A 60948-nucleotide genomic window follows, 5' to 3' on the forward strand; every position below is an offset into this window, starting at 1 on the left:
AGAAGTTACAAAGTCAGCTCCCGAATACGGGCCTGTCCTAAAATGTGTTCAGAGAGGCCAGAGGGATCCTGCATTACTGGTGGTAGAACCACTGTAAGATACAAGCAGGAAAAAGGTGTGATTTTTCTCTTAACACCAGTCTCTTTCTCTCCCTGCGTCTCCAGATACTTCACTTTCCTGCCTTTTTTCCAGACCTTAGTAACTCTAGCCCATAGTCTCTATCAATGGAAATGTAGTCCCTTTCCTATTTGTCAGTGATGTTATGTAAGTATTTCAAGGTTATCTGAATTAATCAAGGTTTTACAATAAACCTTTAGTGGCAGCCTGCTGGGTCTGGTGAGCTGACTCGGAACAAAGCACTGGTAAGGAGGGGTCACCCACGAAGAAATTGGAAGGCCTGAGGAAAGAACAGAAATCAAGGAAGATGACCAGATTGTATATGTCCAAAGTGAAGGCAAAGTTGGTCATTTAGGCTTAGAGCACAGCTTCCTGAAATGTGTCCTTTGGACCCTTGGAACAGGGTCCACTTGAGGTCCACACCAGCCACTTCTAGAGCCAGAGACTTTGAGTCCTTGCCCCAGGATCAGTGGTTCTCAAACTACACAGCTATACGGGCAGCCAGGGGTCTCTTTCTTTTTCTTTTTTTTCTTTTTGTGAGACGGAGTCTCGCTCTGTCGCCCAAGCTGGAGTGCAGCAGCGCGATCTCCGCTCACTGCAAGCTCTGCCTCCCGGGTTCACGCCATTCTCCTGCCTCAGCCTCCCGAGTAGCTGGGATTACAGGCACCTCCCACCATGCCTGGCTAATTTTTTTTGTATTTTTAGTAGAGACAGGGTTTCACTATGTTGGCCAGGCTGGTCTTGAACTGACCTCAGGTGATCCACCCACCTCAGCCTCCCAAAGTGCTGGGATTACAGGTGTGAGCCACTGTACCTGGCATCAGGGATCTCTTTCTAAGGGGCTTAATAGGAATTGAATTGAGGTGAATTGAATTCACCCAATGAAGTGGGTGAGTGAAAGAAGGAAGGGGAAGGCATTATAGTTCTACAGGCCTTCAATATTTCTGTCCCATAAACTAATAATGGGAATCCACCATTTGTTTATAGCAGTCAGAAGGTCCAGTCTGGAATCTGCTCAAAGTGTGGTCACCATCAACATACATAATAGGCTGAATTTAACAAAAGGATTTTCACCAAAGGAAGCCAGTTCTGGCTTCTCTAAATTATTTCCTGGCTGAGCACAGTGGCTCACCCCTGTGATCCCAATACTTTGGGAGGCGAGGGAGGGAGGATTGCATGAGCCCAGGAGTTCCAGACCAGCCTGGGCAACATGGTGAGACTTCCATCTCTATAGAAAATTTTATAAAAATTAGCTGGGCATTGTGGTGCACACTTATGGTCCTAGCTACTTGGGGTCTGAGGTAGGAGGATTACTTGAGCCCAGGAGGTTGAGGTTGCAATAAGCCATGTTTGTGCCACTAAACGCCAGTCTGGGTGACAGAGCAAGGCCATGTCCAAAAAAAAAAAAAATTCTAATTTAGCAAATGACTTTATGTTCAAGACATTAAATGATAATTACCTCATCTAGATTAAGCTTGTGACTTTCTGCCTCTATTCTTTTAAAATTCTAAAAGATAGAAGATAACTGGAACTAGCACACATAATCTAGGCTAATTTTTGGACCCTGTATAGCCTTGATTCCTACACACACATATTACAAACTGAGCCTTTTATGTTCTACATTAACCTTCCTGAGAAACAGCTAATAGTACAGCCTTTTTTTTTTTTAAGTGGTACAAACACGACTCATTGAAACCTGGACCTCTTGGGTTCAAGTGATCCTCTCACCTCAGCCTCCTGAGTAGCTGAGACTACAGACATGCACCACCACGCCTGGCTAATTGTTTTGGGGTACTTTTGTTTAATTTTGGTAGATATGGGGTCTCCTGATGTTGCCCAGGCTGATCTGGAACTCCTGGCATCAAATGATCCTCCTGCCTCAACCTCCCAAAAGGCTAGGATTACAGGCATGAGCCACTGTGCCTGGCCTCTTTTTTTCAATTTTTGTGGATATTGAGGAAATTAAAATACTTTATTATACCCTTCTTAATCGTACTACTAGAAGTGCTTTTTCTCTGCCTACCTAAAAACCCAAATCCCTAATATACCAATTACCATTAAAGATAGTTTTAAAGAATGATGTCCTAGCAGAGGTTACGCAAGCAGTCTGCTTTAAAACTGTTGAAGGCCAGGCGTGGTGGCTCATGCCTTGATTACGGTTTGTGGGCTCTGTGTCCCCACCCAAATCTCATCTTGAAATGTACTTCCATAATCCCCACATGTTGTGAGAGGGACCTGGTGGGAGATAACTGAATCATGGAAGCGTTTCCCCCATACTTTCTCGTGGTAGTGAATAAGTATCACGAGAATTGATGGTTTTATAAGGGATTTCTGCTTTCATGTCTTCTTCATTTCTCGCTTGCCGCTGCCGTCTAAGAAGTGCCTTTCGCCTTCCACCATAATTGTGAGGCATCCCCAGCCACTTGGAACTGTGGGTCCAATAAACCTATTTTTTTTCCCCAGTCTTGGGTATGTCTTTATCAGCAGTGTGAAAATGAACTAATACACACCTGTGATCCCAGCACTTTGGGAAGCTGAGGTGGGAGGATCCCTTGAGGTCAGGAGTTCGAGACCAGCCTGGCCAACATGGTAAAACTCCATCTCTACAAAAATTAGCCAGGTGTGGTGGTGGGCACCTGTAATCCCAGCCACTTGGGAGGCTGGGGCAGGAGAATCGCTTGAACCTGGGAGGTGGAGGTTGCAGTGAGCTGAGCTTGCATCCACTGCATTCCAGTCAGAGCAAGACTTCATCTCAAAAACAATACACAATAACATTTTAAAAAATAAAACTGTTGGGGGCATTAGCCACACAAACAACTGTCTAAAAGCCAGGGTCTCTGGTTTTTGTTGTTTTTGTTTTTACAGTTTTATTGGTTTTATTTAAATCCCAATAAAACAAACACATTTGCTGTCTATTCACTTTCTGCACTGTGTAGGCTGGCACTGGCATTGGTGACTCTGACGACCACCTGAGCTGCTCTTTCTAAGATGGCTTTGCAGTTCTTGGAGGAAACATCATGAGTGATCTCAACACAGTAAGATTTGTTACACATCAGCAGTACTTCTAGTTCCTTAACATTGTGGACCAGGAACTTCCAGAAGCCACTGGTCAGTATGTGCTTTGTCTTTTTTTTTTTGTTTCTCCCACAACCAATGTTGGGCATAGATCTGGCCCTCGAACCTTCTATGAACCATGTTGCCAATACCTCTGTGTTTCTACCAGTTACACTTAATTTTGACATATCAGTCTGACTGGTGCCCAGTGAACTTCTTGGTGCTCTTTTTGACGATCTTGGGCTTCACAAGGGGTCTAAGGATGGCCATGATGGAGGAGATGGGTGTCACCTCCATAGGCTAGTGCCAAAGAAAAGAGCTCAGGTCTTTCTGTAATGGTAAAAGAGGACCCACAAAAAGTGAAAAAGCAATGATGCCCAACCAAATGATGCCCAACCAAATTCAATAAATTTTTACTGCATGCCTGCCCTGTGAAACATGTTATGTCATTATCAGGATCTAGATTGTGTGGAATTAATTCAGACAACACCAAAGATCACTCTAAATCATGTCTTAGAGAAACAGTTGAAATAATCAGAGATGGTTATACTGGAAATAAGAAGATTCTAGGAGTATATGAGAGCCTTCATGCCTAAATATTTAGCCCCCTTTTTTTTTTTTTTTTTTTTTTTTTTTGCAGAGATTACACTTGGTTTGTACAGGACAACACAGAATTAGTATCAATGAGTATCAGTCAAAATTAGTAGAATGAAATCATAGCAACCTAAGAAAAACCTTACTATCAAAGCAATCTAAAAATAGAATGAGCTGTTTTAGGAGGAGCAGAAGCCTCACTAGCAATATTGGTACCAGGGACATTATATACTGCAGTCTCTGGATACTCAATCTCTAAATGAGTCTTAATCAGACACTGCTGCAAATCAAATCATAAATCACATCACCCAAAGTCAAATGCTGTTAACATAATGACATGTTTCCTTCTGATTTTTTTTCCCTGTGTAGTTTAACATAATAAAATTGTAGCACATATACAATCTTTCACTTCTTATAAAAAATTATTTCTTTCGGCAATTTTGTAGACTACCAATATTTACCAAAGCTTTCACTTTTTTTTTTTTTTTTTTTTTGAGACAGGGTCTCACTCTGTCTCCCAGGCTGGAGTGCAGTGGCATGATCTTGATTTACTGCAACCTCCCTTTCCCAGGTTCAAGCGATTCTTGTGCCTCAGCCTCCCAAGTAGCTGGGATTACAGGTGCACACCACCACGCTCAACTGATTTTTGTATTTTTAACAGAGATAGGGTTTCGCCATGTTGACCAGTCTGGTCTCGAACTCCTGGCCTTATGATCCACCCGCCTTAGCCTCCCAAAGTGCTGGGATTACAGGTGTGAGCCACCACGCCCAGCCAGCTTTCACTTTTTGTTGAACATTTACAGTTTAGTGGTAAGAGCAGTTTTCAAGACACACTACCTGGTTGAATCTCTCTTACTAGTTATACAATCTTGGGAAAGTTACTTATTCATTGTGCCTCAGTCACCTCACTTGTAAAATGGGAACTGTACCTCAGGGAGTTGTTGTATTAAAGGAGATTCCATAGCCAAAATGTTTGTGTTCCCCATAAAATCCACATGTTGAAACCCTAGCCTATGGGTTCTAGGAGGTGGGGCAATTTGGACAGAGATTAGGCCATGAGAGGTCAACCCTTATGGGATTAGTCCCCTTATAAAATAAGCCCAGGAAAGCTCATTTGCCCTATCCACCATGTAAGGACACAATGAGAAGGCACCATTTATGAGTCAGGAAACAGCTCTCATCAGACATGAAATCTACCAGCACCTTCATCTCGAACTTCCCAGCCTCCAGAACTGTGAGAAATAAATGTCTGTTATTTAAGCCACTCAGTCTACTCGATTTTGTTACAGTGGCCCAAAGACACTAAGACAGAATCCAAACCTAAGAATATATCCTCTGCCAGAGTAGTGGCTCACACATGTAGTCCCAGCAAGACGATCACTTGAGGCCAGGAGTATAAGGCCAACCTGGGCAACATTGCAAGACCCTGTCTCTATAATAAATTTTGAAAAAGAAAGAATAGATCCTCTATGTTCCAATGGTTGTTTGGGCCTCTCCTATAGCACCTACTATCTTTTGCCATCAACACTTATTGAGCTTTTACTAGGCAATTTAGTTCAATTCCCCAACAAATGAGGACCTATTAATCTACAAGGCATCTTGCTATGTGCTTGGTATACATGTAAATATGAAAGAAAACATTTACTCCTGCCCTCAAGTAACTAAGTGATCTTTGGGAATAAGAGATGCACAGTCCTTTAACCTTACAATAAGTGTGTTATGGATATTAAGAGCATAAGCACTGACGTCAGACAGACCCAGTTCCAGTCATTTTGTCTCTTTCTTTGGGAGACCTTGAAAATTACTTAATCTCTAAGCCTCAGTTTCCTTGGTTATGTAATGATGATAATATCTACTGAAAAGTACTCCAAGACTTGAAAAAGGCAATGTGCATAAAGCACTTAGCATAATGTCTGGCACATGACAAATTTTAAAACAGAATATTTATCAAGTAAGCATTATTCAACCCCTACTAGAAAAGCCAGACCACCTATCCACAGCAGCCTTCCCACTTACTACCACCATGTACGCACAGGGATAGGACTGGCTAGGAGGTGTTTCCCTTCCATTACCCAAGGCACTGCACGTCTCTTACGGAATTTACACCAGGCCATCCCACTAGACCAGAGCCCAGCTCATCCAAGAGACTCTCATGACCAAATCAAACACATCTCACACCCTTGTGGACCTAACTTACCACTACATATGTAAGCTTCTCTCAACATCTCCCAAACTTTTTTTACATTTGCTTAGCTGACACAGCTTCTCATCTACTCTATCTGCAATACCAGCTCATCCCATTACCAATACATCTTTTTTACATCCTCAACCTCATCTCCCAATATTCTTCCCACCTCCTTACCCAGACTGAAACCTGGTTCTTTCCTAGACTCTTCCCCAACACCAACTTTATCATCACATGCACCTGGGGTTCAGGGTTAGGCGCATAGGTGGATTTACTATGAAGCTTATGAAACTTAAGCTCCAGTGTCCCTATCTTCTACAAGCTCCTTCTAAGGGAAATATACTAGGAATGTGTTCAATTATGTTTTCAAAAAATTGGCGACCAGGTGCAGTGGTTCATGCCTGTAATCCTAGCACTTTGGGAGGCTGAGGCGGGTGGATCACCTCAGGTCAGGAGTTCGAGAGCAGCCTGGCCAACATGGTGAAACCCTGCCTCTATTAAAAATACAAAAAATCAGCCAGACGCTGGCAGATGCCTGTAATCCCAGCTACCTGGCAGGCTAAGGCAGGAGAATCGCTTGAACCCGGGAGGCAGAGGTTGCAGTGAGCTGGAATCATGACACTGCACTCCAACCCGGGCAACAGAGCAACACTCCATCTCAAAAGAAAAAAAAAAAAAAAAGGCTGGGCGCGGTGGCTCATGCCTACAATCCCTGCACTTTGGGAGGCTGAGATGGGCAGATCACCTGAGGTCTGGAATTCGAGAACAGCCGTTGACCAGCATGGAGAAACCCCGTCTCTACTAAAAATACAAAACGAGCCGGGCATGGTGGCACATGCCTGTAATCCTAGCTACTCAGGAGGCTGAGGCAGGAGAATTGCTTGAACCCAGGAGGCGGAGGTTGCAGTGAGCCAAGATCACACCACTGCACTCCAGCCTGGGCAACATGAGCGAAACTCCATCTCAAAACAAACAAACAAACAAACAAACAAAAATTGGCAAAGATAATTTAGCTGCAGCCAGTTAAGATGCTCATTCCAGCTTCTCTTCTGTCACACTTCCCCTCCTCTCAGATGAAACTGGGGTTACCAATTCTGTCTTAATCAGAGGCACACAATATAGTTGATCACTCACTCTCTGCTTAAAACAGATTCTCTTTGGATGTATAAGACATGTCTCAAAGTCAACATGTCCAAATTGAACTTTCTATTCTTCCCAAATCTGGGAAGACCTATCTCAACAGTAATTCTATCCTTCCAGTTGCTCAGGCCAAAATCCTTGGAGTCATTCTTAGACTGGGTCTCATTCTGTTGCCCAGGTAGAGTGCAGTGGCACAAGCCTTCCAAGTAGCTAGGCATGTACAACCACACCTGGCTAATTTTCTCTTTTAAATTTTTGCTATTCTCCTGCCTAGCCCTCCCCAACTGCTGGGATTACAGGAGTGAGCCACTACGCCCAGCCCCTAGGAGTCATTATCTACTCCTATCTCCCATATCGGTTCCTTCAACAAACCTTGTCTCCCACGGTAAGGCTGGTTGCAGTGGCGCTCGCCTGTAATCCACTTTGGGAGGCCAAGGCAGGCTGATCACTTGAACCCAGGAGTTCAAGACCAGCCTGGACAACAAACCCCGTCTCTACTAAAAACACAAAATATTATCCCGGCATGGTGGTGTACACCTGTAGTCCCAGCTGCTCAAAAGGCTGAAGTGGAAGGATAGCTTGAGCCCAGGAGATTGAGGCTGCAGTGCACCACTGCACTCCAGCCTGGGTGATAGAGCAAGACCCTGCCTAAAAAAAAAAAAAAAAAAAAAGGAGTGACTATCTCAACCACTCCCATCTATCCTAATGCAAGCCAAAATCACTTGCCTAGACTATTGCAATAGCTTTATTTCTACCTCTGCCTCACTGACATACGTTTGGCTCTTAAGAACTTAGTTCACTGCTGGGCACAGTAGTGCACACCTGTTGTCCCAGTTATTTGGGAGGCTGCAGGAGGATCACTTGATCCCAAGAGTTCAGACTAACCTGGACAGCACAGTAATACCCCACCTCTACGAAAATAAGTTTCCAAATGGATGCTAATCTCACAATATCTAACTATAACCTACAAGGCTACTACAGACCCTGACCGACTTTCTCACTCTTCATCCACAACTTTGCTATTTCTCTGATTCCATTCAGGAATTCTCTTCCCCACACAATCTACGCTGTAACCTCTATTAAGTTAATAAGCCAAATGTAAGTATGGCTTTCTTCTCTGACCTCAACATCTAGCACATATACCTCTTTTACCCTGCTTTTCTTCAAATACTGCACATTATCATGTATTGCTGTTCTATCGACACATAAATTCAAGACAGAACTTTTCATTCACTACAGAATTCTGTCTGGCATATAGGAACTCAAGTATTTGTACAATTATTGTCCACAAGTGGTAGAACACTACTTTCCAAACCTGGATCACAGAGGGGCTCTTGTTCAAATGTACACCGATTCAGGAGGCACAGGGTATACCCAAACGGCATTTCTAATAGACTTCCAGATGACAACATGTCAAGTCCCAAGATTTTTCACCTACCTTCATTTATTCCATCTCATGTCAGTCACCTGCATTACCAAAATTAAAGCAACCACACACTACACCTACACTTCACCTTTTACTGAGTCCCTCAGTAGACATCTTTCAGGACCATGATTTTTTACAACTTGGACAACCCCTCCAAATACTCCCAACTGCTTTTCTCCACAAATATGAACATGCACACATTGACAGATAAGACCCTGTATCTCTTCAAGTGTGTGAACATATATAAATTCCTTAAAACATTTTTTTCTCATCCTAACAGTGAAATCCCATCTCTACTAAAAATACACAAGATTAGCCAGGCTTGGTGGTGGGCACCTGTAGTCCCCAGGAGGCTGAGGCAGAACAGCATGAACCCGGGAAGCTGAGCTTGCAGGGAGCCGAGATGGCGCCACTGCACTCCAGCCTGGGTGACAGAACGAGACTCCGTCTCAAAAAAAAAAAAAAATTTCTTTAGAGACAAGGTCTCACTATGTTGCCCAGGGTGTTCTCCTGGGCTCAAGCAGTCCTCCCACTCTGACCTCCGAAAGTACTGGGATTACTGGCATGAACCTGACACATTTTGTAAAGTATAAAAATAAAACTGGCATTTATGAGTTTACTAGCTGGTACAATTTTATGTTAACTCAGGGAAAATAAGCCATCGAGACAAGTATATTGAGAACGTAATAAAATTTAAATTTTTAAAAGATTTCTTGCCGGGCGTGGTGGCTCACGCTTCAAATCCCATCACTTCGTCGGGGGCCAAGGCAGGCGGATCACGAAGAGACCAAGACCATCCTGGTCAACATGATGAAACCCCCATCTCTACTAAAAATACAAAAATTAGCTGAGCGTGGGGGCTGAGGCAGGAGAATGGCTTGAAACCAGGTTATAGTAAGCAGAGATCGCACCACTGCACTCCTCCCTGGCGACAGAGCAAGATTCCATCTCAAAAACAAAACAAAACAAAATTTCGATAACCAATTAACTATTCCAGTCATATTAAAACATTCATAAACTGAAGGGCTTTTTCAAATGTTTATTTTATGTACAAAGAACTATCATGGTTTTTCATTGAGTAGATGCCTTGGATAATCTTTTGAAGGAAGATCAAACACTCATAAACGGAAGGGTTTTTTCAAATGTTTATTTTATGTACAAAGAACTATCATGGTTTTTCACTGAGTAGATGGCCTTGGATAATCCTTTGAAGGAAGATCATTTAGTCCAACTGAAAAAAAAAAGCAGATAATGATTTATTTCAAAATGCTTTAATCTCTACTTGATTCTCACAAAAAAAAAAAAAAAAATAGCTCATTATAGAATGTTTAACTGGACCTCTGACCTACCCAAACTAACCACACCAGGTTCTACATAGTTTAAATATTTACTGAATGCCTACTCCAGAATCAACTATGTTTTAGAATGATTTTTGGTAATGCTATCGCGCTTCTTCCATCAAAGTAATGTTTCCCAAAACAAAACACTAGTAAATAAATGATCTTTACCAAATGCACAGGATAGTTGTTCAGTAGGCAACTATAATTACACTGTTCATCTTTTTTTTTTGAGACAGTCTCGCTGTCTCCCGGACTGGCGTGCAATGGCGTTATCTCCACTGATTGCAACCTAAGCCTCCTGGGTTCAAGCGATTCTCCCATCTCCGCCTCGTGAGTAGCTGAGACCACAGGCGCGGGCCACCATACAAGGCTAATCTTTGTGGAGGCAGGTTTTTGCCATGTTGGCAAGGCTTCTCGCGGAAATCCTGGGCTCAAGAGATCCGCCCACCTTGTCGGCCTCCCAAAGTGCTGGCATTTCAGGCGTGAGGCACCTCGCCTGGCCCACAGTTTATCTAGGACACAGAGCTAGGGCATGGGCCAAGGTCCATTTTTTTATGTGTAATATACCTCTCGAATTAGGTGAACCTTCTCATTTTAACAAGAAGCATATACTGAAGTATTTGTTCAAGGCTGTCAAGCCTGAATTTAAAGGTACTTTCTCTGTCCCTGCTGCATTGCAGAATTCATAATAACAATTTACAACAGGGCGCCAAGTGGCTCACGCCTGTAATACCAGCACTCTGAGGGGTCAAGGAGGCTGATCTCCTGAGGTCAGGAGCTCAAGACCAGCTTGGTCAACACGGCGAAACCCCATCTCCACAAAAAATAAAAACAGGCCAGGCGTGGTGGCAGACGCCTGTAATCCCAGCCCCTCGGGAGGCTGAGGCAGGAGAATTGCTTGAACTCGGGAGGGGGAGGTTGCAGTGAGCTGAGATCACACTACTGCACTCCAGCCTGGGCAACAGACGGAGACCCAGTTTCCAAAAAAAAAAAAAAAAATTACATCATTATAGAACAGTATTGTCCAATACAAAATAATTAAGAATCAAAAAGCCGGTGAATTTATCTCAAGGAGTCAATAATTCGTTTTCACCTTTAAAAAACCCCAAATTACTATTTAAAAGATTTTTAGAAGCCAAAAGTTTCATATAAACATTTGCTTAAGGTGATCAAGAGATAGAAGCACTAAATGGTGGACCCTTGTTTGCTGAATCTTAATAGCTTTCTGACCCCAAACTTTTAGTTCATTCCAGTATATGACCCTATGAAACACTTAGGGTGGCCGGGCACAGTGGCTCACGCCTGTAATCCCAGCACTTTGAGAGGCGGGCGGATCACGAGGTCAAGAGTTCGAGACCAGCCTGACCAATATGGTGAAACCCTCTTCTAAAAATAAAAATTAAAATGAGCCGGGCATGGTGGCGAGCGCCTGTAATCCCAGCTACCCAGGAGGCTGAGGCAAGAGAATCGCTTGAACCGGGGAGGCGAAGGTTGCAGTGAGCCGAGATCATGCCATTACACTCCAGGTTGGGTGAGTAGGACTTCGTCTCAAAAAAAAAAAAAAAAAACTTGGGGTCAGTGGTTAATACATTTATTTGGTTAGAAAATATCTAGGTAAAGCCGCGCGTGGTGGCGAAAGCCTTTAGTCCCAGCAACTCGGAACGCCAAAGCAGTAGGATCACCTGAGACCAGGAGTTTGAGGTTGCAGTGAGCCAAAACAACGCCACTGCACTCCAACCTGGGCGACCGAGAGAGACCCTGTCTCGAGAATAGGTACTTATAAGATCGGTAAGTGAAAGAAATGTAAAACAATTTTAGTAGCCTCTGTAAAGTGAGTAATTTCACCCAACACAATACATGGCACCTAAAACTGACTAAGCTATCTATGTAAAAAGGGGTAGGAAAGACTAAGTCCTTCACCTTCTCCATTCTATTAATCTGATTGTCCAAACCATCAACACTGTCACCAGCTACCAACTAAAAAAGAGGAAAAGCTCTTGGTCGAATGCTCAGATTTACCACCCCAGGGAAGATTTGTCGGTTGTCTTTCGCAGAAAAAATAAAGAACCACCACGACCTCCGCCCACACAAACATGGAGAACGCCTGCAGACACCTACCTTAATGAAACCGATATCCTTCGCGTACTGACGGAAACACTGGCGGCACATATTGAGGCCATATTTCCGGATCAGACCGTGCCGGTTTGAACACACGCGACTGTAAGAAAAAAGACAGCGGCTTTGCAGATCACAGAAATTACAAGACTCCGCACTCAGACGGCTACTACCCGCATCCCGGGACTCCCAGGCCCCAGCACAGGCCTGTAATGGCGGAACCAGCGGCTCCCAGTCGGCCTGCTCCCTCGTGCCGCCCGTGATCTTCTCTACTTGAGATTTTAAGCAGCCTAGCCCTCCATGGCAACGCTTCCCCAAAATCACAAACTATTTCTCACCAAGAGCGAGAACCCTGGCCGAATTTTCGCGGGTGGCTCCAGTACAGCTGCTGGTGACCCATCTTGCTCTCAGAAGTGCAACGAGGTAAAAGGAAGGAGCTCGCCCACGCATGCGCTCTTCAAATTTTTGAGACAGTTTACCCAGAATGCAGTGCTCAAAGGAAACGCGTGCGCAGTGTGCTCAGGTTGTTTCGCGGGGTGAATAAAATGAAATCTTAGAGGCGTTGTGGGCCGTCCCAGTTGATGACGTCACCATACCACAGCTTCTAGTGCTATTCTGCGCCACTATCAGACCGCCGGGCGCGGTGGCGCGTGCCTGTAGTCCCAGCTACTAGGGAGGCTGAGGCTGGAGGATCGCTTGAGTCCAGGAGTTCTGGGCTGTAGTGCGCTATGCCGATCGGGTGTCCGCACTAAGTTCGGCATCAATATGGTGACCTCCCGGGAGCGGGGGACCACCAGGTTGCCTAAGGAGGGGTGAACCGGCCCAGGTCGGAAACGGAGCAGGTCAAAACTCCCGTGCTGATCAGTAGTGGGATCGCGCCTGTGAATAGCCACTGCACTCCAGCCTGGGCAACATAGCGAGACCCTGTCTCTTTTGAACAATAAATACGTTAATTTTGAACTCTAAAGAAATGCATATTCATAGCCTCTTTTATTGATTAAATCTTTTACTTTCTTTTCATTAAAACGTTACACTTGGGAAAGGATTTTTCCCTCGACTCACCAGTGACACCTACTGGAATAAATTTACAAAACAACTTAAAATCAGCTGTAATAATCACGAGTCAACGGTAGGGTTTGCTTTTATTTTGTTAAACAGAGTACCTTTTCAAATTTATTTTTTTGACACACTCCTCCAAGAAATACACCTACACCATTCCAGAAAAAAAATGAGATTCTTTGGCATTTAGTGTATTTGATTATTAAATGTAATTGGCTGAATGTAAAGTAGTAAGCAAGTAATGTGCAGTGTATGCTGCTTTGACTAGATAATTTGGTGACAAAACTAATGAAAAGCAAATGCAAAAATGCAAAAAAACAATGTCAATAAACGAATTTCTGCTGAAAGATGCCTAAAATTCCATATGGTCATTTATAATGCCTCCAGATAAAACTGCTCTGAAATCAAAGCTTTAACTAGATTTATAAAATGTAGCACAGGGTGCAACAATTCAAGAAACTGTTACATATAAACTCTTATAAATTGAAATACAACACTTCTTTAAGGTATGTTATGTCAGGGTTCTAGTGGGGTCCCCCTACCCAATCATTAAGTTAGGCATTGTATTATATGATTAAGGAAGGAGGGGAGTCAGAGATTTGTAAACTACATATAACTTGTTCCTTGCCCTCAAAATGTTCTAATCTAATCTACTGTGGAAAACAGGATTATCTCCAAGACCTCAACATACAACATTTGTGCACCAGCAACATGTATACAACTAAGGAAAATATTCTGTATTCAATGATGGGTGTGCTCATGAGGTATGAGAGGAGCGAAGAAGAGAAATTAGTTCCAGCTTGAGGTACATTTGAGAGATCTTTGAGGTAGACCTTGAAGAATGGGATTTCTACAGGCAGCACTTGACAGAAGGGAATGCCTGTTGAAAGAAAGCACTTGAGCCGAGGTAAGGCAAACAACTTTGTGTAACTAGAATAGAAGATGCACAAAAGGCCTAGTGATAGGAATGAAAAGGTATTTTATTTTAAAGCCTCATTGGGCAATATCCAATGTCAAGTTTCTACAACTTTCCTATAATTTATATCGGTCACTAATATGTGGTTTCTAAAAGCCGTTTGCCTCACAAAAGCTAATCTAACATTTGTCCACACTTTCTCAGGCCTCTCCTAGTTGGTCTCCATAATATTTAAAAGATTACAGTGGTTCTGAGATCAATTCCATAAATATTTTTAGTACTCTGATATATAATCCTTTGGACCTAAAGAAGTGAATTCATTTAGGAGAGAAAAAAAGACAAATAAGAAGCAACTAGTTGCACTTGAACAATCTTAATCTGAATACTTAAGTAATTCTTAATGCTTATTCTAGTCTATAGATTATTCTCTTTGATAGAGATGTTGCAAAAGTGCAGCTAAGAAGTCGTACTTCCTTTCAGTTTTAAGATAATGTGACATCATCTATCCCAAACAATGGAATTATGCATTTCTTTTTCAATAAACTGAGAACAGCTTTAAAAGTTCATTTTAACTCAGTGTTTATCAAGAGCTTTTATGTTTTTGTTTTTCCTTTTGTTTTGAGACCGAGTCTTGCTCTGTCGCCCAGGCTGGAGTGCAGTGGCGCTATCTTGGCTCACTGTAAGCTCCACTTCCCAGGTTCACGCCATTCTCCTGCCTCAGCCTCCCCAGTAGCTGGGACTACAGGTGCCCACCACCACGCCCGGCTAATTTCTTTTTGTATTTTTAGTAGAGACAGGGTTTCACCGTGTTAGCCAGGTCTCGATCTCCTGACCTCATGATCCACCCACCTCGGCCTCCCAAAGTGCTGGGTTACAGGCGTGAGCCATCTTAGTTCTCTTTTATACATGGCTTTGAAACTTTGAAATGCCTCTTCTTTTAGAACACATTTTCCTTTAATAGGATATTTCTTGGGTTGGGTTCTTTGTTTTTTAAAAAATGTACAATGAAGTACAAAGAAAAAAAAAGAAAAAAGTGCCACAATGTCCTTGCCAAGATAACCCTACTAATATTTTTCTTTTGAAAAAATAAAAGTAATATATCTGTAAAATTGAAGCATTCTAACACTACAGAGTATAGATCTTATTTTTAAGTACATTGGAATAATATGCATATTAGGACACTATTATTCAAGATGTCTTTAATTTTCTTTCTCAAATTATTCTTACAATCTTCTGTGATCGTCTATCCAGAATTTAATCATTTAAAAACCTTCATCTTAGGCGTATACACTGCTGACGGGAATGTAAACTACTTCAGCACTGTGGAAAGCAGTTAGGTGATTTCTTAAAGAACTTAAAACAGAACTGCCATTTGACCAGCAATCTCATTACTGAATATATACCCAAAAGAATATAAATCATTCTACAATAAAGACAAATGCATGTGTATGTTCATCGCAGCACTATTCACAATAGCAAACACACTGAATCAACCTAAATAGCAATTTTTTAGGCAACAGTAGACTGGATAAAGAAAATGTAGTACATATACACTATGGAATGCTACACAGCCACAGAAAACAAGATCATGTCCTGTGCAACAACATGGATGGAATTGGAGGCCATTATCCTAAACAAGCTAACACAGGAACAGAAAACCAAACACCATGTTCTCACTTATAAGTGAGAGCTAAACACTGAATACACATGCACCCAAAGAAAGTAACAGACAGCAGGGCCTACTTGAGGGTAGAGGGTAGGAGGAGGGTGAGGATTTGAAAAGTACCTACTGGGTACTAAGCTTATTACCTGGTTGATGAAATAATAACCCCTGTGACACACAGTTTATCTATAGAACCAACCTGTACATGTTCCCTTGAAACTAAAACTTTTTTAAGAAAAAACCTGGCCGGGCGTGGTGGCTCATGCCTGTAATCCCAGCATTTTGGGAGGCTGAGGCAGGCGGATCACAAGGTCAGGAGTTCAAGATCAGCCTGGTCAATATGGTGAAACTCAGTCTCCACTAAAAATACAAAAATTAGCCAGGCATTGTGGCGGTGGCCTGTAGTCCCAGCTACTCTGGAGGCTGAGGTAGGAGAATTGCTTAAACCCAGGACGTGGAGGTTGCAGTGAGCCAAGATTGCACCACTGCACTCTGGTGTGGGCAACAGAGTGAGACTCCATCTCGAAAAAAACCCAGAAAACAAAAAACCCAGCATCACTCTTGAGTTACTTTCAATTTCAGAACCTTTAGGAGGCTGGGCATGGTGGCTCACGCCTGTAATCCCAGCACTTTAGGAGGCCGAGGCAGGCGCATCACGAGGCAGATCGAGACCATCCTGGCTAACACAGTGAAACCCCGTCTCTACTAAAGAATACAAAAAATTAGCCGGACATAGTGGCGACCGCATATAGTCCCAGCTACTCGGGAGGCTGAGGCAGGAGAATGGTGTCAACCCAAGAGGCAGAGGTTGCAGTGAGCCGAGATGGTGTCACTGCACTCCAGCCTGGGCGACAGAGCAAGACTCCATCTCAAAAAAAAAAAAAAAAAAAAAACCAGAATAGATTCTTTAGGAATAGAATCATACTTTTCCTCTAAACTTTACAAAACCTGTTTTACCAGAGACAGAGTCTAAAATACATGTTTTGCATGTTTGGTTATTACAGTATGAACACTTCAGTGTCATGCCCCGGTTAGAATTAGGTCTTATTTTTTTCTTTTCTTTTGGAGACGGAGTCTTACTCTGTCACCCAGGCTGGAGTGCAGTGGCACTATCTAGGCTCACTGCAACCTCCACTTCCCGGGCATTAGTGATTCTCCTGCCTCAGTCTCCTGGGTAGCTGGGATCACAGGCGTGCGCCACCACTCCCGGCTAATTTTTGTGTTTTTATTAAAGACAGGGTTTTGCCATGTTGGCCAGGCTGGTCTCGAACTTCTGGCCTCTAGTGATCTTCCCCCCTCGACCTCCCAAAGTGCTGGGATTTCAGGAGTCAGCCACCATGCCCACCCAGAATTAGGTCTTTATTAATAATTATTAACCCTTCAAAAAAGCCCAGTTGTTCAATAGTGTTATGTGTTTGTCCATATCTATTTTAGCAAATATTAAATTTTAATTAACTGTACATATTATATTTTAAAGTAAAACATACATACTTTGGGAAAGGGGACTCAGAAAAAGGAAAAAAAAATACACACATACATGCATATATTAAATATATTGTTAAAAGTCTTTCTCTAACCCCAGGCCCCTATTTTCCCAGTCTCCCTATCCAAACCAACAAGTTAGCAGTTTTTAGAGGTTTTTTTGTTTTGTTTTGTTTTTGTTTTTGTTTTTTTGACAGTCTCACTCTGTTGCCCAGGCTGGAGGGCAATGGCGCAATGCAATCTCAATCTCAGCTCAGGACAACCTCTGCCTCCCAGCTCAAGTGATTCTCCTGCCTCAGCCTCCCAAGTAGCTGAGATTACAGGCACAGGTCACCACACTCAGCTAATTTTTGTATTTTTAGTAATCATGGGTTTTCACCATGTTGGCCAGGCTGGTCTCGAACTACCGACCTCAGGTAATCCACCTGCCTCAGCCTCCCAAAGTGCTGGGATTACAGGCATGAGCTGTCACGCCTGGCCCAATCTGACTTTTTTTTTTTTTTTTTGAGATGGAGTCTTGCTGTGTCGCCCAGGATGGAGTGCAGTGGTATGATCTCAGCTCACTGCAACCTCTGCCTCCCGGGTTCAAATGATTCTCCTACCTCAGCCTCCCGAGTAGCTGAGATTACAGGTGCCCATAACCACACCCAGCTAATTTTGTGTATTTTTAGTAGAGACGGGGTTTCACCGTGTTAGCCAGGATGGTCTCGATATCCTGACCTCATGATTTGCCTGCCTGCCTCAGCCTCCCAAAGTGCTGGGATTGCAGGCGTGAGCCACCGTGCCTCACCCCAATTTGATTTTTTGAAGTCCATTTAGCAAGATTCAATTTGATTTTTTGATGAGACACAGCATAATTTCCTATGTTTATAAGCCAGACATGTATCTTTATCTGGGAACTTTTTTGAGTCCATAGCCCAATTTTTTAATCCATTGGTAATCTAGAGTTTATATATTTATAAATACTTACGTATAAGGAAATACACCTTTGACCTTCAGATAAGATGCAAAGTTATTTTCTTTGCCACCATCCCAGATTCTTATTTATTTTTTAAATTTGTTTATAGTATATTTTTCCATGCAACAAGTTTTTATTTTTTGTTTGTTTGTTTTTTAGGCTAGTCAAGTGAAGCAGTGGGAGTGGAGAAGGAACAAATAAATCTGTAACTGGTTTAGTTGTAAACGCCACTGCACTCAGACCAGCATCATGCAAAAAGTTTTAAAGTCTATGTTTTTTTTTGTTTTGTTTTGTTTTGTTTTGTTTTTTGAGATGGAGTTTCGCTCTTGTTGCCCAGGCTGAAGTGCAATGGCGTGATCTTGCCTCATCGCAACCTCTGTCTCCCGGGTTCAAGCGATTCTCCTGCCTCAGCCTCCCGAGTAGCTGGAATTACAGGCATGCGCCACCACCCCAGCTAATTTTGTATTTTCAATAGAGACAGGGTTTCTCCAGGTTGGTCAGGCTGGTCTTGAACTCCCAACCTCAGGTGATCCACCCGCCTCAGCCTCCCAAAGTGCTGGGATTACAGGCATGAGGCACGGTGCCTGGACAAAAGTCTATGTATTAAATGTATTAACTTGTCATACTACTGCCTTTAGGTTTTGCATCAAAATTCTTTAAAGGTTACATGTGTTTTCCTGTGATATTTTTAAAGTTTTTATTTTAAATCTTGAAACCACCTAAAATTGATGTCACTGTTCCCCAGGAATGAGGGAGAAATTCAGCTTCTTTTCCCCTCCCAAATGGCTACTTATCCCAACACAAGCATGTAAGACTGCTGTATTCTAGCACAATGCATGCTTTCACAAATATTTGCTAAATGAATAAATGAAAAGCAGTATTTGTTTATTCTTTCTACAAATATGCATTGAGTACCGACTGCATATAAACATTATGCTAGGCTTTGCATATAACAGCAGTGACTCGGAAGCCAGGAAGCATATCATCTAGAGGTGAAGATAAGCATTAAATAAGTAATCATATAGCAATATTTTGAACAGAATAAAATTCCTCTTACCGTCAACTCCCAAATGTGCTGGATAAAATATGACATTTTGGCTGGGCGCAGTGACTCACGCCTGTAATCCCAACACTTTGGGAGGCCAAAGTGGGTGGATCACCTGAGGTTAGGAGTTTGAGACCAGCCTAACATGGTGAAACCCCATCTGTACCAAAAATACAAAAATTAGCCAGGCATAGTGTAATCACAGCTACTCGGGAAGCTGAGGCAGGAGAATCACTTGAACCTGGGAAGTGGATGTTGCAGTGAGCTGAGATCGCACCATTGCAGCACTCCAGCCTGGGCGACAGAGCAAGACTCTGTCTCAAAAAAAAAAAAAAAAAAAAAAAACCTTTTAAAATGCAGAGGTGAACTCACAAGAAAGGGGTATACTGGGGGTAGGTGCTAAGTGGGAACTGAAAAACCAGAGGCTGTCCTGGGGCGATTTGTCCTGCTAAGTAATATTAAATATAACCTGGATTCCAAAGGGAGCAAGAGACAAGCCTTTGGGCAAGAGACAAACCTTTGTATTTAATTAAATTGTGAAGAGTAGAAATCCATGAAGGTTTTTGGGAGAAATTAAATACAGCATCTGAGACTTGAGTTCTAGACCTCTTTAGTCTAACATTGACTATCTATGAGGTCATGGTCAAATAGTGTACCTTTACTCTTAATTCCATTCCCTCTTGTGCGAAATGAGAGAATTGAAGTAAAATATCTGTAATCGACATTTCAGCTCTAAAACTTGAGGATTCTATGATAGGATATCCCTTTACAAATTTAATTTGGCTGCAGTATGGATGGTGGATTATTACAACAGCCTCCTGATACATCTGCTTTCAGGCTTGCTCTACCTCCAAAATCATCTTTTTACTGACCACAAGAATCTTTCCTGATCAGGTCTGAATTTTATCTTTTTTAAACTTTTTCAAAGGTTTTCCAGAACTTTCAGAGCCTGGGGGACAGGGTGTGAACCTGTCTCAAAAAAAAAAAAAAAAAATACTGTGTTAAATTAATGAATAAATGTATTGAAGCAAGAAGACCTTGTAAATTTTGCAACAGCTCTGTAGCAAAGTAATGCAGCTCTGAATTGATACGGCAGTGCTAAGAATGGAAAGGTGGTCATTCATTAGTAAATAATCATGGAAACACACAATCTATAAGACATAATCAAAGAGTGTCACTGAAGAAAGGCAGCACTGAGAGGAGTGAAATTTGCAGATACCAGGATGAAATCACTTTTGTCAGAACCAAACAAAATAGGGCCAGAAAGGCACAAAGGAAGGGGCTCAGGTTTGTATGTCTGAGATAAGAACTGTTCCTGAAGACTTTCTAAAAGCTCCACAAGAGATCAGTTCGCATCCTTCACACATGTCCTCCTTTGCACAGTCAGCAGGTTTCAGACATATACATATGTTTCTATGACAAAGCTTATCATTCTTTAGGACTGCAGTAATTTAGATAAGATGCTCTCAAAAGAACACTTGCCCAATAACAGCATCTCCACTAATGAAATGATGACAACTCTGGCTCTGAGCCTCTGGAACCAATGAACTCTGTTCATTGAACAGAACTCTTGCTTCTGTTTCCAAGCAGCTTTATTTGAACTTGCCCTTTTTGCCAATAAAAGCTTCCTTTTACCCTTCCCTTATTGGACATACTTTTGGCTTGCCATTTCATGCATCCTGAATTCTAATATTCTCTTCCCATTCCTGAATAAATTCAACATATTTGGAGACATTTTTCTCCAGTCTTTTTTTTCCTTGACATTGAAAGAGGTCTGATGCTTAGGTTCATATTTGTTAACTATTTAGCTGTACTGAGTCTTAGATGATGTTTACCACTAAAAAAAAAAAAAACAAAAACCTAACTCCAACTGGATCCAATGTGCTAGGGCAAGCAAGTCTACATTGTCCATAGCTTGTGACCTAGTTCTTTAAGAATCTGATGTGGGCGGGGCATGGTGGCTCATACCTGTAATCCGAGTGCTTTGGGAGGCTGAGGCAGGAGGACACCTTGAGGCCAGGAGGTCAAGACCAGACTAGGCAACATAGCAAGAACCCCCATCTCTAGCAAAAAGTGAAAAAAAAAAAAAAAAAAGAAAAAGAAAAAGAAAAGAAAACCACACACATCTGGCCATGGTGGCACGCACCTGTAGTCTCAGCTACTCGGGAGGCTAGGGCAGGAGGATGGCTTGAGCCCAGAAGTTTGCGGTTGCAGTGAGTTATGAATGTTGCCACTGTACTCCAACCTGGGTGAAACCCTGTCTCCAAAACTAAACTAAAAAAAAAAATTCTGATGTGACTGTGATTTTACTAGCTCAAATCTAGTGAGCTACAATGTGAGCAAAGTTCACTATGACTACAAATGAAAAGTTAAAGAAATCCATTATCACCAGGGCGCGGTGGCTCACACCTGTAATCCCAGCACTTTGGGAGGCTGAGGAGGGTGGATCACCAGAGGTCAGGAGTTCAAGACCAGCCTGGCCAACATGGTGAAACCCCGTCTCTACTAAAAACACAAAAATTAACCAGGCGTGGTGACGGGCACATGTAGTCCCAGCTACTCGGGAGGATGAGGCAGGAGAATCGCTTGAGCCCAGGAGACTGAGGTTGCAGTGAGCTGAGATCTTGCCACTGCACTCCAGCCTGGGAAACAGAGGGGAGGGGAGGGGCGGGGCGGGGAGGGGAGGGGATTCAATCCAAGGGAATCCATTATCTGTTGAATGCCTAGTATGTGCCAGAAAGCCAGGGAAATAAACGAAAAGTGCAATTGGAGCTTGCAAAAAGGAAGGTCAAGATGCTAAAGAAGGTTTAGCGGAAACTGAACTGGAATTTGATAATATTAATTAGTATGAACAAAACAGAGAGAATAGAATGTAGTTTGTAGGCCAGGTAGAAGAGAAACTAATTTTATAGAAGAAAAACAAATCTAAATGTTTTATCTCTTATTTCTCTTGTCAAAAACTTGTAGCCCAATTATTTTAAACTCCTTATGTATTTCCATTTTCAGTCTGTCTACAAGGGAAACTAACTCGAGGTAATTAAGGGTAGAGATCAAAGAACAGATTTTATTTGTATGGTGGTAATGTTCAAAGGGCTCTTTGCTTCACAAGCAATCCACTAAGACCAAAAACTTGAGGTGTACTCTAGAGTGTCAGATCCAAGTATTTAAACCATTAAATTTGGGTGGACAAAGGGGAGGATGTGGAAAGGGAAATGAGATATCAAAAACTGATAGATGTTTAAAAAAGAGGTAGTTTTGAAACTACCTCTTTTTTGAGACTGACAGGAAGACACGTTTTCGGCAGTATATACCACTGTTTCACTCTAAAATCACCGTTGAACTGTTATGTAACTTTCACCTATTTATTTAATTACTGAATCCATGCTTCAACAACCCAAGCCTAAGTAACACCAAATAAAGGATTGAGATTGAAGCTTTTCTTTTTTTTTTTTTTTGAGACAAGGTCTCCCTCTGTCGCCCAGGCTGGAAGGCAGTTTCCGCTCACGGCAACTTCGGCCTCCCAGGCTCAAGCTGAGACTACAGGCGCGCGCCACCCCGCCCAACTAATTTTTTTTCTCTTTCTTCTTCTTTTTTTTTTTTTTTTTTTTTTGAGAGTCCTGCTCTGTCGCCCAGGCTGGAGTGCAGTGGCACGATCTCGGCTCACTGCAACTTCCGCGTCCTGGGTTCAAGCGATTCTCCTGCCTCAGCTTCCCGAGTAGCTGGGACTACAGGCAGCGCCACCACGCCCTGCCTCCCAAACTGTTGGGCCTCAGGTGTGAGCCACCGCGCCCGGCCTAGCTAATTTTTTAATTTAAATATTTCGTGGAGACAAGGTCTCACTATTGCCCAGGCTAATCTCGAACTCCTGGGCTAAGCGATCCTCCTGCCTCGGGCCTCCCAAATTGTTGGGCTTACAGGCGTGAGCCACCGCACCACGCCAGCAGAACATTTCTACTCTAATGAAAATTTTTGTATTTTTAGTAGAGACGGGGTTTCACCATGCTGGCCAGGCCGGTCACCAACTCCTGACCTCAGGCGATTCTCCCACTTCGGCCTCCCAAAGTGCTGGGATTACAGGTGTGAGCCACCGCGCCCGGCCTAATTTTTTAATTTAAACTTTTTGTGGAGGCAAAGGGCTCACTATTGCCTAGGCTAATCTCGAACTCCTGGGCTAAGCGACCCTCCGGCCTCGGGCCTCCCAAATTGTTGGGCTTACAGACGTGAGCCACCGCAGCCGGCCTAGCTAATTTTTTAATTTAAATTTTTTGTGGAGACGAGGTCTCACTATTGCCCAGGCTAATCTCGAACTCCTGGGCTAAGCGACCCTCCTGCCTCGGGCCTCCCAAATTGTTGGGCTTACAGGCGTGAGCCACCGCACCTGGCAGAACATTGCTAATGAAAATTGTAACAGTTTTTAGTTTTCCTAGTTCCCAACTGTACTTGGAAGTTCAGAGTCCATTTAATGTACTTGTAATAATTTAGGCTGTTTTATTTTTTCTATATTATTACCCTCTCAAAGAACAAAAGCAGGTAACTCCTATAAAGTCTAATAGTCTGAAAATTGTAGTGTCCGTTTTCTCTTTAGGCATAAGGTTAAGTTTTGCTAAATGCTGAGTAGCGTTTTAATGCTCTACTAGATGTACATGTAAGAATACTAAATGGAGGGGAAGTTAATTTTTTTTTTTTTTTTTTTTGAGTCGAGACGGGGTCTCACTGTGTCACTCAAGCTGGAGTGCCAGTGCGTGATTATGGCTCACCGCAGTCTGTCGACCTCCCTAGGCTCAAGTGATCCTCCCGAGTAGCTGGTACTACACGCGCCACAATGCCCGGCTAATTTTTTTGTATTTTTTCGTAGAGCCGGGGTTTTGCCATGTTACCCAAGCTGGTCTTGAACTCCTGGGCTCAAGTGACCTGCCTGCCTCAGCCCCTCAAAGTGCTGGGATTACAAGCGTGAGCCACCGCCGCCGGCCATAATTTTATTTTAATCACTATTTTTCAGAAACCATTACGTCTTAAAGAATGAGGAATTGAACGACACCGCAGGTTCAACATGTAAATAGGGACGCTCATTTGAGAATAAGCCACATTTTGTCACAGTTGTATTGAAAAATCGGTATTTCTGAACGTCATTTTACCATTACGGAAGTATAACTCAAACAAAATAAAATGTTTACTATACAGCTAGGACTAGGTTAAGGCGAAAGAGGCGCCTAGAGCACAAATTTTAAGGAGGCAAGACTACTACCCCGACAGTGAACGCCTCCTTAACACTTGCTCCCCAGGCGCTTCCCACTCTCCAGCCGGGCCCCGCCCTAGTTCAATCAATCAAGAAAATCAAGAGTACGAAGGCCTTGTGCGGTCTGGATGGTCTTTCCACGTCTCACGTGCAGTTAAGCCAGTCACACTCCATCCACCCTACTCGCCATGGAAAATTATTTGTTCAGCAGGAATTAACAAGTCAAATACAGCCATATAAAGCCCCCCTCCGACGTGCCAGGTTTGCCTCCGGAGAGCAGCCACCAAAACCACCAGCAGCCCGTCCGCGCCGGGAAATGCGCCCTCGCTGGCTTGCGGGACACGCGGACAGTTCTAAATCCCTTTCCCGGTAACGCAGACGCACACCTGCCTTCCCTTGGGAAACAGCGGCCCAACGTGCGCCGGCAACGCGTAAAGCGTCAACAGCTGAAACCCTCGGAATCCGCCCCAAACAGAAACAACCACCCCTGCCAGCTGCGCGCTCGGGGGAAAAGACGTTGCGCCCCCGCCGATTGCCGGTTTCCGGGGGCGCGAGCCTGGATCTCAGGTGGTCAGTCCCCGTACGCAGCCACGGCGAGCACCCGGCGCTGCGAAGGGAGAAGGGAAGCCGTTTCCCGCGGGCTCCATAGAGCCACCGTACTAAGACAGCCCGAGTCGCGGACAAGTCCAACAGGCAGGCGGATCCGCGGGCAGCCCGCGTGCGCGAGGACCCCGGTGGCGGCGCTGGGTGGCGGGAAGGAGGAAGTTTCAAAGCCAGGTGGCCTGGTTGTGGCCTCTGGGCGAGATGAAGCTACACTGTGAGGTGGAGGTGATCAGCCGGCACTTGCCCGCCTTGGGGCTTAGGAACCGGGGCAAGGGCGTCCGAGCCGTGTTGAGCCTCTGTCAGCAGACTTCCAGGAGTCAGCCGTCGGCCCGAGCCTTCCTCCTCATCTCCACCCTGAAGGACAAGCGCGGGACCCGCTATGAGGTGCGTGAAGTGGGCAGGCCCTGTCAGCTTCGCGTTCTTCTCGGAAGCCGAGACGCGGGCCGCCCTCGGTCCTCATGCGCTCGCCTGCTCCCGAGGCGAGAGCCCGCCTTGGGGGTTCCTGAATTCCCAGCCCTGAGACCTACTACCAGCCCGACCCCAGGGTCCTGTGCGTCTTCCTACGGACCCGAAAGAAGAAAGCTTTTGAGAGTGCACCTTTTCGATATTTTTCCTCCCCACTTTTACGACTTTGAATTTACAGTGTTGCTATTTAGTAGTGGATGGCAATCCCGCCTGTTTCAAGCTTCTGAAATTTTGCGTGAAACAACTGCAAATGAAGCCGCTCTCCAATTGGGGAACAGTAGAATAACTGCACTTCTGTTCAGTGAATTCTTTCTCCCACAGTATTTTCCTTAGCTTAAAAAAGGATGTCATAGCATCCTGCACTTCCCTTGTCTTGATATTTGTTATAAGTACTTGTTTAATAACGCTCTCTCATTAGATTGTCAACTCTAAGTGTAGTTACCCAGTCAGTCTTATTCATTGCTATGTCCCAAGACCCTATTAGAGTACCTGGTACATAGTGGGTTGTGACTCAATAGTTGTTGAAATCTAAAGCAGATGCAACAGCAATCATTAATTTTTTTTAATTTTAAATATTCCATTTATATAGATGATAGTCATTAAAATTTTTTTGAGCATCCATTAGGTGTCAGTCACCGTTCTTGCACTCAGGATAGAATAGCAAAGGAGACAAGATTCCTGCTCTCATGGAGTTTGTATATAATCTACTGGGAGGTGTGCCCACCCCAGGCTAATGGACTGAAGTTATGAAGGCAAGTAACTACTATTGGCAACTCTACCTACAGTTACGTAATTGGAATGGGAGAAGAGGAGCATTCTCTCAAAACATGGTGATCCTGTTCTCAAAGGAGAGTTACTGGACAGACAGAGCAGTAACATCCACTACCAGCTAGATGGGGAGTATAACTTCCCAACTGCTTAAAAAAAAAAAAAAAAAAAAACTAAAACTTGGCCAGGCGCCGTGGCTCATGCCTGTAATCCCAGCACTTTGGGAGGCCCAGGCAGGCAGATCACTTGAAGCCAAGAGTTCTAGACCAGCCTGGCCAACATGATGAAACCCTGTTTCTACTAAAAATACAAAAATTAACCGGGCATGGTGGCATGCACCTGTAATCTGAGCTACTAGGGAGGCTGAGTCAGGAGAATTGCTTGAACCTGGGAAGCGGAGGTTGCAGTGAGCCAAGATTGGCACCACTTCACTCCAGCCTGGGCGAGAGTGAGTGAGACTCCATCTCAAAAAAAACAAAACAACTGTTTTTGTTTGTTTGTTTGTTTTTTTGAGAAGGAGTCTCATTCTGTTGCCCAGCCTGGAGTGCAGTGGTGTGATAAAAAGCTTTAAAACTTAAAACTGTGAAAACACTCAGACTCAAGGACTAAAAGCCAAACCAAAGTCTGGCAAAGTGACTGGCACATTCTAGTTGTAATAAATGTTACTGAGTAACAATAGTTAATTTTGTTGTTTTTTCCCACTGGTTTTATGCAGCTAAGGGAGAACATTGAGCAATTCTTCACCAAATTTGTAGATGAGGGGAAGGCCACTGTTCGGTTAAAGGAGCCTCCTGTGGATGTCTGTCTAAGTAAGGTATGGTATTAAAAACATTAATGGTTAATGTTTGGCTGTATTTTCTAGAAACAGAATCTTGTTCTGTCACCCAAGCTGAAGTACATTGGCACAGTCATAGCTCACTGCAGCCTCGAACACCTAGGCGCAAGCGAGCCTCCTAAATATCTGGGACTACAGATGTACCTTACCACTCCCGGCTAATTTTTTTAAATAACTTTTTGTAGAGACAGAGTCTTGATATTATGTTGCCCAGGCTGGCCTCGAACTTCTGGCCTCAAGCCATCCTCCTGCCTCAGCCTCCCAAAGTGTTGGAATTACAAGCATGAGCCACGATGCTTGGCCTAGCATGTATTTTCTTTCCTCCTTTTTCTTTTTTTTTTCTTTTTTTTTTTTTTTTTGAGACGGAGTTTCGCTCTTGCTTCCCAGGCTGGAGTGCAGTGGCACGATTTTGGCTCACTGCAACCTCTGCCTCCTGGGCTCAAGCGATTCTCCTGCCTCAGCCTCCTGAATAGCTGGGATTACAGACATCTGCCACCATGCCTGGCTTAATTTTTTTTTTTTTTTTTTTTTGTATCTTTAGTAGAGACAGGGTTTCACCATGTTGACCAGGCTGGTTTTGAACTTCTGACCTCAGGTGATCCACCCACCTCAGCCTTCCAAAGTGCTGGGATTACAGGCGTGAGCCACTGTGCCTGGCCTGGCCTGTATTTTCTTTACAGAAGGCTGTTTGCACATTCTGATATTCCATATAGCTGAATAGGGACAGACTCTTGCAGGTTTGTTTGAAGAGGCCATGGCACAAGAGGTAGCTTCCCAAATATGCTTGTGTGCCTTCTAAAAGGGCAAAGTCTGCCTCAGTAAGATTCCCAGGATGGGAAGAAAACTGAGTTTGCTTCTGTGCTGAAGATGGAGCCCTAGGGTATTCTTAGACTGGAACTCCATAAGACAACTGCACAGGTCTACATTTTGCCAGCTAAACCACAGGTTACAAACCTTAAGTTTGGTGTAATAAAAGAGGAGAAAATTCAGTTAGAACTGTCTTGTATTTTATTTACTGTAATCATTCTTTTTACTTTATAGTACCTAGTTGACCCAGGTCTTCTCCAGACTTTTCCCTACCCTGGTTCATTGTGTACAGTGCTACCAAATAGTATTTAGCTCTTGTCATGTAACTTTCTTTTTTTTTTTTTTAATTAATTAATTTATTTTTTTTTTATTTTTTATTATTATTATACTTTAAGTTCTAGGGTACATGTGCATAGCGTGCAGGTTTGTTACATATGTATACTTGTGCCATGTTGGTGTGCTGCACCCATCAACTCGTCAGCACCCATCAACTCGTCATTTACATCAGGTATAACTCCCAATGCAATCCCTCCCCCCTCCCCGCTAGCTCTTGTCATGTAACTTTCATGCTTAAAATCCTTCCACTTTATGCTGGCATCTGAGCTCATTTACAATCTGTCCTCATATTATATTTCCAATCTTTTGCTCTACATGGCTTCCACATTCCAACAAAAATTAGCTTTTTTTTTTTTGATACGGAGTCTTGCTCTGTTGCCCAGGCTGCCGTGCAGTAGTATGATCATGGCTTACTGCAACCTCTGCCTCCCAGTTTCAAGCGACTCTTCTGCCTCAGCCTACCGAGCAGCTGGGATTACAGGTGCCTGCCACCATGCCCTGCTAATTTTTATATTTTTAGTAGAAACGGGGTTTCACCATGTTGGCCAGGCTGGTCTTGAACTCCTAACCTGAGGTGATCCACCCACCTCAGCCTCCCAAAGTGCTGGGATTACAGGCGTGAGCCACCACTCCCAGCCTTTTTGTTTGTTTTTGTTTTGAAATGGAGTTTCACTCGTGTCACCCAGGCTGGAGTGCAGTGGTGTGATCTCGGCTCACTGCAATCTCTGTCTCCCAGGTTCAAGCATTCTCCTGCTTCAGCTTCCTGAGTAGCTGGGATTACAGGCGTGCGCCACATTGCCTGGCTAATTTTTATATATTAGTAGAGAAGGGGTTTCACCATGTTGGCCAGGCTGGTCTCAAACTCCTGACCTCAAGTAATCTACCTGCCTCGGCCTCCCAATGTTCTGGGATTATAGGCGTTGAGTCACTACACCTGGCCTTAAATTCAATTTTTTTTTTTTTTTTTTAATTTTTCAGATGGAGTCTTGCTCTGTTGCCCAGCCTGGAGTGCAGTGGCATGATCTCGACTCAGTGCAACCTCCACCTCCTGGGTTCAAGCGATTCTCTTTCCTCAGCCTCCGAAGTAGCTGGGATTACAGGCACGCGCCACCACACCCAGCTAATTTTTGTATTTTTAGTAAAATCGGGGCTTCACCATGTTGGCCAGGCTGGTCTCAAATTCCTGACCTCAATTGATCCACCTGCCTCAGCCTCCCAAAGTGCTGAGATTACAGGTGTGAGCCACTGCACCCCACCTAAACTCAAATCTTAAGTGGAATATTCAATCCTTTCCTGTCTTATTTTATACTCTTATGATTTCCCTTTATTTTTGTTAATTTTTGTTTTTTAAGACACTCTTACTCTGTTGCCCAGGCAGGAGGGCAGTGATACTATCATGCTTACTGCAGCCTCTACTTCCTAGGCTTAGGTGATCGTCCCACCTCAGCCTCCCAAAGTGTTGGCATGATTTCCCTTTGAACAGTTTTATTTAGAATGTGTCCCTCCATGTAATTTTTTTTCAAAAACTTTTAAACTTGAAATTTAGTCAAAGTACTAAGAAAAGTTTTACAGCCAATTTCAATAAATCATTGTATCATATTCATAAGAAATGCTATAGAATTTGTTATGGGAAGAACTAGCATGTATGCATTATCTCCAGTGGAATTTATAATTCTACAACTTTTATTTATTCAGGCCAATTCCAGCAGTTTAAAAGGTTTCCTTTCAGCTGTGAGACTGGCTCATAGAGGCTGTAAGGTTGATATACCAGTTTCAACGCTCACACCAGTGAAGACTTCAGAATTTGAAAACTTTAAAACTAAAATGGTTATCACATCCAAAAAAGACTATCCTCTAAGTAAGAACTTTCCATATTCCTTGGAACATCTTCAGACTTCTTACTGTGGGCTTGTCCGAGTTGATATGCGTATGCTTTGCTTAAAAAACCTTAGGAAATTAGACTTGAGTCACAACCATATAAAAAAGCTTCCAGCTACAATTGGAGACCTCGTACACCTTCAAGAACTTAACCTGAATGACAATCACTTGGAGTCATTTAGTGTAGCTTTGTGTCAGTCTACACTCCAGAAGTCACTTCGGACTTTGGACCTCAGCAAGAACAAAATCAAGGCACTCCCTGTGCAGTTTTGCCAGCTCCAGGAACTTACAAATTTAAAACTTGACGATAATGAATTGATTCAATTTCCTTGCAAGATAGGACAACTAATAAACCTTCGCTTTTTGTCAGCAGCTCGAAATAAGCTTCCATTTTTGCCTAGTGAATTTAGAAATTTATCCCTTGAATACTTGGATCTTTTTGGAAATACTTTTGAACAACCAAAAGTCCTTCCAGTAATAAAGCTGCAAGCACCATTAACTTTATTGGAATCTTCTGCACGAACCATATTATATAATAGGTAAGATTTTAATAGTCATGTAATGTGGTGTCTTTGATAGCATTCTAATATTCTCATCAAACTCAGAGTAATAAAGTCTAACATTGCTTACAATACTATGCACAGTCTAACCCTTTGCTATAATAGTCGTCTTGCTGTTCCTTACCTCTACTTAGAATGATTTTTCTCCAGGAAGTCTCGTAGCTCACTCCCTCACTTCATTCGGTTCTCTGGCCAAGTGTCATCCCAGAAAGGTCTTACCTGTCCATTCTATCTAAATTTTATTTCTTACTTCCTTACATTGCTTGAATTTTTTTTTTTTTTTGTCATAGGACTCATTGCCTATTATATATTTTTAAACCTTTTTTTTTTTTTTTTTTTTTTGGTTTACTGTCAGTTTTCCCCACTAGAGTATGAGATCCATAAGCACATGGATGTTGTTTTATTCTCCACTATTTCCCTAGGATCTAAACTGTGTATCCCCTGCTCCTAGCATATATTAAGCACTCAATAAGAAGTTAAAGGAATGAATGACATTGTTTCTCAAAGTGTGCTCCCCAGACCAGCAGGATCTGCATCACCTGGGAACTTTTTAGAGATGCAAGTTCTAACATTCCAGACCTACTGAATCAGAAACTGAGAGTGGGGTCCAGCTATCTGTGTTTTAGTGAGTCCTCCAGATGATTTTCATGTACTGTAAAATTAAAGAGTTGGCACAGTGATGAAGTGTGGTCTTTGGAGTCAGACTTGGGTTTGATTCCTGGCTTCACCACTTTGTATGACTTTAACCTCTTTTTTTTTTGAGACAGGGTCTCACTCTGTTGCCCAGGCTGGAGTGCAGTGGTCCAATCTCAGCTCACTGCAACTTCTGCCTCCCGGATTCAAGCAAATCTCCTGCCTCAGCCTCCTGAGTAGCTGGGATTACAGGTGCCCGCCACCATGCCTGGCTCATTTTTGTATTTTCATTATATTTATTTGTTTGAGACAGAGTGTCACTGTGTCACCCAGGCTGGAGTGCAATGGCGCCATTTCGGCTCACTGCAACCTCTGCCTCCCGAGTTCAAGTGATTCTCCTGCCTCAGCCTCCTAAGTAGCTGAGACTACAGGCACCCACTACCACACCTGGCTAATTTCTTTTGTATTTTTAGTAGAAACGGGGTTTCACTATGTTGTTCAGGCTGGTCTTGAACTCCTGATCTCGTGATCTGCCTACCTTGGCCTCCCAAAGTGCTGAGATTACAGATGTGAGCCACTGCACCCGGCCTGTTTAGGCTTCTTGAATGCATGTGTGGAAGCTAAGATGTGGACCAAAGTATTACTGAGAGCCTATAAAATGGTAGAAAGATCGTATTTCAAATAAGAAATTCTTAACTTTTTTAGGGGGAAGGGGCTCTTAAAACTGACCAAAGTTAAGGATCCAGAAAACTGTACACATGAGTACACAGAATGTTGCATAAAATGAGCCTGGTTCCCACTGAAACCCAGTCCAGTCCTCTCCTTGCCATCCCCAATGTAAGAACTCTTATTCTAAACCAGTGGTTCTCAGACATTACTTCAAATTTAGAATAACCTGAGAAACATTTAAAACATCTGAAGGCCAGGTGCAGTGGCTCATGCCTGTAATCCCAACATTTTGGGAGGCCAAGGCAGGCGGATCACAAGGTCAGGAGTTCGAGACCAGCCTAACCAACATGGTGAAACCTTGTCTCTACTAAAAATACAAAAATTAGCCAGGCATGGTGGTATGTACCTGTAATCCCAGCTACTCAGGAGGCTGAGGCAGGAGACTCGCTTGAACCCAGGAGGCGGAGGTTGCAGTGAGCCAAGAAGGCACCACTGCACTCCAGCTTGGGAGTGGAGATTGAGACTCCATCTTAATCAATCAATCAATTAATTAAATAAAATCACCAGAGGTGATACTGATGATTCAGGGTAAATCACTGATTTGAAGGAACTCCAAATGGTATCTTTTGGCAGGGAGGTGCACCTGAGGCTATTGTTTCTCTAAGACATACATAAAAGAGATTGTAAGGCGGGGCGTGTTGTCTCATGCCTATAATCCGAGCACTTTGGGAGGTTGAGGCAGGTGGATCACTTGAGGCCAGGAGTTTGAGACCAGCAGGGCTAATATGGTGAAATCCTGTCTCCACTAAAAATACAAAAATTAGCCAGGTGTCATGGCAGGCACCTGTAATCTCAGCTACTGGGGAGGCTGAGGCAGGAGAATTGCTTGAACCCAGGAGGTGGAGGTTGTAGTGAGCCGAGATTGTACCACTGCACTCCAGCCTGGGCTACAGAGCGAGACTGCATCTCAAAAAAAAAAAAAAAGGGAATTGTATTTATTCAAATTTGAAAATTATGTCCAAATGAGAAATGTTATAGTTTTGATTTGAAAAGACTATAACAAGTTGGCTAAATGAACAGGTAAAAAACATGCTGAAGTCCAACACGAAAAAGTACAAATTTGGAAGGAAAAAAAAGATCAAAATATAGTATATTGGCAAGGCAAAATTTGGCAGAATAGTAATTTATTAGTGCTGAATGATTTTGCATTATAGCATTTATATTGCTTTTTAAATCTTACCCCTATTAATATAGCTTTCTTTAAGACGACCAAACGTTTGCTGAAGTATAATTTTGCATGTTTTAAGCTCCTTGTTTTAAAAAGTATATAGATTTAAAGCTGTGACACCAATACCTATTATCTAGCTGTTGATAAATGGCTCTAACTACTGGTTACAAACATACAGTTATGATCTATTAGGAAAATATGTGGGAATTTAAGTTATGCCAGATAGAAAATACAGTTTTTAACTATTATCTGTTTCCTCAGACTAGAACCATCTATCCTGAAAGAGATTAACGTAAACATGTGAGAGACATTCCCTGGCAGAGTTTTTTAAAAAAATGGTTACTTACACAAGCAACAGATTAATATAGTTTTTTATGAAAAATTTAAAAATTGCAAATAGGGCCATCCTAGATCCCCTACCAAAGGTAATTGCTGTTTTTATTTGAAATGTGTATCTTTTCAGACTTTTCTGATAGGGTTTTAAACTCTCATTTTAAGTTATAAGGCTAGGCTTGTTTGTTTGTTGAAAAATATCTGAGCACCTATTATGTGCCAGCCTAAGCTAGAGACTAGAGAAACAACAAAGAGCAAGACACTGTGTGGGAGGCAAAGTGGCTGGGGCATGGTTGTGTTTAGTGGGGACATTTGGGCAGTGAGCAGGCAATCTCAAGACTCTTTTAGTGTCTTGTGGGTGATTTAAAAACTTCAAGGCCCAGCACAGTGGCTCTTGCCTGTAATCTCAGCACTTTGGGAGGCCGAGGTGGGCGAATCACTTGAGGTCAGGAGTTCAAGACCAGCCTGGCCAACATGGTTAACCCCCGTCTCTACTAAAAATGCAAAAATTAGCTGGGAATGATGTTGTGTGCCTGTAATCCCAGCTACTCGGGAGGCTGAGGCAGGAGAATCACTTGAACCCTGGAGGTGGAGGTTGCAATGAGCCGAGATTATACCACTGCACTCCAGTCTGGGCAAAAAAACGAGACTCCATGTCAAAAAAAAGTTTAGGCCAGGCGCGGTGGCTCACACCTGTAATCCTAGCACTTTTGGAGGCTGAGGCTGGCGGATCACCTGAGGTCAGGAGTTTGAGACCAGCCTGGCTATCATGGTGAAACCTCGTCTCTACTAAAAATACAATACAAAAAAAAAGTTAGCTGGGCGTGATGGTAGGTGCCTGTAATCCTAGCTACTTGGGAGGCTGAGGCAAAAGAATTGCTTGAACCCAAGAGGCAGAGGTGGTAGTGAGATGGCGCGCCACTGCACTCTAGCCTGGGTGTCAAAGTGAGACTATGTCTCAAAAAATAAAAATAGAAAGTTCGACTTGGGCACCATTGAAGGGTTTTAAGTGTGAGAGTGAGATGCCTTAAGCAAGGTAAGGTTAGCCTTACTTGCCCAGCCACTAAAGTAAAACTCATGTCCCAAGTAACATGTATTTTAAATTTGTCTTACAGAGTTTAAATTTCCCTTTTGAACAGTTGATCCCTGAAAGAGCCTATATAAAGGACAGGTGACTTTTTCATTCTGTTTAGGAAGTTATGCTATTAAGTGGTTGTGCTGGAAGATATTTTATGGTGTCGTATCTGAAGTTTACAATATGTCATATGCTGTATTTTAGTATATTTTAAATATACTAATCACTTAATAAAGTAATTTTATTCTTTATTGTTACAATTCCATGTCCTAATAATTCATGTCCTGAATCTAGTAACATGTTATAAAATATTTTTATCATTCTTTCCAATAGGATTCCATATGGCTCTCATATCATTCCATTCCATCTCTGCCAAGATTTGGATACCGCAAAAACCTGTGTTTGTGGAAGATTCTGTCTGAACTCTTTCATTCAGGGAACTACTACCATGAATCTGCATTCTGTTGCCCACACTGTGGTCTTAGTAGATAATATGGGTGGTACTGAAGCACCTATTGTCTCTCATTTCTGTTCTCTAGGCTGTTATGTAAATTCTTCTGATATGTTAAAGTAATGGGTGAGACCAGAAAAAGAAATTTCAATAACAGATCAGTCTGGGATGCATGTATGATTTTGCGACGTCAAATTGGAGTAAGGGAAGATTTCTGTATAGTTGCTGGAGAGGAGGAATGTGTATAGTTACTCATTTGACTCCAAAATTTTATTAAAACCAATTTTAATTTTACTGTGGGGTTAACTTTTTTTTAGTTTATTGTACTTGTGTTTATTTCAGCCTAAAGTTTGCAAAATGGGTTGTGGAGTTTTCTTTTAATGTTAAACAGATATTGATCCCAGTTACTCTGTTCATAAGAATTTTACCAACTTTCTTCTTGCATTTCAGTTAAACACATCTGAGTTTCTGTGTGCAGAAAATATCTGTTGGAGGGCTAATATGTCCTAAATTATAGTGAAAACTTGTTTATTATGAAATTATATGTAAGTTTTTAAGCATGCCACTTTTTGTGTTTTTCAGATACATTATTCTACATGTGGAATTTTATTACCAAGCAAAACATAGGAATTGTTTCGGGAAAGACTTTAGCTTTCATAATTTTTAAAAATGTTCCCATAGTAATTGTTGTGATTTCTTTTTTTGTTTTTGTTTTTCTGAGATGGGGTCTCTCTCTGTCTCCCAGGATGGAGTGCAGTGGCACAGTCTCGGCTTACTGCAACCTCTGCCTCGGCCTCCTGCATAGCTGGGGTTGCAGGTGCACGCCACCATACCCAGCTAATTTTTTGCATTTTTCAGTAGAGACGGTGTTTCACCATGTTGGCCAGGCTGGTCTCAAACTCCTGACCTCAAATGATCCACCCATCTGGGCATCCCAGAGTGCTGGGATTACAGGCTTGAGCCACCGTGCCTTGAGATTGGGTGGGATGGGAACGGGAACAGAAAATTGCTACTTTTTTTTTTTTTTTTTGAGACAGAGTCTCACTCTGTCACCCAGGCTGGAGTGCAGTGGCATGGTCTCGGCTCATTGCAACCCCGCCTCCCAGGTTCAAGCGATTCTGCTGCCTCAGCCTCCCGATTAGCTGGGACTACAGGCGTGTGCCACCACACTTGGCTAATTTTTTTGTATTTTTAGTGGAGACAGGGTTTCACTATGATGGCCAGGCTGGTCTCGAACTCCTGACCTCGTGATCCGCCTGCCTTGGTCTCCCAAAGTGCTGGGATTGCAGGCGTGAGCCACCGCGCCCGGCCAAAAATTGCTACATTTTGCTGATTACATTTTCTGTTATTAGGGTGGGTTTTTAAATTATTTTTGTCACATAAGATGACAAAAATGTATTAATGACAAAATGTTTAATATATTATTTTTGTCATATTAAATGACAAAATGTTTAATGTTTTTAATTTTAAAAGGAGTGGCAATATACCAGCTAAATGGTGATTTGGGCCCAGTGCAGTGCCTCACTCCTGTAATCCCAACACTTCAGGAGGTCGAGGCAGCAGATTGCTCGAGCCCAGGAATTCAAGACCAGCCTGGGCACCAAGACGAAATCCTATCTCTACAAAAAATGCAAAACTTAACTGAGCATTGTGGCATACGCCTGTAGTCCCAGCTACTCTGGAGGCTGAAGTAAGAGGATCACTTGAGCCTGGGAGATTGCAGTAAGCCAAGATCATGCCACTGCACTCCAACCTGGGTGACAGATGGAGACCCTGTCTCAAAAAAAGATGACGTGAACTAGGGCATAAGGAATGGAAAAATAACCAACTTGAAAGACTCATGGAAAATAAAACCAGTATTAACTTTTTCATTCTGTTCATTCCCACTGACCTATCATGGAAAATAGAACCAGTATTAACTTTTTCATTCTGTTCATTCCCACTGACCTACCTCAAGTCAGCCTCTCCACCAGAACATTGCAATAACCTCAGACTGGTTTTTGTGAACAAAGGAAAGAATAAAAGTTACTGGAGAAAAGCCCTCTCCAGTGTTAACATAATATAATTGCTGTTTTGGGCTTGTTAGCAGGGTCTCTGTAAGATTATTTCTTACAAAATAATTACTGCCTTTGTCTCCCTAAAATGTTTATTTGAGGCATTTTTTTTTTCTTTTTTGAAAGTTCAGATATTTCTGAGTAGATGCAGTTTCTTTTTGTTTTTGTTTTTCGAGATGGGGTCTTGCTCTGTCACCCAGACTGGAGTGTGATGGCGTGGTCTTGGCTTACTGCAACCTCCGCTCTGCCTCCCGAGTTCAAGTGATTCTCCTGCCTCAGCCTCCCAAGTAGCTGGGATTACAGGCATGTGCCACCACACCTGGCTAATTTTTGCATTTTTAGTAGAGACAGGGTTTCACTATGTTGACCAGGCCGGTCTCGAACTCCTGACCTCGTGATCCACCCTCCTTGGCCTCCCAAAGTGCTGGGGTTACAGGCATAAGCCACCGCGCCTGGCCATCTAATTTTTGTATGTTTAGTAGAGTTTTCACCATGTTGGTCAGGCTGGTCTCGAACTCCTGACCTCAAGTGATCCGCCCACCTCGGCCTCACAAAGTGCTGGGGTTACAGGTATGACCCACTGCACCCAGCCATTCCAGGTGTTTTATAAGCATTTATTCTTTACAAATCATCCTATGAGGGAAGTACTATGAACCCAGATCAGATTTTAAGCCCAGGCTACTGTCTTCTAGTTAATTCACTTTTGGTCTTTAAAACCAAGAATTCTCTAAATAAAATATTTTAGGATTTTCTAAACTCGTAGGTTGGTGAGGGATTGCCCATAAATATTACAAAACAGCTGCATCAAAACGTTCTTTAAAAAGTGATGGGATGCCAGGTGAGGTGGTTCACGCCTGTAATCCCAACACTTTGGGCTGAAATGGGTGGATCTTTTGATCCCAGGAATTCAAGATCAGCCTGAGCCACATGGCAAAACTCCGTCTCTATAAAAACTACAAAAATTAGCCGAGCATAGTGCTGCGTGCCTGCAGTCCCAGCTACTAGAAAGGCTGAGGTGAGAGGATAGCTTGAGCCTGGGAGGTCAAAGCTACAGTGAGCAGAGTAAGCCACTGCACTCAAGTCTGGGCAACAGAGCAAGACCCTGTCTCCAAAAAAGTAAAAAGTGATGGTGATGTATTTAAAAATAAATTTGTATACATGATTTTTACAATCAACAAATGCAGCTATAATTGTCAGTTATTGGGATTATGTGCAAACCATGTTACTCCTAGACACCCTAGCCCTTTGCATTCTTCTCTTATTCGTCATTCCCATGTATCTTAGTCAACTTAAATTCATATACAAAAGGCAGAATTTGCCCTCTTATAACCCATACCTTTTCCCAGCTTTTCATTTGATGCTGAACTTTTCTTGCCTTTCATAATCACAAGGCTCAATTTTTTTCATTGTGAATTTCAACCTTTTTGTTTTCAGTTTATAACTCCTAAACCTTCCCAACTGTCAATAAGTTCTGGCCAAGCACAGTAGCAGACACTGTAATCCCAACACTTTGGGAGGCTGAGATGGGAGAATTGCTTGAGCCCGAGAGTTGAGACCAGCCTAGACCAACATAGTGAGACCCCATTTTTAAAAAAATGCCAGGCAAATTTGCCAGGCATGGTGGTGCCCAACTACTCCAAGGCTAAGGTAGGACCTATAGAGCCTGAAAGGCGACAGTGAGCCACGAATGTGCCACTGCACTCCAGCGTGACAGTGACAGACTGTCTAAAAAAAAAATTTCTGTACCTCCTAGAGTGTTCTGAGAGGTTCAAAAAACAAAATTTATGCTATCTTGGACTTTCACTCGATTAACTTTAGTTTGAAGTCAAGTCAATTTTGAACTATTCTTTTATACTCAAGGCCATAGTCTATACTGTCCAAAAGAACTTTCTGCAGTGGTAATGTTTTACATCTTTGTTGTTCAATAAACTAGCCACATGTGGCTGTTGAGTACTAAATGTGACTAGTGTAACAAGCAGCACATTACCTGGCTAGTTACCCCTACTAGACAGAACATTTGTTGTCAGCTCTTACTATCCCCCAACTTCGATCCTCTGCCTAACCCAGCCTGCTATACACAAGCCTAGCATATCTTGTTTCTTCTCTTGCAAAATCTTATAGACCCTTCTAAGCTGCTCAATGTTTATGAATTCACTCAATATTTGAAATTGACTAGAAAACAATATAGTATTTTCCCTTCATATATATATAAACTTGTTAGAAAAGTTTGAGGTGGGACTACACTAAACATGGAATTCTATTTATAAGTAAAAACCACAAAAGGTTTGCGTAAGAATATCACTATTTATTTTCCCTCAGGTAATTTTTCTATGGCTTCAACATTTTCTCTTCAAAACCAGAAGAAAAATATCCCAAAGTTTAGAACTGGATCACTTGGCCCTTTCTCTTCTTATCTCCTCCCAGTTCAAAATGCTTGCATCTCTTAATGGCCAGCATCCTCTTAGATCTGCAGTTAGGCTCAACACATTCCAGCCTTAGCACAATCTTCTTTGTGGTCTTAGCCTTCTTCCGGAAAATTGGCTTTGTCTGCCCACCATAGCCACTCTGCTTCCGATCATAGCGCCTCTTTCCCTGGGCATACAAAGAATCCTTGCCCTTCTTATATTGTGTCACTTTGTGAGGCTGATGCTTGCCACACTTCTTACAGAAGGTTCTTCGGGTTTTAGGCACGTTGACCATCTTTGCAGCAGGGCTGTTGTCTATATGATGAAAACTGTAGTAAAATATTTAAGATAGCAGACATTAAACATTCCGAAAAGTGAAAGTGCTATACAAGTAGATATACGAAAACCGTATAATATATAAACCCACCACATACTCATTTTCCATATGAATAAATGCACATACAAGTGCATACCTTTTTTAAACACTTCATTTAAATTACTGGAGGACTAATTTGTCAACCTAAAGAACTGAGGCAAGGCCGGGCGCGGTGGCTCATGCCTGTAATCCCAGCACTTTGGGAGGCCGAGGTGAGTGGATCTCCTGAGGTCAGGAGTTCGAGACCAGCCTGACCAATATTTTAGTCTCTACTAAAAATACAAAATTAGACGAACGTGGTGGTACATGCCTGTAATCCCAGCTACTCGGGAGGCTGGGCCAAAAGAATCGCTTGAACGCGGGGCGCGGAGGTTGCGGTGAGCCAAGATCGCACCATTGCACTCCAGCCTGGGCAACAAGAGCGCAATTCCGCCTCAAAAACAAAAACACAACTGGGGCAAAATTCCTAAGTAAGAGTGTTTATTTGGAGCAAGTTTGAGGACTGCAACCCGGAGCACAGATTCAAATTGCCGTGAATAGCAGCAGTTGCAAGCGGGTTTTTAGAGGAAAAAATGGCAGTTCCTAAGTTGTTTACCAAGAATTTACATTAAAATAACACAAGCGATTGGTTGGCTATACATCGTTCTTTTTATGACAAATTCCAGGAGCACGGACATAATGGGTGAAGCAGCTAGTCAGGAATAAAATGCCAGGCATGAAGTGGGGAGGTGTCCGAAGTCTCATACTCCTGTCTCTCTGGACCCAGCAAATTTTGCACACCTCAAATAACTCACAATGCTCCGAGCCATTTTTCTTTTCTCATATAGAACTAGATTCACGAAAATCAAGAGCAGCAGCTTTAGGAGGCCCAATACAGTCAGTTTTCTATACGAAATGGGTTTAATTTATTGTGGCTGCCCCAAAAGAAATGTGCGGTTCATCTAATTTTCTTCCGCAGAAAAAGAAGAGTTTCTTTAACTCTCTTTCCCCCATCCACCTCCTCCATTTTCCAGCTCTAGAAAATGGCTGGGGCAGTGCGCGACGTCGTAGCTACGGTTACGACCCGCCCCGTTCCTTCTCCGAGAACCACATCAGCGTGGTATCACTTTTCCCCTCCGAAGCACGGTCACCCGTCAGCAGCCTAGAAGGCTGACGTGTCTTTATCAGGCCGGCGCGCCTCGCGATCCTACAGCCGCCATGCCTGAAGGGAGAAGCCTGCTCTCGAACTAAGGCCGACGAGGGCCGTGGGTCTCGCCTTCCCTTTCCTAAGAAGGCCTAGTCCTACCCCGGATTCTGAGCAACGGAGGCTCCTATTGAAACCGCTACAGTTCCGTTCTTAGCTTACCGAGAAACGGCGTCCGACACCCTCGCGTAGCGCAGCTCTCGCCTAACAGGAAAGGGAAGAGAGAAGCGGAAGTAGGAACTGCACCTGAGCGACAGTACTGCGAACCAATAGGGAGCCGGTCACGGCGGCCAGGCGCCTTCGGTCGCGTCTGGAAAGCACCAACCAACGGTCTAAGGGGCGGGCCGGAGGGGTGTGGGCCGGAGGGCCGCGGTGTTCCGCGGGCCAGTTGCGGGTTGTCAGAACTGTCGCCACCGGAGTGGGGCGAGGCTGCGTCGCTCAGTCCTGGCCGTCTAGGGCCCACGTAAGGATGAGAACGCAGAGGACGCAGGGCCGCTGGAGGCGCAGGTAACGAAGCTAGGGTGCGGTGGGGCAGCTGCTGGGTTTCTTCCGGGACCCGTGGTGCTGAATGGAGAGGACCGAGACGAAGCCGAGCCGCGGCTCCTAGCGGCGGCGCCGATGCCCGAGCTGTAGCTGCCAGGCGAGGATGTATGGAGCGCAGACGGCGCGGGGTAGCTGAGAGGTCTCGGGCCTCAGGACCCCCGGGGCCCGGGATGAGTTAGCGAGGGCAGCCGCGGGGGCCAGTTCCGACCGTGACAGGCCAAGGCGACGGCCGCCGCCCGCCCGCCCCATCCGTGCAGAAGCAGCTACTCCTTTCCGCGCCCGCCCGCCCGCGCTCCCGGCCCTGGAGACCATGAGGTTCCGCATCTACAAACGGAAGGTGCTAATCCTGACGCTCGTGGTGGCCGCCTGCGGCTTCGTCCTCTGGAGCAGCAATGGGCGACAAAGGAAGAACGAGGCCCTCGCCCAGCCGTTGGTGGACGCCGAACCCGTGCGGGGTGCCGGCAGCCGTGGCGGGGACCACCCCTCTGTGGCTGTGGGCATCCGCAGGGTCTCCAACGAGTCGGCGGCTCCACTGGTCCCGGCGGCCCCTCAGCCCGAGGCAGACAACCTGACGCTGCGGTACCGGTCCCTGGTGTACCAGCTGAACTTTGATCAGACGCTGAGGAATGTAGATAAGACTGGCAACTGGGCTCCCCGGGAGCTGGTGCTGGTGGTCCAGGTGCATAATCGACCCGAATACCTCAGACTGCTGCTGGACTCACTTCGAAAAGCCCAGGGAATTGACAACGTCCTCGTCATCTTTAGCCACGACTTCTGGTCGACCGAGATCAATCAGCTGATCGCCGGGGTGGATTTCTGTCCGGTTCTGCAGGTGTTCTTTCCTTTCAGCATTCAGTTGTACCCTAATGAGTTTCCAGGCAGTGACCCTAGAGATTGTCCCAGAGACCTGTCGAAGAATGCCGCTTTGAAATTGGGGTGCATCAATGCTGAGTATCCCGACTCCTTCGGCCATTATAGAGAGGCCAAATTCTCCCAGACCAAACATCACTGGTGGTGGAAGCTGCATTTTGTGTGGGAAAGAGTCAAAATTCTTCGAGATTATGCTGGCCTTATACTTTTCCTAGAAGAAGATCACTACTTGGCCCCAGACTTTTACCATGTCTTCAAAAAGATGTGGAAACTGAAGCAGCAAGAGTGCCCTGAATGTGATGTTCTCTCCCTGGGGACCTATACTGCCAGTCGCAGTTTCTATGGCATGGCTGACAAGGTAGATGTGAAAACTTGGAAATCCACAGAGCACAATATGGGTCTTGCCTTGACCCGGAATGCCTATCAGAAGCTGATCGAGTGCACAGACACTTTCTGTACTTATGATGATTATAACTGGGACTGGACTCTTCAATACTTGACTGTGTCTTGTCTTCCAAAATTCTGGAAAGTGCTGGTTCCTCAAGTTCCTAGGATTTTTCATGCTGGAGACTGTGGTATGCATCACAAGAAAACCTGTAGACCATCCACCCAGAGTGCCCAAATTGAGTCACTCTTAAATAATAACAAACAATACATGTTTCCAGAAACTCTAACTATCAGTGAGAAGTTTACTATGGTAGCCATTTCCCCACCTAGAAAAAATGGAGGGTGGGGAGATATTAGGGACCATGAACTCTGTAAAAGTTATAGAAGACTGCAGTGAAAATCACAATTACAGAAGCAAAAGTGACAGTCTTCTATTTTTGATATTTGTCCAAACAGGACATACAATTGAATAAAAGAGTTTAGGAACTGGTTTCTGCTTTAATACAAAAACAAAATCTTGTAAAAGGTGTCCAAATACATAGTAATCTTTTCCAATTATGTCTGATTAAGATTTAAAACTGAAGGTTTCATTTTGGGAGTAGGATTTTAAAGCTCAATCTGTATCTGCTAAAACTGATTATTGTTGATTGATAGAAGAGGGGAAATTTGATTTAAATTGCATCTATTAATCTTTTTATCTGAAACTTTGTACACTTTTCCACTTTTAAAACCTATTTTAAGTACAGCAAAATTTATTTAAAACTGTCAAAGCAGTAAAAAGTATTACCATGAAATGGTTAGGGTATTAATGGAACAAACCCAGTTTCACTCTATTGACACACTTACTAGGAAGGGATTGCTTCACTGGTTTAATAATTAAAAAGTTATGTTTGTTAAAACACCCTGTCAGAACAGTCATTTTCAGTGTTAGATTCCTGTACTATTGTGTTTTGAGTGTGCTTTGGAACCTTCATAGAACACACTTTCTTTTGGAATGTATTTGATTGATAAGAAAGTTTAAACATTGTTTTCACCTCAATGTAGAAATACAGTGGTTTTTTTTTTTTTTCTTTTAGTGCTGACAAAATAAAATACTCATTTTTGCATAAAAAGGTTCCTAATCCTTTTGCAGAATAAGTTTTGTTTACTCTTTATACCAAATTTAGTGAAGGCATTCTACAAATTTTGAGTTAGCATTATATTTTAATATTTATTATTGCCACATTGTATAATTGAGTTTGAAATAAAACCCAGCTCATGACAATGCATTCCCTGTGCAAGAAACTGTTTGGCTTTCAAATTACCCAGGCATAGATAATGAACAATAAAATGTTGCTGTGTAAGGTAAATACAGCCTAAATTGTTTTTGAAAGCCAGAAATGGTACAAAGTTCAGTCATGCCAAAGTGAAATACTTTCTAGTGCCGGCTTTAACTTAAATCATACTTTTTAAAAGGACAGATACAGAAAATTATAGGAAACAGGCTTAAATTTTGCTCCATATTTAATGTAGAAGTTTCCCTTAATTTGTAATTGCATTCAACCAAAAATTTCTCATAAAAGACTAATTTCTGTGTAAAGATATTATTAGGGGCTGGGTGTGGTGGCTCATGTCTGTAATCTCAGCACTCTGGGAGTCTGAGGCAGGCAGATTGCTTGAACTCAGGAGTTTGAGACCAGCCTGAGTAACATGGCGAAAACTCATTGCTACTAAAAATACAAAAAATTAGCCAGGTGTAGTGGTGCATCTGTAGTCCCAGCTACTTGAGAGGCTGAGGTGGGAGGATCCTTTGAGTTTGGGAGGTGGAGGTTGCAGTGAGCCTAGAGCATGCCACTGCACTCCAGCCTGGGCAACAGAGTGAGCCTCCATCTCAAGAAAAAAAAAATTACTTCAACTTACAACTATTAAATGGTAGTCTCAAAATTATTGCATCAATTTAAGATTCATAGTGGTTTAAGAGCACATATGCTCATCCAAGGTGAAGTAAGTAGTTCTCTTGCTTTACGAGCTACCTTTAGACTTACCCTCACAGCCCAATCTGGTGCAAGATTTTGGGGGGGGGGGTTTAAATAAGGGTGAATCAGGAGGCTTTTTACCTATTTCTGGTACTCTGACCTGACATCACTAGTTCAAAGAACTAAAAACTTAGGTTATTTCCAGGACAGAACTAAGAAGGCCAGAGTCTGAAGTAGCAGCTGTTTTTGAAACAAATAGATCAGTTCCTGGCTTTGGGGGTTAATGATTAGATCAACAACTATTTTCCTTTCTGCATTTTCTTTTCCTTTCTGCATTTCCTTCTTTTAATTTTCTTTGGCTGCCCTAAAATTTTTTGTGAGGAAAAAACCTGTTGGGATCTTCTCTTTGCCTCATATTTTAGGTGTTATAAAAGAAATTGATTATGCAGGAGGCTGAGATGAGAGCATCGCTTGAGCCTAGGAGTTTGAATCCAGCCTGGACAACATAGCAAGACCCTATCTGGTTTTTTTTTTGAAACGGAGTCTCTCTTTGTCGCCCAGGCTAGAGTGCAGTGGTGTGATCTCAGTTCACTGCAAGCTCTGCCTCTCGGGTTCATGCCATTCTCCTGCCTCAGCCTCCCGAGTAGCTGGGACTATAGGCGCCTGCCACCACGCCTGGCTAATTTTTTATATTTTTAGTAGAGACAGGGTTTCACCATGTTAGCCAGGATGGTCTCTATCTCCTTACCTCGTGATCCACCCGCCTCAGCCTCCCAAAGTGCTGGGACTACAGGCGTGAGCCACCGCGCCCGGCTGACCCTATCTCTTAAAGAAAGAAAGAGATTAGGAAACACTGGCTTTTTTTGTTTTTTTGTGTGTGTAATAATATAATGAAGGCAATTTTCCTATCAGAGCAAATTGCCAGATTTTAAAAATTCCAGTTTTACTCTTAAATTTCTATAAAACCACAAGATGTTTTTAGTATTTCAATAACTTATAAGAAATTCTTCCAAATTGAATTTTCAAAATCATTACTAAATAACTAAATCTATTATATATACTTTATGTGACAAAAATATATATAGTTTGTGTGACAAAGTGAAATATAGAGTTGATGAAAAATACTATATTTTATCTGGTGTATTTGTATCGTAATTATTTAGATTAATATTGGTTAGTAAAGTTCTTTCCCCTCTAAGTTCTATTTCAAGCTTAAAAATGTCCTATTTAGTGAGACTGAGAAACAGTTTTGAAATTCTACCCCCGACACATGTACTCACAATTCCAGTTAATTGCATTCTTGAGAATTACTTTGTGTGACAAACACAACTTAGTGAATATTTATTTTGAAATTTTATTAAAGTAATGACAAAGCAAAATTTAACACAGAAGTATATATACACAGGTTATATTAAACAATGTTTTAACTCTCAAATAGAAAAATATACACATCTATTACAGGAATCACAAAACTTATCTCCTTAAGGGAACTTTAAACTCCAGAGGTAAAAAAAAAAAAAAATCTCCAGTTTCCCCCATGAGAATCAAAACTGCAATTTAAAAAAAAAAAAATTGCAAATTTTAATTTTATACTTTAATGCCTTTAGTTTTAAGACAACAGTTAACAGAATCAATTTTAGATACAGGCATTTTTTAACCTTAATATTTAAAAGTCCAAAATTATATAGAATTAATCCAAATCATATAGCAAAGAATTCTGAAAATTGAATGCACAATTGGTCACATGATCTTTAATGACCTGTACACTACCATCCTGCATATTGGTTTCTTTTATGCTGTCAAATCCAGGTATATTGTGAACTGTAGTTTTGTTCAGTAATGAAGACAGGTGATCTCCATCTGTTTCTTTCTCTTCAGTTATTATTGACTCGTTTAAGTTATCTTTTTCCTCATTTGAGCAAGTAGCACTTTTTTCTTTTATAAATTCAGATTGCATTTTTGACTCAGGTTGCTGAGATTTTCCAAGTATCATTTGAGAAACATCAAGAGACTCTTGTTGAAAGCATGTAACTGAACCAAAGCTATCTATTTGTAGTGCTTTAACTGCTATAGATGAATCAGAATCAGTTGTAGAGGTGTTACAGTGTTCTATATATTCCTTTTCAGTTAGACGACTTTCTTCCTTTATTCTTTCTTCCTTTCCTTGTAGCTGATCAGAGTTACCACATTCTTGCAACTGTGTCAAGAGAAACAACCAATTAATAATTATTTGAAATAATATAAAATTAAATTGTACTACCTCCTGGCCTCAAATGATCCACCTCCTTAGCCTCCCAAAGTGCTGGGATTACAGGCATGAACCACCACAACTGGTTTGCTGCCAGTCTTGTTTTTTTTTTTTTTTGAGATTGAGTCTGGCTCTGTCGCCCAGGCTGGAGTGCAGTGGTACAATTTTGGCTCACTGCAAACTTTGCCTCCCAGATTCAAGCGATTCTCCTGCTTCAGCCTCCAAAGTAGCTGGGATTACAGGCGCCCGCGACCACACCCAGCTAATTTTTGTATTTTTAGTACAGACGGGGTTTCACAATGTTGGCCAGGCTGGTCTCAAACTCCTGACCTCAGGTGATCCGCACACCTTGGCCTCCCAAAGTGCTGGGATTACAGTTGTGAACTACTGCACCCAGCCTACTGCCAGTCATTTGTTAACAATGTAAGCCTGGCATTGATATCCTGATTATATCCTTTCACAACAATAATCTATACTTTTCAACATGGTCTACAAAACTATTTAACAGTTATTCTTATAAGCACATTGTTGAATTTCTTGAATTTTCTTGAATTCCTCTAATTTTTCGGAGCTGCCCTTCTAAATATGTCTGTCGATTGTGGTAGTTACTAAATTATTTGCATCTTCAATACTGAAGACTATAAAAATGACCAAAATTAAGATTGAATTAGAAAGAATGTTATGACATAGTTCCCATGGTTTGAGAGTCAAAAAAGATTGTATGTCCCTGGACTAGTACTCAAACTTCCTAAGTGTTATTCTCTTTGTTCCTCATTGTAGGGTTATTTTGGGATTAAATGAGATGACATGAAAATGAACAGCAAAGTGTGTAGCACATAATAAATACACAGACAAAACCTTTCCTTGGCCGGGCGCAGTGGCTCACGCCTGTAATCTCAGCACTTTGGGAGGCTGAGGCAGGCGGATCACGAGGTCAGGAGATTGAGGCCATCCTGGCTAACACAGTGACACCCAATCTCTACTAAAAATACAAAAAATTAGCCAGCCATGGTGGCACGCTCCTGTAGTCCCAGCTACTCAGGAGGCTGAGGCAGGAGAATCTCTTGAACCCAAGAGACAGAGGTTGCAATGAACCGAGATCACGTTACTGCACTTCAGCCTGGGTGACAGAGCGAGACTCTATCTCAAAAAAAAAAAAAAAAGACTTTTCTTCTCTTAACATCACTCTGCTCCACCATTATGTTCATTTTGTTTAAAGTTATGACATTAGAAATCAATAATTTGTTAGGTTTTAACTCTGTGCTTCATTACTCCTCTATAGAGCCCACCAACTTCCTTACCTTTGCATTAATTTCAATCTTATTATCAGTAACTTGAAGAACTTCAATTAATGGTGGGGTTAAGGACATACACTGTTTGAATGGAGAGCTCAGGACCTCTTCAATAAACTCATTAACATTTTCTTCATTGACAAATAACCTTTCCTAAAATAAAAAGGGAAAAAATATTCTGCCTTGTAAGTCACACTTGACACAGTTGTATCTCAAAGCAGCTCACAAAATTTCTCACATTGTTCAGGGGTACATTTTTTAAAATGTTTATTTTAATGTTATTCCTATGAGCTGTCTTGGAAAAATTTAACTTTTGTATTGTACAGAGCAGTAAGAGTTGTACTGAGGAAAAACATAAATGTATAGGAAAAGAACCTAAAAGAAAGAGGTCTTGGTACTTTGTCTATTAAATCTGACCTTTTAGTATTTCTTTTCTTTCTTTTTTTGTTTGTTTTGTTTTGTTAAGACAGTCTCACTCTGTTGCCTATGCTGGAGTGCAGTGGTGCAATCTTGGCTCACCGCAACCTCCGCCTCCGAAGTTCAAGCAATTCTCCTGCCCCAGACTACCGAGTAGCTAGGATTACAGGCAACCGCCACCACGCCGGGATAATTTTTGTGTTTTTGGTAGAGATGGGGTTTTACCATGTTGGCCAGGCTGGTCTTGAACTCCTGACCTCAAGCTATCCACCTGTCCTGGCCTCCCAAAGGGCTGGGATTACAGGTGTGAGCCACTGCACCTGGCCTCTTTTAGTATTTCATAAGAATAACATCATCTCTAGGGCTATAAATGGGATCCCAGATACAAAATATAATTCAGCTTTAAAACATTTCCTAATGAGGTGGCTAAGAAATATACATGAAAGGATCTATTCCAATTTTGTGTGACCAGTTTGCCTTATAGTTCTTGGGCAGGTAAGAGCTAATTACAGTATTTTATTTAAAAGAAGTGGTGTGTTTTTTTGTTTATTTTTGTTTTTGAGACAGTCTTGCTGTGTCACCCAGGCTGGAGTGCAGTGGCATAATCACGGCTCATTGCAGCAGCCTTGACCTTCTAGGCTCAAGTGATCCTCCCCCGCCTCAGCCTCCAGAGTAGCTGGGACCACAGAACATGCCACCATTCTCAGCTAATTTTTGTATTTTTTTGTAGAGACAGGGTTTTGCCATGTTGCCCAGGCTGGCCTCAAACTTCTGGACTCAAGTGATCCACCTGCTTTGGCCTCCCGAAGTGGTGGGATTACAGGCATGAGCCACTACCACACCCAGCCCTTTTTTTTTTTGCCCCCCTTGAGACAGGGTCTCGATTTGTTGCCCAGGCTGGAATGCAGTGGCACTCATAGCTTCCTGCAGCCTTGACCTCCCTGGCTCAAGCAATCCTCCCACCTGTGCTCCCAAGTACCTGGGTACCTGGGACTACAGGTGCATGCCATAATGCCCAACTAATTTTTACATTTTTTGGGCCGGGTGTGGCAGCTCACACCTGTAATTCCAGCACTTTGGGAGGCCAAGGCGGGTGGATCACTTGAGGTCAGGAATTCAAGACCAGCCTGGCCAACATAGTGAAACCCTGTCTCTACTAAGACTGCGATCACTTGAACCCGTGAGGCAGAGACTACAGTGAGTCCAGCCTGGGTGACAGAGTGAGGCTCTGTCTCAAAAGAAAAAAAAATTTTTTTTAAAGTTTTTTGTAGAGACAGGTCTCACTTTGTTGCCCAGGCTGGTCTCCAACTCCTGGATTCAAGCTGTCCTCCCACCTTGGCCTCCCAAAGTGCTAGGATTACGGGTGTAAGCCACTACACCCAGTCAAAAAGTGTATTGTATTTTTAAGCACTGGGATACTCCAGTGTGACATTAACAAACTGTATAGTTATTAAAAGAATGAAGTAGAGCGCATATATTCAGGGCATTTTGAATCTACGCTCCAGAGAAAAGGTAAATTATGAAAAAAAATAGGTTGGGCACAGTGGCTCATGCTTATAATTCCAGCACTTTAGGAAGCCAAGGCGGGTGGATTGTTTGAGCCAGAAGTTCGAGACCAGCCTGGGCAACATGGCAAAACCCGGCTCTACAAAAAATACAAAAATTAGCCAGGAGTGGTGGCATGCACCTGTGGTCCTTGCTACTCCAGAGGCTAAGCTGGGAGGATGGCTTGAGTCTGGGAGGTTGAGGCTGCAGTGAGCCATGATCGCGCCACTGCACTCCAGCCTGGATGAGACAGACCGAGACCCTGTCTCCAAAAATAAAGAAAGAAAGAATGAGATAGATTTCGAGATGCTGACACGAAAAGATTTCCAAATTATTACTAGGAAATGCAAAAATCACTCTTTTACCTGAATTCCAAACACAAAGCAGTTGGTTCATGTCAAGTGAATACAGGTATATAGTTAGGGTGTGGGGAGAATAACCATATTTTAAATTAATTTATAAAAGCAGTTCATTGTTGCCCCAAATAAAAATGTTTTCCTCTGTACTTTTATATAAGCAAATTTTGTAATTACAAAATAAACACAGCTCATTGTTTGGTCCAAATAGGTAGAAAATATCAGAAAGAAACAAGTTTCAAGTTATCTTCTATTGGGAACATATATTCAGGGCCACTTGAATATGTGTCTCCCGGGTTGCAGTCCTCTATTTTGGCCCAAATAAACTCTCTCTACACACACACACACACACTCCTTTTTTTCTTTGAGACAGAGTCTTGCTCTGTCACCAGACTGGAGTACTATGGCGCCATCTCAGCTCACTGCAATCTCCACTTCCCGGGTTCAACAAATTCTCCTGCCTCAGCCTCCCAAGTAGCTGGGACTACAGGTGCCCATCACCACACTCGGCTAATTTTTGTATTTTTAGTAGAGACGGGATTTCACCATGTTGGCCAGGATGGTCTCAATCTCCTGACCTCGTGATCTGCCTGCCTCAGCCTTCCAAAGTGCCGGGATTACAGGCGTGAGCCTACAGGCGTGAGCCACCACGCCTGGCTGTATATTTTTCTTCCATTAAACAGTATTTAAAATCGTGAAAACCTACCAAAACAAAAGTGAACCTTGAGAATAGAAAGATTTTACATTTAGAGTAACTGGCCTTGCTATTATTTGAAGATCCAGAATAACACTGTGTTACAGAAACATCCCCATCAAAAGCATTTCTAAGGTTCATGCCTCTGGAAAAAGACATCATCTTTGACTCATTGCAAATAATACATCAAATATTTTAATTTTTAGTTAACCCAAGGAATATATAACAGAAATGGTTATGAATAAAATACAGAAGATTTGCGGCGGGCGCGGTGGCTCACGCCTGTAATCCCAGCACTTTGGGAGGCTGAGGCGGGTGGATCACGAGATCAGGAGATGAAGACCATCCTGGCTAACACGGTGAAACCCCCTCTCTACTAAAAATACAAAAAATTAGCCGGACGTGGTGGCGATCACTTGTAATCCTAGCTACTTAGGAGGCTGAGGCAGGAGAATCCTTTGAACCCAGGAGGCGAAGGTTGCAGTGAGCGGAGATCGCGCCACTGCACTCCAGCCTGGGCGGCAGAGCGAGACTCCGTCTCAACAATAACAACAAAATAAATAAAATAACCTCTTCCCAGAAGAGGTGCAGTTAACGTATGTACTGTTAGGTTCAACAAATATTTATCACACTTTGTTAAATGCTAGTCATTGTGCTAAATATTAGTAGGGACCTAAGCATGATTACGAGATGCAAAGTGACATAATCTCAATTTAATATAGCGCCAACCCAAGGACAATCCCGCCAAAATCTTAGACTAAAATTAAGCAGCACCATATGGCCCAAAGGGCATTTGAACATAATAACTGTGTAACTGGATAAGTAACTGGCTGAGTTACTTTTCCTCTCTGGAAGTAAATTATTATTCTTCTCCACTTTCTAAGCTCGGAAAAAATGATTTACTAACTTCAAATGCCCATTATAGAGTGCTTTTTAAACTTCTTTGTGTTACAAACCCCTTTCAAGAATATAACTAAAATTATAGCCCTTCTCCCCGGAAAAGATGACTCCCTACTTTTTGCATACAATTCCAGAGGTCTACGGCTCCCTGAAAATTCATTTAAGGTCTCCTTCCGAGTCAATGGACCTCAGGAAACAACGCATTCGAGGTAACTTTGAAGATCTGAAACCCATCCACCAGACGCGATGTATGTTTTTGTTTTTGTTTTTGTTTTTCAAAATACGCTTAACAAGCACTGACATCTTTCATCATGTGCATCAGTGCAAGTCATTACAAGAAAAGTTATAATGGAAAATGCTTTGTTTAGGATAAACTGAAAAGGTGCCCGTAATGGCAGTTTTTTTTTTTTTTTTTTTTTTTTTTTTGAGACGGAGTCTCGCTCTGTTGCCCAGACTGTTCTGCAGTGGCACGATCTCGGCTCACTGCAACCTCCGCTTCCCGGGTTCAAGCGATTCTCCTGCCTCAGCCTCCCAAGTAGCTAGGACTACAGGCGCCCGCTACCATGCCCTGCTAATTTTGTATTTTTAGTAGAGACGGGATTTCATCATATTGGCCAGGCTGGTCCAGAACTCCTGACCTCGTGATCCGCCCGCCTAGGCCTCCCAAAATGCTGGGATTACAGGCGTGAGCCACCGCGCCCGGCCCGTAATAGCAAATTTTTAAAGTGAGATGGGATATTTCAAATATGAGGACTCTGGAAAGAACTGTTACCTCCAAAGAATCGTTGTTTACACCATAATACCACTCTCTCCAATGTCCATGGCTCTCTGGAGATTTTGCCAGTTCTATCACTGCATTGTTTGAAGAAATGCTAATCACAGGTTCTGTGGTACTCAATTTATTCTCAGGAGCAAATTGCAAAAAGAAGGAATAAACTAAGTCTTGTGTGGAGAAGCGTAATTTGTACCAGAGGGGATTCAAATCTCCTTGAAGACTTTGCGGCTGGATCCGAGGCACCTGAATGAGCAGAGTCAAGGTTTCTTTGTCCTGATTACACAGTAACGGAGGACACAAAGGCTCCCCGCTCTTGGTCCCGGGACCACCCATGGCGCGGGCTGAGGGCTCACAGCGCTTGCCCTCCGACTCCGCGCGCGTCTCCACACCGGTATCTCCGCGCGCACTCTCTCTTCCCGCATAAGACTCCCAGGCAAGGCCCCGGCAGGACGTACAAAGGGAGCCTCCGCCACCAGGTGAGTTCTCTCCTCCGGGAGATGGTTCCTCCACGCTGCCCGGCGGCGACCCCGCGTGCCTGCTCAAGTCCTGCTCCCCCGGCTTGGGGACACGCTCCTCTCCAGCGCCGGCCGGCGGGGACGCCACCTTGGGGTCGCCCACGGTGGTGACCCCAGAGCTCGCAGCCCCAGCCACGAAGGTATCGCGGCCTCCGTCCTCGGCGCGACTCCCCGCGAGTCCCGCCTCCCCCTCGTGAACGGAAGGGCAGGCCTGGCCGTCAGTTCCGGACGGGTCCAAAGACTCTTCCGGCGTGGCGGCGGCGACTGCGCCGGCGACGGCGGGATCCCGGCGCGCGGCCGGTAGTACCACTGGCAGCGTAACCACCAGCTGCCGCCGGGCCTTGTTGAATTGTGCCTTGCCGCGGCCGTCGTCCACTGGGTACGGGAGCGATAGCCGCAGCCGGTAGTCGGGTTTCCTTGAGTCGAGGCACAGCAGCTTTCCCGTCACCTCCAGCGCCGCCTGCGCGGCCGAGCGCAACAGCGGCAGTTCGATGGTGACCACCAGCTCATGGGGTACGGGGCTCGGGGCTGAGTCCCGGGAGCAGCGGTAATCCTGGAGGTCCACGTGGTGGCGCTGCACCACGCTGTAGCGGGGCTCAGTGGGGGCGGGCTGCAAGGCCGCTTCCGGAGGGGAGGGCGCCCGGGGCCCCGGGGTTGCAGAGTTCCCGGCGCTTGCCGGGTACTGGTAGGGGTACGGGAAGTCCGGGAGAGGCCCCTTCGGCTCCCCCTCAGGCCTGGCCAGGATGACCCCGGGCAGGGGTGTGCGCAGCACCGCAGCCTCGGGGGTCCCCTTATACTTGGCTTTCAGGGTCTTGGCATTCCTGCGGTCCAGCTTCACGCCGAACTGCTTCTCGACTGCCTCCAGGGCCGTAGCGTCCAGCATCTGGCGGAAGCCCTCGTGCCGCTGGGCCAGCGCTAGCGCGTCTGGATGGAAGACCACGTCGTAGACCATGTATCGGCTGCTGTTGCGCCCCGCGTACTCACGGCCTGGCGCCAAGCTGTAGGGCAGGGACCAGTGACTGCCAGGAGCTGCGCCCCGGTCGTCATCGGAGCCGGGCCGGCTGCTGGGCGCGCCCACCAGCGCATTGCTGCAGACGTTCACGAAGCAGCGCCGTGTCCCGTCCAGGCTGGTGCGCAGCACGTGCCCCGGCTCCGGGTGCACGAACCGCACCTCCACCCCGCGCTCACGCTCTAGTGTGGTGATCTCCGCCTCGTAGCGCCGCCGGTTCTCCGGGTTGGTGAGCTCCTCGGCGTACTGGGAGAACATTCGCCGGAACTCCGGGTCCTGGAAGGCGGAGGTGAGCCGCTGGACCTCCTCTCCACTCAGGTCTAAGTCCTCCAGCGACGAGGAGGCCTCCGCTTTGGCCATACTGCCCTGTGGCTTCTCGCCCTCTGGCCAAGGGGGATCAATCTGAGACTGGCTTGGGGGATCCGCCTCAGAGTCTCTGGGCAGCGGAGAGTGACGCGGTGGAGATCGGTAACGGCTGGAAAATTGAGCCTTGAGCAGCGCGTGCTTGTTGCCATAGTGACACCACTAACATTCGGGAGGAGGGGTAGAAATCTTGGTGGAATAGGCTGGGCGAGTGGTTCAGGCCTGTAATCCCAGCACTTGGGAGGCCGAGGTGGGCGGATCACGAAGTCAGGAGATTGAGACCATCCTGGCTAAAACGGTGAAACCCCATCTCTACTAAAAATACAAAAATATTAGCTGGGCTAGGGGGCGCCTGTAGTCCCAGCTACTTGGGAGACTGAGGCAGGAGAATAGCGTGAACCCGGGAGGCGGAGCTCTTGCAGTGAGCCGAGATCGCGCCACTGCACTCCAGCCTGGGCGACAGAGCGAGACTCCGTCTCAAAAAAAAAAAAAAGGAAATAATGGTGGAATAGTGGAAATGCCAGAAATAGCCCTCTTAGATTCTTCAAACTAACCCACTGCTGTACTTTCTCTGTTTTATAGATTCCTGTGCCATAGTGCAGTTACTTACTTCTGCAGAATAACTATTGTAGTAACTGTCATAATTTCCAGCATTACGTGCATTATCCCATTCATTGCTCACACCACTAAAAGATAAAAACCTCATCCCCCTTTCACAAACAAGAAGATGGGACCTGAGAAGTTGAACCAAGGTCACATAGCCAGTGTATTCAACAGGCGAATCCAAACCTAAGTTTATCTGCGTTTTTCACTTTGCTAAACCAACATTTCAATCTTTTTTGTTGTTGTTGAGATAGAGTCTCACTCTGTCTCCCAGGCTGGCATGCAGTGGCGAGATCTTGGCTCACTGCAGCTTTAGCCTCCGGGTTCAAGCAATTCTCCTGCCTCAGCCTCCCAAGTAGCTGGGATTACAGGTGCCCGCAACCACACCAGGCTAATTTTTGTATTTTTAGTAGAGATGGGGTTTTACCATGTTGGCCAGGCTCGTCTTGAACTCCTGACCTCAGGTGATCCACCCTCCTCGGCCTCCCAAAATGCTGGGATTACAGACGTGAGCGATGGCGCCCGGCCAACCTTTCAATCTCAGTGTTCCTCCTTTGCATTTTCTGGCGATTCCACTATAATATTTACCCAGTAAAAACTCATTTAGGGCAAGACATGGGCAGGATGTTCATAACACAATTGTCAGTGGCCTGTGAACATATAAGACTACGTTAATAATAAAAATGCAAATATACCACATTTAAACTACCAAAATAGCAAAGATCCTTATTGTGTTTCCTTGGGGTGGGAGTAGACTTTAGTAAAATCTTTTTAGAAAGCAGTTGTGCAATTGTATCAACACCATTTATTCATTTGTGTATGTATGTATATATTTTTGAGACAGGGTCTCACTCTGTTGCCCAGGCTGGAGTGCAGCTTCAACCTCCGGGGCTCAAGCAGTACTCCTGCCTCAGCCTCCCAAGTAACTGGGACTACAGCCATGCGCCACCATGCCTGGCTAATTTTTTAAGTTTTTGTAGAGATAGGGTTCTCACTGTGTTGCCCAGGCTGGTCTCCAACTCCTGGATTCAGATGATCCTCACACCTTGGCCTCCCAGAGTGCTGGGATTATAGGATTATAGGCGTGAGCCACCACACCAGGTCCAAAACCCTTTTTTTTTTTTTTTTTTTTTGAGGCTATCTCACTCTTTTGCCCAGGCTGGAGTGCAGTGGTGCAATCATGGCTCACTGCAACCTCCACCTCCCAGGTTCAAGCAATTCTCGCTGCCTCAGCCTCCCAAGTAGCTGGGATTACAGTCACTCACCACCACGTCCGGCTAAGTTTTGTATTTTTAGTAGAGATGGGATTTCACCATGTTGGCCAGGCTGGTCTCCCACCCTTGACCTCAAGTGATTTGCCCACGTCAGCCTCCCAAAGTGCTGGGATTACAGGCATGAGCCACCGCGCCTGGCCTAAAACCTTTCTGATGTGCATATTTTTTTTTTACCCAAATGCCCTTAGAGTATTTGACACAATACTCTTAGAACATTCTCAAGGTGACATCATTTATGATTCTAAAGGTTTGAGAAGAATCTACAAATTCAGCAATGGAACTGATTGAGCAGGTTTTGGTAGAGCCACACAACAGAATTTTGTACAACCATTCAAAATGATCATATGGAAGTATATTTATTTACTGGAGTAGTTATTTATTCATTGGTAATTGGTCAATTCAGTGATCATTTTTCTATTCTCAGCAACATTTAACACAGTTGATGTTGGCATTACCTCAGTGACAAGACACTTTCCAGATTTCTCTTCTATCTCATCAGTCACTCTCATAGTTTTGCTCTGTAGGTATCTACTTCTTTTCAACTTCTACATGGAAATGCCCCAAAACTAGGACCCAGTCTGTTACCCATCTATATTCTCCTTCAGAAATATATTTACACTCACACATACTTGTCTTACACTCAGGTTTTACACTCCTATATCCAGCTGCACATTCGAGGTGTCCATTTGAGTGATTAATGCGTAAGCTACTCAGGCTTGAAATGATCAAGATCAGCAGAACTCCTGACTGTCTTCCCAAACCACTGCCTCATCTTATGGTCTCTTGGAAGCATTCAAAGCAGTTGACTGCCCCCTTGAAACACATCTTTCTCATGTTTTGCAGAACTCCAAACTGTCCCATTTTCCTCCTCCTTTTTGCTCCTGCCAGTTTTCCAAATGTGGGAGTCACCCAAGGCTTTGTTCATCAGCCCTCTTACCTAATCATATTTCTTCCAAGATGTCTTATGCAGGCCCATAGTTTTAAATGCCATCTGTGTTCAAATTAGTCCTTTCAAGAAATATTTATTGTGTGCTCATTGCACTTATTATATAGGTAATTAACAAGGATGTGAAGCAGCTGCATTTCCTTTTTTTTTTTTTTCTTTGAGACAGAGTCTTGCTCTTTTGCCTAGGCTGGAGTGCAATGGCGCGATCTTGGCTCACTGCAACCTCCGCCTCCTGGGTTCAAACGATTCTCCTGCATCAGCGTCCCAAGTAGCTGGGATTGCAGGGGCCCACCACCATGCCCGGCTAATATTTGTATTATTTAGTAGAGATGGGGTTTCACTATATTGGTCAGGCTGGTCTCGAATTCCTGACCTCAGGTGATCCGCCCACATCAGCCTCCCAAAGTGCTGAGATTACAGGTGCAAGCCACCATGCCCAGCCAGCAATTACACTTTCATATCCTGGGAGTCTGTGTTGGAACACTGTTAACATAATGCTTATGACAATGAAATTCTACTCCCAGATACACATTCAACAGAAACACGTATCCCCACCAAAAGACATGTACTACAATGTGTGTATTCATAGCGGCACTATTCACAACTGACAAATTCTGGAAACAACCCAAATTCTCATTCATAGTAGAATGGATAAATAAATGGTAAATACCCACCCATACAATGCACTACTCAACAGTATAGATGAATATCATTAACATCATGGTGCTTGAAAGAAACCAGATGTAAAATAATACATATGACTCTGTCATATAATGGACAAAACTTGGCAAAATAAATCTGTTAAGCCAAGCTAGTGATGGCCATTTTGGGAGAGCTTCTGGGGTGAGAGTCTGTTAATCTTGGTTACACTGGGTATGCAATTTGTGAGATTCATTGTGCTGTACACTGACAATAGATTTTGTGTATCTTTTAAAGTCAAAAAATGTACTTTTTTTTGTTTTTTGGAGACAGAGTCTCCCTCTGTGATCTAGGCTGGAGTGCAGTGGCACAATCTCAGCTCACTGCAACCTCCGCCTCCCAGGTTCAAGCAGTACTCCTGCCTCAGCCTCCCAGGTAGCTGGTATTACAGATGCCCACCACCCACGCCTGGCTAATTTTTGTATTTTTAGTAGAGATGGGGTTTTGCCATATAACCAGGCTAGTCTCAAACTCCTGACCTCAGGTGATCCACCCTCCTCAGCCTCCCAAAGTGCTGGGATTACAGGAATGAGCCACCTTACTCAGCCTAAAAAAAAGAAAAAAAAAAACTTTGGTATTTTTTGTTAAAAAATAAAAAAACTTTGCCCTCATGGATTTCATCTGGGGTGAGACTAGTGAGTCCAAAATGGTATCTCCAGTTCTGTCTGACCACTGAACTCTAAGAGACTTACATGCCACTGCCCCGCAGAGTTCTCCACCTGGATGTTTGATGGGCATCTCACATTAACAGTTCTACATAGAAATCTTGATTTTTACATCTTGAACTTGTTCTCTCCCCAGTCGCTCTAAATGATACTGCCTGCCCAGCTACTTAAACCTAAAACGTAAGCATAATTCTCGATTCCTCTTTCCCTCACCCTGCTGCCATTCAGTTACATAGTCCTGTTGCCTCTTCTTGTACACTCCAAATATATCCACTTCTTTCTATTTCTACTGTGAGCCACCATCATCTCCATCGCAGACTAGTGCAATAGCTTCCAATTGGTCTCTTCAGCTCTTCCCTTCTGACAATCTCTTTTCCACACAATTGCTTTAGTGATCTTTAAAATCAAATCAATTTACATCATTCTCTGCTGAAAACCTAGTAGCTTCATATCCAGGTTCCTCACATGTGTCTACACTTAATCCCTAACCCTCTTCATATTCACCATCTAATTTTCTTCCCCGGATCAGTCTAATGTCAGAATACTCTTGACTCCTGTGCAGCCTGGGTACAGGCCATTGAACCTCAAGACCTTAAATGATGTCACCTTAGTGACTCCCTGCAACATGCTTCTCCCACCTCCAACACCTTATATAATTATGGCCAGCAACGTTTTTGTTGTTCTTGTTTTGAGATGGAGTTTCACTCTGTCACCCAGGCTGGAGTGCAGCAGTGCGATGGCGGCTCACTGCAACCTCTGCCTCCTGGGTTCAAGCAATTCTCGTGCCCCGGCCTACAAGTAGCTGGGACTACAGGAAGGTACCACCATGCCCAGCTAATTTTTTTTTTTTTTTTTGTATTAGTAGAGATGGGGTTGTCTCCATGTTGGCCAGGCTGGTCTCGAACTCCTGACCTCAAGTGATCTGCCCGCCTCAGCCTCCCAAAGTGCTGGGATTACGGCCATGAGGCACCATGCTTGGCTTTTTTTTTTTTTTTTTTTTTTTAAAGCATGGTTTATATTTGGTATTTTCTTGTTATAGGGTATGGCTCTCCCCATTTGAAAAGGGAAGCATCATGAAATCTAGGACCTTGCCTTTCTGATTTACCACTGGATTCTCTGATGCCTAGAACATTATTGGACAGGCAGATGAATTAATATAGTAAAGAAAAAAATCAAGTTTAGTACGTATAGTATGATCCCAAAATATTTTTATAGGAAAAATGTATACATAGAGAAAAATCTGGAAGCATATTTACCAAATATTAACAATATTTCTGATAGTGGAATTGCAGGTTGTTAAAAATTTTCTTTATGCTTGCTTATATTTTATAATTTTCTATGAACTTGTTTAGTAAAAAGTCTTAGAACACTCAGCTGTTAGGTTTTAAAGCTTTGCATCTAAAATAGCTTTGAGACATAAAGATGAGTTCCAAAGGGTTTAAAGCACCTGAGGGATGTGTAAAATTGCACTCTTTTCTATTATAACCCTGAGGTCAGTGAGCATAACCAAGGATTGTCAACTTATTTTCACTCACCTTTGTAATGTCAAAATTCTGGACGTTTGACCTTAAAAACGGCATTTCCAAACATGAACACACCATACTTCTCACAAGACAACAAACTACAACTGGTTGTTTAGAAGTGATGATGGCCTTTAGGGTTCCTGAACCCTCTGAAATTATGTGTAAGGGTAGGCTCATGTGGGGCTGGGGGACATGGGTCTCAGTAGAGGCCCATAGGGCCCGTAGCTTTCATTAGATTTTCTGAGGGTTCCTACCCTCTGCTTTGCCAAATTTCTTACTATGTGATGTTCTCTTTCCCAGAAGAATCTCTTCGGGAAAAGACAGTGTAGTTGTGGAAGAGCCCCCTTGCCCAAGACAAATGTTCCCTTGCCTAAAATTCA

The 60948-nt window shown here is 43.6% G+C and overlaps 5 protein-coding genes, 1 long non-coding RNA gene and 1 pseudogene across 9 annotated transcripts; 3 read left to right on the forward strand and 4 right to left on the reverse strand.

Moving 5' to 3' along the window:
- Window positions 1-2634: 2634 nt before the first annotated feature.
- Window positions 2635-3744, reverse strand: LOC103228936 (large ribosomal subunit protein eL32-like; annotated as a pseudogene).
- A 5899-nt stretch (window positions 3745-9643) lies between these two features.
- On the reverse strand, window positions 9644-12534 carry RPS29 (ribosomal protein S29). The gene is made up of 3 exons (XM_007986607.3): window positions 12310-12534; window positions 11975-12074; window positions 9644-9747 (listed from the first exon to the last, which is right to left on the reverse strand). Exons 1-3 carry the CDS (start codon window positions 12369-12371, stop codon window positions 9739-9741), a joined length of 171 nt encoding a protein of 56 aa, XP_007984798.1. The 5' UTR covers window positions 12372-12534; the 3' UTR covers window positions 9644-9738.
- A 12347-nt stretch (window positions 12535-24881) lies between these two features.
- LRR1 (leucine rich repeat protein 1) lies at window positions 24882-38204 on the forward strand. Of its 3 annotated transcripts, none has more exons than XM_007986609.3 (4): window positions 24882-25317; window positions 26882-26980; window positions 29840-30561; window positions 34854-38204. In XM_007986609.3, the coding sequence occupies exons 1-4, from the start codon at window positions 25135-25137 to the stop codon at window positions 35092-35094; spliced, it is 1245 nt and encodes a 414-aa protein (XP_007984800.1). In that variant the 5' UTR covers window positions 24882-25134; the 3' UTR covers window positions 35095-38204. The 3 variants fall into 3 exon arrangements, with proteins under 3 accessions (XP_007984800.1, XP_007984802.1, XP_072867065.1); XM_073010964.1 differs by lacking the exon at window positions 24882-25317 and adding an exon at window positions 28204-28316 and having other exon boundaries at window positions 26885-26980; XM_007986611.3 differs by lacking the exon at window positions 29840-30561.
- Window positions 38205-39309: 1105 nt separating this feature from the next.
- Window positions 39310-41263, reverse strand: RPL36AL (ribosomal protein L36a like). The gene is made up of 2 exons (XM_007986612.3): window positions 41152-41263; window positions 39310-39759 (listed from the first exon to the last, which is right to left on the reverse strand). Exon 2 carries the CDS (start codon window positions 39723-39725, stop codon window positions 39405-39407), a length of 321 nt encoding a protein of 106 aa, XP_007984803.1. The 5' UTR covers window positions 39726-39759; window positions 41152-41263; the 3' UTR covers window positions 39310-39404.
- Window positions 41264-41343: 80 nt separating this feature from the next.
- On the forward strand, window positions 41344-43688 carry MGAT2 (alpha-1,6-mannosyl-glycoprotein 2-beta-N-acetylglucosaminyltransferase). The gene has a single exon (XM_007986613.3). It carries the CDS (start codon window positions 41843-41845, stop codon window positions 43184-43186), a length of 1344 nt encoding a protein of 447 aa, XP_007984804.1. The 5' UTR covers window positions 41344-41842; the 3' UTR covers window positions 43187-43688.
- A 2409-nt stretch (window positions 43689-46097) lies between these two features.
- On the reverse strand, window positions 46098-54855 carry DNAAF2 (dynein axonemal assembly factor 2). 2 transcript variants are annotated; one of them, XM_007986614.3, is made up of 3 exons: window positions 52969-54855; window positions 48294-48437; window positions 46098-46941 (listed from the first exon to the last, which is right to left on the reverse strand). In XM_007986614.3, exons 1-3 carry the CDS (start codon window positions 54853-54855, stop codon window positions 46435-46437), a joined length of 2538 nt encoding a protein of 845 aa, XP_007984805.3. In that variant the 3' UTR covers window positions 46098-46434. The 2 variants fall into 2 exon arrangements, with proteins under 2 accessions (XP_007984805.3, XP_007984806.3); XM_007986615.3 differs by lacking the exon at window positions 48294-48437.
- Window positions 53892-56175, forward strand: LOC140710090 (uncharacterized). The gene is made up of 2 exons (XR_012090954.1): window positions 53892-53999; window positions 54295-56175. It is a non-coding gene; the product is annotated as an uncharacterized lncRNA (long non-coding RNA).
- The last annotated feature ends 4773 nt before the right edge of the window (window positions 56176-60948 follow it).

The sequence above is a fragment of the Chlorocebus sabaeus genome, chromosome 24 (assembly GCF_047675955.1).
Source record: "Chlorocebus sabaeus isolate Y175 chromosome 24, mChlSab1.0.hap1, whole genome shotgun sequence".
Classification (NCBI taxonomy): Eukaryota; Metazoa; Chordata; class Mammalia; order Primates; family Cercopithecidae; genus Chlorocebus; species Chlorocebus sabaeus.

What these genes read in the sequence shown, in the direction of transcription:
- RPS29 (XM_007986607.3), bottom strand. Translation starts at nt 12,371, where the DNA reads ATGGGTCACCAGCAGCTGTACTGGAGCCACCCGCGAAAATTCGGCCAG. An exon ending in GGCCAGGGTTCTCGCTCTTG is followed by an intron (nt 12,075 to 12,309) that starts GTGAGAAATAGT and finishes TTTTTCTTACAG; the next exon opens with TCGCGTGTGTTCAAACCGGC.
- LRR1 (XM_007986609.3), top strand. Translation starts at nt 25,135, where the DNA reads ATGAAGCTACACTGTGAGGTGGAGGTGATCAGCCGGCACTTGCCCGCC. An exon ending in AGCGCGGGACCCGCTATGAG is followed by an intron (nt 25,318 to 26,881) that starts GTGCGTGAAGTG and finishes GGTTTTATGCAG; the next exon opens with CTAAGGGAGAACATTGAGCA. An exon ending in TGGATGTCTGTCTAAGTAAG is followed by an intron (nt 26,981 to 29,839) that starts GTATGGTATTAA and finishes TTATTTATTCAG; the next exon opens with GCCAATTCCAGCAGTTTAAA.
- DNAAF2 (XM_007986614.3), bottom strand. Translation starts at nt 54,855, where the DNA reads ATGGCCAAAGCGGAGGCCTCCTCGTCGCTGGAGGACTTAGACCTGAGT. An exon ending in TAAACAACGATTCTTTGGAG is followed by an intron (nt 48,438 to 52,968) that starts GTAACAGTTCTT and finishes TTTTTATTTTAG; the next exon opens with GAAAGGTTATTTGTCAATGA. An exon ending in AGATTGAAATTAATGCAAAG is followed by an intron (nt 46,942 to 48,293) that starts GTAAGGAAGTTG and finishes CTCTTGACACAG; the next exon opens with TTGCAAGAATGTGGTAACTC.
- MGAT2 (XM_007986613.3), top strand. Translation starts at nt 41,843, where the DNA reads ATGAGGTTCCGCATCTACAAACGGAAGGTGCTAATCCTGACGCTCGTG.
- RPL36AL (XM_007986612.3), bottom strand. Translation starts at nt 39,725, where the DNA reads ATGGTCAACGTGCCTAAAACCCGAAGAACCTTCTGTAAGAAGTGTGGC.